Here is a 71,522-nt window from a genome sequence, read left to right on the forward strand (position 1 = left end):
CCCACCATATTAGGCGCAGGCAGGGTGGTGCCCGTGAGACAGTGAGGCACAGTTGCACCTTTATTTTTGTAAGCAGAAGAACAAGCTTAAGCAATTTTGCAGAAAATTCAAGACATTTAAGTGCGCCATATAACCGTGAAAATATGGTACATGAAAGGAGTGTTAATTAGTGATGCTTCCCATAACCGTCGAATACCCGAATGTATTGTGCAACCATGGTTATATAAATTGTTTTTCACTCACCTGTTTTTATATCTCACTTGTTTTTCTGGTCAAGACACCTTGACCGTTTCACTCTCACTTGTTTTTCGCATACTAACTTGTTCAAAGACGAACATTGTTGTGGGATATCTTGACTGTTATGTTTCTCAGAGCCTGAAGGACACACTTAGGTGTCAATAGTAAATTGGCTACAATTGTTGCGGCGCCAGGTGGGACGGGTAGGCCACCTGCCCTTTTTTCTCGCACGCAACTGAAAAGTATAATAGAGAGATGCAGAGTACAAACAGGTAGAGTCTGCTGCGGGTTTCGTACGGACACCCAGCTGGTTGACAAAGCGGACCTCTACCTGGGTGACGGCTCTCCACCTTCTCGGCATAGGTAAGGGGCTCATATGATTGATTTCACGCAATGTCAACTGTGTTTTGACAACTTGCATTTGGTCGAAATAAATATGCCAGTTATTGAGGCTAAATAGCATTTGGGAACGTTGGTCTTTTGTTGAGTGTCGTCTTTGTCTCCTGAGCGCCGACCAGCACCGATCCTTTCAATAAAACAGTACTTATGTAGTTTCTGCAGCAGCGCAATCGCCCACCCTAAGTACCAGGGGAGGTGGTCAGTGGGCCCACAGGCTTTTCATCCTGGCTTCAGTTGTCAAACATAATCGAAGGTGGCATGTATGTTTAGTAGAATATTCTCACCCAGAAGAAAAAAAAGACCACCAACAACAACCCATGGCTACAGTGAAGACAATAAGTATTTGAACACCCTGCTATATTGCAAGTTCTCCCACTTAGAAATCATGGAGGGATCTGAAATTTTCATCGTAGGTGCATGTTCACTGTGAGAGAGATAATCTAAAAAGAAAAATCCAGAAATCACAACATGATTTTTTAACAATTTATTTGTCATGATACAACTGCAAATAAGTATTTGAACACCTGAGAAAACCAATGTTAATATTTGGTACAGTAGCCTTTGTTTGCAATTACAGAGGTCAAACGTTTCCTGTAGTTGTTCACCAGGTTTGCCCACACTGCAGCAGGGATTTTGGCCCAGTCCTCCACACAGATCAGACAGGTCTCTGGGCTGTCGCTGAGAAACGCGGAGTTTCAGCTCCCTCCAAAGATTTTCTATTGGGTTTAGGTCTGGAGACTGGCGAGGCAATGCCAGAAACTTTATATGCTTCTTACGGAGCCACTCCTTGGTTTTCCTGGCTATGTTTTCCAGTCATTGTCATGTTGACAGACCTAGCCATGACCCACCTTCAATGCTCTGACTGAGGGAAAGAGGTTGTTCCACAAAATCTCACAATCATGGCCGCGGTCATCCTCTCCTCCTCTTGGAACTCATCATTCGTCTTCCTCATAACACGGGCCTTGACATGTGCTGGTTTAAGCAGGGGAACCTTCCGTGCCATGCATGATTTCCGACCATGACGTCTTAGAGTATTACCAACAGTCACCTTGGAAACAGCGGTCCCAGCTCTTTTCAGGTCATTGACCAAGTCCTGTCGTGTAGTCCTGGGCTGATTCCTCACCTTTCTAAGGATCATTGAGACCCCACAAGGTGATATCTTGCATGGGGCTCGACTCCGATTGAGACTGACCATCATGTTTAGCTTCTTCCATTTTCTAATGATTGTTCTAACAGTGGATCTTTTTTCACCAAGCTGCTGGCAATTTCTCCGTAGCCCTTTTCCAGCTGTGTTGAGTTACAATTCTGTCTCTGGTGTCTTTGGACAGCTCTTTGGTCTTGGCCATGTTATAAGTTTGAGTCTTACTGATTGTATGGGGTGGACAGTTGTCTTTATGCAGCTGACAACCTCACACAGGTCCATGGAGTGGAGGTGGAGTTTTAAAGGCAGACTAACAGCTCTTTGAGGGTCAGGGCTCAAGCTAATAGACAGGTGTTCAAATACTTATTTGTATTACACAAATAAATCATTAAAAAAAAAAAACATACATTGTGATTTCTAGGTTCTTTTTAGATCATCTCTCTCCCAGTGGACATGCTCCTACGATGACAATTTCAGACCCCTCCATAATTTCTAAGGGGGAGAACTTGCAATATAGCAGGGTGTTCAAACACTTGTTTTCTTCACTGTACAGTCTCCAATTACTGCACATTTTTGGGACGTGAGAGATAACTGATCATTAAAAGTACATCTGTTATTTCTAAAAACCTAAAATATTTGTATTTTTATAAGAAAACACTTAAGTGGAAGAAAATGGATGGAAGGGTGTTTCTATATTTATTTCTCAAATGTTTTGGGCTCAAATAGGTTTTAATGTTTGGGTACATTCTGGAATACAGTAGAGTATTTTTTTTCTACAAAGGTTTGAACATTGAGCGTGTTTAAACAAGAGAAATGTGAGAAAATGTTAATGCCTGTCTGGGAAAAGCTTATAAAGTGTGTGCCTAGGGGTTTATCAGCCTTGAAAAGAAAAAACATACTGTAGATGAAAAAAAAATACTAAAAAAAAAAAAAAAAAAAAAACTAAATGACAAAAACAACCTGTAAAGAAAAAACAGGCATGGTAAATGAAAAACAAAAATACAGTTTATGAAAAAACATTCTGTAAATGAAAAAAATAGACAATGAATGAAAGAATCTAAAAGATGCAAAAAAAAAACCAAAACAACTAGATTTCACTTAACACGGGTGTCTTTTGGAACTCAACCCCCGTGTTAAACGACGGAACACGATATTGCAATATTTTTCCAAATCATCTATATACAATTATGCAATAATCCATATACAGTTGTGCCCTGAGAAGTGAGTTTCATTCATTCCTTCCTCATTCCACTTGCAACTCAAAGCAAAAGATTAATCAATCCTCAACCACTTGAAAAATGTTGGAACTGTTTTTTATGACAAAAATAGCCATCTGTGTATAATGCAGTAATAATGGAATTAAATGGAATGAAAATAAATGTGTTTGACACTTTCTCATTTAATGTGCAGAGCCTTGTCCACAATTTGACCACATGGGGGCAGTATGAGTTGGAAACGTAGTTATACAGTAGTGGGGGAATGGGAGGATATGGTCATCCATCAATTCCCTCCCTCCTCATTAATGTACATACAGTGTCCCATATTGACAGAAAAAAAATGAAATAATTGAAATGTTTGCAGATTTATTAATAAAGTGAAATAGCACACAGCCACTTTAAATAGTGGAAGGTGTCTTATGCCTCCCACTTAACATGAGTTCAATGTATTTTTTTTTTTTTAAATACAGCCACAGCCCCAGTTGTTAAAAAAGTAATTCATCAACGGACCACATACAAATGGTCTATATACAGTTCATTGTGTGTCTGTAGATCAGTGATTTTCAATTAGTTTGCTGTGGATGCTTAGCAGGTGTGCAGTGGAAAATTTAAGTTAATTGCTCCAAAAATTGACAGAAAATAAGGCATCTTTGTTCATCTATTTATACCAGTGAGGCGTAGTGATCAGACAAAAGTAAGTGCCCTTCTATCAAATCCCAGGAAGCACGTACAGTAATTCATGCATCCACCTTTTATGACATTTTTGTTTGTTGGTGTGCTGTGAGAGTTTTCAATAGTGAAATGTGTGCCCTGACTTCATAAGATTGGAAATGAAACCATGAGGGTTGGACATCGTTTGAATCTGAGCGATTTCATTTCCTTATTTTGGTCTCGATTCCAAACGATTCTTGGTTACAATTATTTTTCATGGTTGGATGGGTTAAATAAACGATGTTCAAATTACATTCCATTTTTTTAGTAGCCTGCAGCATATAGACTAAAATGAACATTGAACTCAAAGTATCAATCATAAATCTATGAACAAAAAGTCAGTGTGTGTGGAACTAGCCCAATTAACTTCGTATTTATTAATTATTATTATTTCAGATAAAAGTTAAATACAGCATAAAATAGTTATAAAATACTTATCTGAGACCGTTTCATTGTGACAAATTGTTTATACTTACAAGTTTTCACTTGATTTCTTTTTATAAGATTGTAGCCTTTTATTTTGAATGGTACATAGACACCGGAACTCAGCATTTTGGCATAAAAAGTAACTACACACAACACCAGTGGTTTTTTTTTTCAAAATTAATAGTTTGAACTTTTGTGAGACAACATTTATGTGAATATTGTTCCAATTAATTGCAATGTAAAGTTACTCGAGTGACGTTTAAGCTAGTCAGCGCTTAGGTTAGTTTGAAGACTAAAATAATCGCTAAAAACCATTTTCGCAAAACTGCATGCAATCATTTGCATTGTTAGCTGTCTCATTCTTAACATAGACTTATTTTGTTGTTTCACTCACTCAGTTGACTGAGAGTTGACTTTGCTGAAGCTAGACTGAGGCTCAGAGTGCGTCGTTTTCTTGGCGCCACACATTGTGAAAATCTCCTTCGCACAACTGAATCTTATTTCAAGTCTTGCACTGAGTTGACAGATCATTAATTTTAACAAAGTTATGAAACACTTTAGTTTGTGCAGCCTCCGTAGGGCACAAGCACAATATCGTGTGTGTCGTTCTTTGTTGGTTAATGCCATTTCTTCATTGTTCTTTGCTACATCGTCTTCATGGCTGGAGGAGGAATCATCGAAACTGGGAATGAAAATTTTGAAATTTGAATGGTTCTGGTCAACCACAATGTTAGGCCCGGTTCCGATCAGTTCTCGATTCTCGATGTCCAACCCTAAAAATCACTAGTTCTCTGTCCTCGTATGTTCCCACAATAAAGTAATTCCAGTTTTTGTTCAAGGATTATCATCATCCAAGGCCATCACAAATACCTGAAGTTTGGATTTGAGTTGTCGTGAAGAAGTCCGTTTTTCGTTTGCTTACGACTGTCTGATGTCTGCTGGCCGGAGCTGTCGCTCACCTTCAGCCAAAAATATCTGCATGGCCCGATAAAGCAGATGGACACCCAGGTCACGCTTTTTCTTCAACTGCCAATTTGACACCACACCATAGAAATCTCCACGCTTCAGGTTCGTGAGCATCTTCAACCCTGGGGCATGAGTAGAAGGAGGGAGTTAAGTTGACAATATGGATTTCATAAACTGCTTGATGAGGTATGATTTGCATGTAACAGCACAGCAACAACCTTGACTTTCCTCCAACAAATTTAGACATTCTCGGAATCAGCAAGGGCATTTTGAAAGCATAGTAAAGACCGAGTTCATTCTTTCACGTACCGATTGCCTCCACCATGCAGGCCTCTCTTGTGTAAGCCTCCACTGGAATGACATTCTGGAAGCAATGCAGAGAGATGACCCCCTGCTCTGCATTCCATACCTGAAGTATGTGCTGCACTTTGGGGCAAAGTTTCTGTCAAAAAGTGGAAGGAAATGTCCATATATATTTATTCGGGCTGCAACAACAAATCATTGAAATTAATAAAATTGATCATTGAAAGTGTTGGCGATGAATTTCATCATTGATTTGTTGTGTCACGCAATGCCAGTCCCACTCTAATGTTACGGAGCTCACAGTGAGTTTAGCAGGTGATGTACTCTTCCAGAAAAGAAAAAAAAAGACAGACACTGGAGCGCATAGTTTCATTGATTTGAGTTTAAAAAGAGCCTCCCCTTGTTGAGAAGCAAAGATGGGGTGAGGTTCCCCACTTTGTGAACAGTTGCATGAACAAATAATCATCAGTTCACATGGGTTTGAGATCTTGCTTCTCAATTAGCTTTACACAATCAGGAACTTTGGGGTCAATCAGTGAGTTTAAATAAAAACGCTAACCAATCACAAGATGGAGCAAGGAATATTAAAATCACCTTTTCAGTTACTGTATATACTTGTTATTAATGGTCTTCTATCAGTTTAATTATGTGTTGTCTCTCAGCCCTTTGTCTCTCCCATGCTGCAGACATGTTTTTTTAACAGCTTTATTGGCTGTCAGATATTTACAGTTATACGTCAAAAGACACGTGAGAAGGCTAAAAATAAACTTGCTTTTGTATTCAAAAATACTGTGTCCAATGGTGATGTAGAATAAATGTATTTTGCGCCTCGGCGAATTATGACATTGAAACCGATCAGCATAAAATGCTCATTATAAGTTGATACTGATATCACGGATCAAATCGGTGTTAAGTCTACTTCTCAAAGTATAATTCCAAAGAATTTAAGGATTTCATCATCTACGATCCATAATAATAAAATATTCATAGAATCTTGAGAAATTTATGCATGAAAATGACATCGCGGGACACCAACATCGAATGCCCGAATGCACAACTGCATTAAAAACTGGCATTGTTGTATAAAGTATATTGCTACATGGATTTAGGAACACGTAAAATAAATGGTCAGTTAACAGTTCTTGACAACATCCACACATGCAAACGTTACCACGTGAAGCAAAAGCCATATATATACCAACGGCACCCAGAAATGCTTCTGAGCCAGAGCTCACCTGAAATAGACTGACGCGAAGTGGATAAGTGTACTGTGGTCTGATAAATCCATATTTCTAAGTTAATTCTTTTTGGAATTTTTTTTTGGATGTCCTGCCCTCTTGGCTAAAGATCAAAAGGGCCATCCTGCTTCTTATCAGCACAAAGGTAAAAAGCTGGCATCTATGATGGTATAGGTCACATGCCTTGGGCACATCTGTGAAGGCACCATTAATACCGAGTGGTACATCCACATTTTGGAGCAACACATGCTATCATCCAAGCAACGTCTTGTTCAGGGACACCCCTGCTTACTTTAGCAAGACAATGCCAAGCCTCATTCTGCACGTTACAACAGTGTGGCTTTGTATGTAGTAAAAGATTATGACCACAAGACTGGCCTGTCTGTAGTCTGGACCCATCTCCCATTGAATATATGTAACAAATTATGTAACACAAATAACAATGGAGACTACGGCCTTTTGAGCAACTGAAATGGTACAAACCAAAATTTTCAAACAAAGTATCAAACAAAAATGTAAAAGAATTCCACATAAAGGCTGTCAACAACTACGTTTCTCAGTTCCCAAATGCTTTTTGAGTATTGTTAAAGGGAAAGGTGATGTTTTTTGGTATTATATTTTTGGCTTTTTGAATCGCATTCTGTTTTTGTTTTACACAACGTCCCAGCTTCAACGGAATTGGGGTTTAATTATTTTTTTTAACCATAGTAGTCATGTTTTTTGTTACTTGCAGCTACGTCTTAGAATTAAACAATTAAGAAACAATAACTTGAATAAACGGATGGGTTTTTTTCCCTGATTCAATGATTAATCCAAAAAAAGTACGAAAATAATCGTTGAAGCCCTAATATTTATTACAGATGTTGGCGGTTTTCATCTTCTGAATACAATTTACTCCACAGTATGTACTCTACATTTCAGATGAGTGAAATTATTTAATGCCATAATTTCTCAAAAATAATGTGCACTTTTTTACAAAAATATTTTCAAAAAGTTAATAAAGCGCATTATATTTAGGTATAAATGAAAAATAAAAATACAATCACATTGTATAGTTGTATCCAGTTACTTAGAGTGGTAAAATAAAGGTCTACATTTTCATTTCGATAAGATATTCGATGTCTTATATTACACATTTACATACATCACGGTTCCACCAACCAGAGCTCTATGACCTACTCGGGGGAGCTTTGCATTTTACAATCGTTAGCGTAGCACATTTGTTGCTCCTGCACCAAAGATCAGAAACGACTGCCCGTGAGTTGGTTTTAGCTTAAACTAAGACAAAAAAAATGTCAACTATGACTAGTTGTACAGCCACTTTTGAAAGAAGAGTGTCATCGCAGATGCGAGGAAGCTGGAAGCAGCGCAGCAGTCCAAAACAACGAGAGCCCAATGGCTTCAGGTCGTTATCAAAACAACGTGAACTCAAACTACGTAGTAAGAGCGTAATGAGTACATTAAAAAAAAAAAAAACGGGAGAGCGCACACAATTGGAAAGCTTGCTTTTTTAAAAAAAAAAAAAATGCACCCATCACACTCGTTTCTACATAATTTGAGCTCATGGTGTTTTGATAGCCACTCGATGCCTTAGGAAAGCTGCTACAGATTGTCGCTAAATGGAGGGGGAGAGGTTGCGTTGCTGAACCAAAACTCTTGGGATTCAAAACACATTTCCTCGCAAACACCATGAATGGCACAGAGGATAACATGTTGTGGGAGCAAGATGGGATGTTCATGATGCAATGCAGGAGGTACCGGAAATGGACCAAGTCATCAATGATGAGTTTGACAGTGATGCACCAAAGGTAGCTATGGTGGATATTTTTCAGATAGGAGATGAGTCAGATGCTTCTTTTGAAGTCTTGGCCTAGGATGTGTAATGTAGAGGATAAACTGCACCATGCACAAATATTTAATGCAAAAAAATGTTAAAAAGTTAAACAGTGTTAATCGTTATTATTTTTAAGACTGTAATTTGTGTTATCAGCAGTATTAATAAAGTGTTATGCCATCATTGAGCATTTATTTCAGTCGGTTGAGGGATTCTGTTCTGACAATTACAGGGACCAGGACAAGCGTGTCCGGTGGCCTGTCGAGTTACACAGTACTGCGACATCAGCACATGCACAATCATTATTATTAATGATTGTTGTACAGACAGTTTTGGAAAAACAGTACAAGTACAATTCTAACAAAATATAAATACAGATAATTCCTAATATTTTGAGCATATGGATAGCAGCAAATTGGTGGTGCGCATTGTATATTGGTAGAAGGGTTTTCCTGATTTTTTTATTTTATTTTTTTTTTTTAGGTCAGCTTTGGGGGTGCGCATTATACTTAAGGACGCATTACACTCGAGAAATTATGGTACATAGTCACATAAAAAACCTGTTAGGACTTTACCTTTGAGGTTTTATCCCCTCTGTAGAAGTCCAAGGCCTCATAAAGATGACTGTAGGGGCGTGAGCGTTTCCCTTTGCCCACATAAAAGATGGCACTGACAAATGTCTGGAAACACTCCTGTGGAGTCATGCTACTACTCCGGAATGGAAGATTGTTTGTCACTCTGACAGAAAAAAAGCAGAGCAAAGTAAATGTTGTGTGATGTCATTAAATCCATCAGTCACCGAAACCTCAAAAGTGAGGTTTTGTGCAAGACAAATGTCTAGAACAGGGGTGCTCAATGTGTCGATCACGATCGACTGGGGCAGTTTTGGTGGATCACGTGACAGTGTGCCAAAAAAAAAAAAAAAAAAAAAGGCATCATCCTATCATCCATCTCGCCACTTGATTCAGGTGTGGCAGATACGTTGATCGCACGCACATAAAAGCGTGTTCTAGCAAGCTGGGCTCCTATTTACAGTCTCTATTTTGCTTTCTCCACGGCAGTCGCGGTGATGTGAAAGACTCAGTCTATTTCAGAAAACAGTTGATTTCTGCTCCTGAGAACGGCCAAGCCAGTTAATAGGTTGAGGGGGTATGACTTTTTTTTTCTCTTGTTTAATGAAATAACTGGAAAACAGAATTGTAAGTTCACTTGGGTTATATTTGATGTAAAAATGTGTTTGATGATCTTAAAGTGGGGAAACGATGCAAAAATAGAATTTGAGAAAGGAGGGCAATACATTTTCAAAGCGCCGTATACAGTGAAGGAAATAAGTACTTGAACACCCTGCTATATGGCACTTAGAAATTATGGAGTGGTCTTAAATTTTCATCGTAGGTGCATGTCCACTGTGAGAGAGATAATCTAAAAAGAAAAATCCAGAAATCACAACATATGATTTTTTAAAATTATTTATTTGTGTGATACAGCGGCAAATACGTATTTGAACACCTGAGAAAACCAATGTTAATATTTGGTACAGTAGCCTTTGTTTGCAATTACAGAGGCTAAACGTTTCCTGTTGTTGTTCACCAGGATCGCACACACTGCAGGAGGGATTTTGGCCCACTCCTCCACACAGATCAGACGGGTTTCTGGGCTGTCGCTGAGAAACACGGAGTTGCAGCCCCCTCCAAAGATTTTCTTTGGTTTAAGTCTCAAGACTGAACCTTGATATGCTTCTCACGGAGCCACTCCTTGGTTTTCCTGGCTGTGTGCTTCGGGTCATTGTCATGTTGAAAGACCCAGCCACGACCCATCTTCAATGCTCTGACGGAGGGAAAGAGGTTGGCCTCGGTCATCCTCTCCTTAAGAGAGTGCAGTCGTCGTTTCCTATGTGCAGAAAAACACCCCCAAAGCATGATGCCACCACCCCCATGCTTCACAGTAGGGATAGTGTATTTGGGATGGAACTCATCATTCGTCTTCCTCCAAACACGGGCCTTGACATATGCTGGTTTAAGCAGGGGAACCTTCCATTACATGCATGATTTCAAACCATGACGTCTTCGTGTATTACCAACAGTCACCTTGGAAACAGTGGTCCCAGCTCTTTTCAGGTCATTGACCAAGTCCTGTCGTGTAGTTCTGGGTGATTCCTCACCTTTCTAAGGATCATTGAGACCCCACAAGGTGATATTTTGGATGGGGCTCCACTCCGATTGAGACTGACCATCATGTTTAGCTTCTTCCAATTTCTAGTGATTGTTCTAGCAGTGGATATTTTTTCCACCAAGCTCCTTGTTTGCTTGAAGGAGAAGTAACAGGTCTTTGAGGGTCATAAATCTAGCTGATAGACAGGTGTTCAAATACTTATTTGCAGCTGTATCACACAAATCGTTTATTAAAAAAAAAAAAAAAAATTCGCACATTGTGATTTCTGGATTTTTCTTTTTAGATTACCTCTCTCACAGTGGACATGCACTTTTACGATGAAAATTTCAGACCCCTCCATGATTTCTAAATGGGAGAACTTGCAATATAGCAGGGTATTCAAATACTTATTTTCTTTACTGTATTTCACTAACACATTCTACTTGTTAAATAAAATTAAACTGGCAGTCATTTCCAATAAAAGTCAGTTTGGGAAAAATTGGTCCCTAACTAATTGGGTTACTTTCAATTTGGTGATAATGATACCAAAGAACTTGTAATAATAAGTAAATGTGGTCATATCGCCATCGCTGACATAATCAAGCTCACAGTTTTGGATCTCAATGTGAGCAAGCCTAATTCTGACTGAAAATCAAATGTGTCATTACTACAGAATATATTGTTGTTATTGTTAAATAAGAATAAATCCTGAATATCACCTTGGGTCAAGCAGCAGGTAGTTAAAGCTGGACTTGATAATGCCCTCTCTCCACTTTCGGTTCTGATCCGGTTGGTCAAATTGTTGGCACAAGGCCTGCTCGTCATCCTGAGAGTCAGGCAGCTTAAAGGTCTGCAGGGCTATATTCAGTTCTGTGCTATAACCTGAAGGTGCTAGACAGAAAAAGTAAAACCAAAACAGGATTGTTAAGACGAATCAACTAAATTAAAATGACAATTTTAAAGTCTGACAATACTGATACCAGTTGGCGATTGCTCCACTTGATCTTTTTGCTGTGATGGTTTAGAGTTTGACTGCTGCAGGAGGCGGCGCAGCCTTTGAATGTAGACTGGCCTGGTTCGACGGCTAATAGGGCCCGGACTCTCGCCCATTTCTTTCAACCTCCGTCTGAGCTCCTTATCAGTTATCCCATCGGTCTCTAGCGACCATCTCCCCTTAACCTCATTGAACTTCTTGTTACTGGGGGTCTCCAGTGGCTTCCGGTTTTCCTTATAGTCTCGTATATCTGTATGCATGGACCGCCAGTCATAGATGAGGGTCTCGTCACTGCTAGTGGTACTCATGCTGGAGATGCGTGAGGTATTAGCCGTAGGTGGAATGTGGGACTCAATAAGTTTGTGACCCTGCTCCGTATCAGTGTAAAGGTACTCCACTGGTTCATCTGAATCTTCAATGTGCGGACGGCCCCCAGGGGTGTAAGACAGGTTGGTCAGATGCTGAGACCTAGGGTTTGTTGACAGTCGACTCATGCTGTATCTGGGAGTGTATCCGGTCCCTGGAGTGCATGGAAGGTCTGAATCTTCCCTTGACCTCCTTGGGGAAAAATAGCTGGAGCTGGATGAAGATGAAACTGATGCAGTCTGAGAGCTAGCGTCCTCTGCAATCCTGACATTTTCCTGTTGCTGGTAAGGTACTTCAGGTGGATCATTTGCCTTCTTTGTTGCATCTTCTGTACTTGTCGCATCATCTGTCAAAAAATCCCTATCTTTTGAAAGTCCAAACTCTTCTGCTTGGATCGCCTGGATAACTTCTGCAAGATTTTGTTGATAGAAATCCATTGAGGAATTGTGATTTTCCTCTAAAATAACTGTGTCACAAAGAGTCTGTGACTCAACAAAGGTGTCACGGATGCTTTTGGGGAGACTAAGGGTATCAGCCTGGCTAAAGATTACACATGAACCTCTTTTCAGGGTGCTGGACTGAGTACCTGGATAGTCTCTGGGAAATGAGTCTGGTCCTGTGCTACTCTCTAAATTTGACGATGTATAGCATTGAAAACGTGGTGAACTGAATGAGGTGTTTTTCAGAACTCTAGGAGTTGTGTGCCGAGTTCTTATTGGTTCTGGGAAAGTCTCCTCAAATAGGCAAGAGGTGCTTAAGAGGCCGTCGGGGGTTCTGCTAGTGTTAAATGAGCAGCGACTCAGCCTCGACTTTGTACGGCCCGTTACAAATGGACTTGGTGGAAATTGTTCTTGGGTTTCTTCTGGATTCCCGAAATGAATGTCTTCTCGTGGGTGTTCTGCTTCTCTTAAAGGAATTACAGGAGAATCAATGCAAGCCTTAGTCACATTATTGCTGAGACAATTATCCTCAGTTAAGCTCCGTTTATCAAGTTTAAACGCATCTCGAGGTTCATCTTGAGTTTGTGGGGCATCTCCATCAGCATTTTTGATAGATTCTTTAGATAGAGCTGGCTGTTTAGGATGCATGAAAATATCCAGTGCACTGCTATAGTGGTCACTTTCGCAACTACCATAACTACTGCTGCCCCCACTGCTACTGCTTGCTCCACTAGGATGTGCTGGCTGTTCTATATTCTCTGGAGGTTTTTTTACATCCGCATCCCCCTTACAATCACTGTGATCCAGAGTACAGTGGCTAATGACTGTTTTCTCCAGGCTTTCATCTGTCCTTTGACCAATTTCCCGGCAGAAAACAAAAACATGGTCTGGTGAGGTGACATCTATGCCCTGCATGGGGAGAACAGTTGCCAATCGTTCTGAATCCAGGAAGCTAGAGTACTCAGAAAGGTTGAAAGAGATGCTTCCATCACACTGTGGACTATCAATAGCCGACATCTTTTTGGGATATTCTGGGGTGAAAACGGGAAAATATTCATCGACATTACAGAAACTGACGCTTTTACATCTCGGAGGTCTGGACTGACATGTGGTAAGCATGTCTGGCTTGGTGGCAGTGATTTTTCCATTTGTTGTGGGTAGATTAAGTACACCGTCCTTGGACAGCACATCGTCATCAGCGAACAAATCATTCCCCTTTGGAAATGGTATTGTAGGTCCCGCTGTAGACATGCGAGTACTTGATAAAAGGGAGGCATCTTCAGATGTCCAGTGTGAGAAAGATGTACAGTTCGGATTATGCTGTGGTTCGGTGTCCCCATCAAAGAGTCTGTTATACATTATTTCATTGCAAATTTTACTTTCATTTATGTTTGAGTTGATAAAAAATGATGACCGCTTTGTGCTGCTTAATGGGGCTTCACCAAGGTTACTTATCATTGACGACTGGGAAGTGAAGCTGTCTTCAGATTCAGAATAGCCAGATGTGTCTCTGTGGTCAGAGTATAACGCTATAGAGAGAAAATATAAAGAAGAACCAGATGACAGTCACAGTAGAATATTGAGAAACTTTAGCTATAAATTTCCTAATCACGTTTTCATACGAGCCACTGATTGTATGACCCCTTGCAAAAATTATCAAATTACTGGTCCTGGAGGATGATCATTTGAAAAGGCTTGTTTCTTTCCACAAAATTATAATTCAAAATAACATCCTCTTGGCTTTAAGAAACACAAAACAAAGCAAGAAAGAAAATAATTCTAATCAGTCACAATTTCTTTTTAGAGCTAGTTGAGGAAAAAATATACTTTTCACATCAATCAATTTGGTGCAAAAACTCTCCAGGGCTGTTATTTAATTGTTGACAAATAAACACATTCAATCTGATGTAGGTGTTTGTTTTGGAACTGAAAATTACATGCTGATTCCATATTTGTTTCCTCATAATTGAGCAATTCCATATTTTTTCTTTTACTTTTTTCCTCTTTTGCTAAATTCAACTCCAAATATTGTATTTCTTCATTCTTTTTTGTTTCTTAGAGGCAATAGAGTGGAATTATGAATACAACGTGTTTTGTGGAACAGCCATAATTTGTATTTTATTTCTCTAAGATTAAACATTTGAATGATCATCCACAAGAGCAGTGATTTAAGCACTGCACAATTAAGGCCAAAATCAATATTAAAATATTGATCAATATTGTAATCACGATATATAATTATGATTATTCCTCAAAAGGGAAAAATCTTTATTTTTATTACACAACTTTTCAACATTGAACAAACAGAGCATAAGTCTCCATGATTCGGTTTCACATTTAGTCAGTCGTAAAGCAAAGCAGATACTGGTGATTTGCCATAAGCGTTTTTTTGTACTGTACAGTACGTACTGCATTTTTAAGAGAACAGCAATGTTTAAAGATGTTTCCGTTCATCTGTTCTATTAGTCATTAAGGATCACAGATTGTGGTAAAGTTGGAGTCTAAACCATTAATAAAATCAATTATAATTTTATCTCTTAACACAAACTATCACCTTTGGGGGGTTGTCAATTATTTAGAGAAATTTGTGAATCATGCCCTTGGCTGAGTCCCTATCTCCTGCCAATAGCAGGAGTTGACTGTATACTCTACTGTGTTCTAGTTGAGTGGTGCAAAAATGAACATTTAAAAAAATGTGTAAGGTTATTTGTTCAAAAACATTTTCTTACAGTATTTGTAATGAGACAGGTCCTCTTCTTCCATGGCCACAGAACTGCACAGATACTCCTGTAAAAGCTGAGCACACCTTCTGTTGTCCTCTTGCTCTGCAAGATGCACTGCTGTATTTCCTTCCTGGATGAATGAACAAGTGTTTTAAGATATGGTGTACATTGTACGGCCAAATATAGATAGACCTTCTTACATTATCTTTTATGTTGGGGTTGCCACCATTCATCAAAAGCAGCTTTAGATTCTGATAACAACCCCAAATTGCAGCGACGTGAAGGGGAGTTAGGCCATCTAATGATCTGTGAGGAACACAGCAAAATTACTTATCCTCTTTGCTGGCAATGCAAACCCTGAAGGGTTGTAAAATATTGCCATGGAATTTCCTGATGTGACTACCTACTGTAGAGAGTATCTTATGACTGATACATGTTCAATCAGTTAATCATTTCAAGTAATGATTGGCATGTTCCCCTATACAACTAAATTAACTCTTAGCTGTCCAAAATGTTGATTATATCATAAGCTCACAAAAGGCGGGTCCAAGATTTAGGAGTATGTCTCACTCACTTCACATTTGGGTCTGCACCATGTTGCAGTAGCAGTTTCAAGCATCGCATGTTCTTTTCAGTCTCTTTGCCCACTGCTAAATGTATTGCGGCCACCCCTTTACTCCCCACAAGGTCTGGGATGGCACCCTGGGACAGAAGTAGCTTCACAGATCTGTAGATGAAGAGACATCAATTATAACTCACCATATTTCATCATTTCTTAAATTCAGAGAGGATGCAAATCAACACCTTAAGAATCAAGCCATTGGTTTGTGACATAAAGATGTGCAATAGGTCCCGTACCAAAGATCAAGAAGGTATGATTCTGAAATTCTTGTCCTGCTTACATTTTCTAAAAACTGACTCTTATGATAGATTTTGTCAATTAAGTGTTATGGTTTTGGCAGTGCGCCACACTTAGAGCCCAGCCACAGTGGCGTCGTCCGCATGTCTGCTTCCCAGATCTGAGATTCAGGGTTCGAATATCAGTTCTGGCCTTTGTTTGCATGTTCTTCCGGGTTAGGTGTGGGAACTGGGTCCTCTTCCCGTGTGTCTAAAACCATGCATCTCAGGTAAATTAAAAAATCTATGTCGTTAGGTGTGAATTTGAGTCTTAACGACCGTTTCTCTATGTGCCCTGCGAATGACTGGCAAACAGACCAGCCTGTTTCCATAAATCTGCTGCAATAGGCTCCAGATCACTTGTGACCCGAAAAACATGTTTTGTAAAAAAATGCAAGCTTAGATGAAGAATGGCAATGCCTGAAAAAAGGTCTACAACAAAAGTCTTCCTCTGCGACAACAGCAGCATTAAACACCAACTTAATTATTCAACACATGACAATGCAGCATCAAAAAAATGCTACACCACGAATCATCCTTAAATTTAACACCAAAAACACAGCAACCCCCCTGGCCTCTAATTATTTATTCCACCCAATCTCTCCCATCTCTGCCTGACTATGTTCTCACACCACTTTCTGTACAGAGCAAGGTGCTGCCTTCCCATTCCAGTGAGACAGTCCTGGTGCTCAGTACCTGGGGTTTTCCATGATATGGGGAACATTTCTTAGCTTCTACCACATAATAGTAACACACTGTTACCGATTGTCGGTCTTCACTTCTGCTGCATATCATCATCAGCTCAGTTTCCATTGTTGAGTAAAATTCAGCTGATGTTTTGCTTTTGTTTTTTTGTTTTTTTTGGAATGAAATCAAAGAAGCGAGCTGTTGGGTCATGGGCACATGTTAATATTAAACTCAAGGTGCGAGTGACAAGCTAACTGGATGGTGATTCTACATTGTAACTCCTTTTAGGACACAGAGAGAGGAAGGAGCAAATGTGTAATTTTAATTGTAGTAGTATTCAAAGTATTCACAAAAGTTAATTGTTTTCCAATTTGTGCATTGCATATGACGTACAAGTCCAAAAATCGAGTCCCGGGTCTACTTTTTTTTTTTTCCTAATACTCACTTTCAGGGAAAATGGTACGACCAAAATATGTTGCTTTTATACATGCAACCCGTTCGTCTTTTGCGGTGGCTCAATTTTTAAATCACATTCATCACATTTGATGGGTTTGTCACAGACTTTCCCAAAAGCCACTGTGCTCAACTTTTCATAAATACGGAAATTAAATGGCGTTAAAATGTATAAAACAGTGTGATTGCTTCTTCCTAGCCGGGAATTCAGTCACTCTAAACTCTGATCTGAGAATCACCCCGGTGACAAGCTTACCGAAAAACACTCCACATCATGTCAGGTGCTGTTTTGTTTTGTTTGTTTTTCCTGATAGAATAATATCAGTCAAATCGTTGGAGAACAGCACAAAGTACCAGCATGATCGCCAACACATTACGTATTTCTCCCCGAGAAATATCTATGGGCCTCATTATACGTCAGGAAAAAGTGCAATTTGACGAAACCGACGAAAACTCGAAATCGACGAAATGACGTACAAAATATTTGTGTCCGCATTGGACTCGACCCACGAGGCAGGCATGTTTAGGCAAAACAAAAACAGTAATGTGTGCATCACCTCGGTTCTCCATTGTTCACTGCTGCGCACAGTTGACTCTCCAGTCTACTTTTCTTCCGATCCATGGCCACATTCGTTAAAAACATACATCAATTATTACTTATTTAGCATCTTCACGGTGGCATTATTTGCCCCCGTACAGCAACATGATCACGATAACATGATTGCAACTAATAGGCTAAACCAAAAACGGAAAAGTTGGCTTCTGTGGTGATTTGTATATAATGCATCATGGCGATCGACATAATTATTCAGAAGGTAAATATGATTGCCATGTGCCTTGATTACAGAATTAAATACACTGTTGTCTTACGCCCCAGAAACTGACGTTGTGGCAGCTGTTCGATAAAACTCCACACAGATTTGAATGAAAGACTAGATAACCATTAAGGGTATTGCGAAAGTCGACTAAACGACGTGCAAACGCAGCGGCCATGTTGGCAGAGGCGTCGTCCCCGGACAAGACAATGCATGGACATTAAAACGAAGTCGTAATTTGCTAATTTCTTGGTCGATTCTTAAATGGTTCGCTTTTGTGTTTAGAATCAAGTGTTTTAAATAAATAGAAAACATTTAAAATCAAAGTTCATATTTCATATGTTATACCACCGAAAGCTTATTCTTATTTTATTCTATTATTCTTATTCTGCTAGTTCCTTGTCGTAAGTGTCGTTATGCAACCGGATGAGGCAGAATGTGTCTGGACCCTTAAAAGTTTCGATTTTCTTGCCATCCACACAATTAATGCGTGGACGCGTCTGCCCCAACCAGTCCAGCGAAAACGAAGGCATGGAGTTTGAACGGGGCGTGTAAAATCTATTCATATATTTATGTATGAGGCTTCCCGCCAAAAGAAACAAGCCCTTACATTTGAAGGCCGATGCGGATGTCCCGCCTACCACCATCTTCACTTGACCTTTTTTTTTTTTTTCATTATTTAACTTTTAGGTCATACATACAATTATTTACATCTATTCGTTTTATCTTAATCGTCTGAATTCACCAAGTATGTCAGAAACATACTAGGAATTTGCTGTAGAGCGTTGGCCTCACAGTTGTGAGGCTTGGGGTTCAAATCCCAGCCCGCCTGTGTTTGCATATTCAGTTTCATCCCAAAAACATGCATTAATTGGAAACTCTAAATCCCCCAACTAAAATATAATTGTGAGTGTGGGTATTTGTCTCTATGTGATTGGCTGGCAACCAGTTCAGGGTGTACCCCGCCTACTGCCCATAGATAGGTGGGATAGGCTCCAGCATTCCCACGACACTCGTGAGGATAAGCAGTTTGAAAAATGCATGAATGGTTGGAAGTGGTACATATTTCTGTTTCCTGCTCTGTTAAATCATTGATGATATGTATTGCAAAACTCATAAATATGATGAGTAGATGTCTTTCCGCGGCAAGGTGGAGCTGCTGGTAAAGTGTTGACCTCACAGTTCTGGGGAGCCGGGTTCAATACCGGACTCGCTTGTGTGGGTCAGTTGTTTGTTTTGTGTACACCAGTTCTGGGTGTACCCTGCCTGCAGCCTGTTGACAGCTGGTATAGGCTCCAGCACTCCCTGCGACCCTTGTGAGGATAAGCGGCAAAGAAAATGGATGAATGGACATGTCTTTCCATCCATCCATCCTCACAAGGGTCGCGGGGAGTGCTGGAGCCTATCCCAGCTGTCATCGGGCAGGAGGGACGGTACACCCTGAACTGGTCGCCAGCCAATCGCAGGGCGCATACAGACAAACAACACCACTCACAATCACACCTAGGGGGAATTTAGAGTGTCCAATTAATGTTGCATGTTTTTGGGATGTGGGAGGAAACCAGAGTGCCCGGAAGAAACCCACGCAGGCACGGGGACAACATGCAAACTCCACACAGGCGGTTCTGGGATTGAAGTCGGGACCTCAGAACTGTGAGGCCAACGTTTTCCAGCTGACCTACTGTGCCGCCATGTCTTTACATAGATTAATATATTAATCCTTCACAATAACTTCATTTGATATATTCTAAGCAAATCCGTTATTTCAGAAATGTGTTCCTAAGCGGTATCCTTTTGTATTGCTCAAAACGCAACTGGTGGCTCTCAGTTTCACAATGGGCGGTGACCCCTTGCTCTGAATTGTCCTTGGGTGTGAATGAGAGTGCGAATGTTTATCTGTCTGCATGTCCTGCGATTGGCCAGTGCCCAGTTCAGGGTGCCTAGAGTTTAATGAGATAGGCGCCAACACACCTGCAATCCGAGTCAAGGTGCATGGTATAGAAGTTGGATGGATGGATATAACACGTGATAACAGGGTCTCAAACTGGCAGCCAGGGGGCCATTTGCGGCACTCGAGATGATATTTTGCGGCACCCACCTTAATATGAACGTTTAATATTCATGCGGCTCTCGGGTTTTTTTACGAATGGCACTTTTACAGTGTTGTGGCTTGATACAAGCAGAGAACCATTTTCCAGCGAGTGAAATTTTCAGCACCATTGCCACAGAGAGTTTTACTAGTAAATTTGTACGGCAAGTGTTTATACCAGCATCTTCGTTCGTCTAATTTTGTATTAAAAATTAGAAATACATTTAAGGAGATTGGATTTTTTTTAAATTTGAAATTTAAATTCCACACGTGTGCATGTACATCTGTTGCCCAGGCTTATTCTGCCTCCAGCGTCCCCAAGGTAAATTGAGATGAGACCCCTGCGTTATAGAACACGATATAGCAGGTTACTCAAAATGTGCAGAAACATAATTACAATTCTTTCAGATGAAAAAAAAGTCTACTAAAAGCAATGGCTTCAGGCCACATTGACATCAATGTTAAATGGCACAACACACGATCAATAAACTGTCAATAAATACAACATTACTTGAAATGGCATCTGTAGCGGCTTTTACCACGATAGAGAGCCGTTTTTCGATAACATTATTAGAATAACAGGTAATGTCAGTCACAATTACAATGAGAAGACAGAGAAAACGATCAGGCCAATAAGGAGGAGCAGCAGGTTGGGGTAGGAAGATCCAGCATAGTTGGGAGGAGTAAGGCTGCAGTTCTCGTAAGGTGGCAGACAAGCAGCGTATGCCATCACATGGGCAATGTAGTTCTGTTCGTGGACCCCATGGAAAAGGTGTGACATTGGACCTTTGGCATAGATGGCTACATCCTCGATGCTGTGGGTCTCTGAATCAAGAGGGACTGTCGCCTGTTGTCTGTATCCATCATCCACTGAAGGAGAGAGGAAAAGTGGATTAGGTTTACTGGCCTCTGGAAGTTTCCGAAGCACATAAAGACAATTTTTTTTGCTCTAACCCTTTATGATGAATCCAATTCGTACAGTTTCTTCTGACTTTTGTAAAGTTTTTGTTTCACGGTATGCCATTAGATTTTTGGGGATGTAAAATGTCTGGATTGACTCAATAAAGATTGGGAAATGCTGCAGCCAATATCCAGGGCTCCACATGTTACACCAAAAGATTGAGCTACGATATTACTTTGTCCTCAATGAAAGGCTTTAATTCTGATAGTCCACTTACTTGAAATTGTCTCGTTTACATCTGGGCGAGTTCCGTTGGAAAACTGGTATCCTGGACCGTTTGCATATCCAGCAATAGTAAAGTGCTTGTCGTCATCAGCAATCTCGTTAGAAATCCCTGTAGATCAAGTGATACACTACTGTCAGAAAGTGTTTTTTCCTCTATATCCCCGTACAATGTACAGTGAAAGCATCACCGAAAACGGGATTTCCCCTGGGTGAATGTCCTCCAAAGGAGAAGACATGTGAGTGGTCTGCAGTGACTATTGACAGGGTGTCCAGCTCGTTTGTGAGTTCGGCTGCTCGCCCGATGGCTCGATCGAACTCAATAGCCTCCGTGAGAGCTCTTTTGGCCCTCCCGGCGTGGTGTCCATGGTCTATTCTTCCCCTTAAATTAGAAAGACAAAAAACCTTTGGCATCACAAATGTGTACGGGGGAACGTTCCAGAAATGGAGGCCCTCTCAACCTCGTGAAATTTAAAAATCATCTGTGCATACAAGACTCAAAGATGCTCTTTTTATGTAAATCAGTTGTCCTGAGACAAAATTTAACTGTAGCAGACCGACGAATATATCAGATATAGAGTAAGTAAGTTTCTTTTGGCTTATCCCTTTCGGGGTTGCCACAGCGTGTCATCTCAGATGAATGGACATATATGTTTGCCAGTGCTCTAACCACTGAGCTACGGGGCCTCATGAATATATCAGATATAACAAATAAAATAAGTTTTAATACATTACTCTTTTTCATTGGATTTTGTTTTAATCCTTGTAATTGTGAAAATATTTTTTTCCCAACATCATCCATCCATCCAACCTTGTAATTAGAGAAAACTAAAATTAGCATCCAAATAAAATGTTACTTTATTTTTTTTAATTGTAAAAGATTCATTTTGCAAATATTTTTACTATGTTCATCAGGTGTCCAAGTACCTTGAGTAGGAGTTCGGGAAACACAGCAAAATACTGGACTGTATATGATATGATTTGAGTAATAAGATATCTTGTAGACCTGAACAACAGTTGTTGAGCTAGACCACTCAAATTGGTTCATTACGTTGTTTTTCTTGAAAATTTAACAAATAACTATAAACTATCAGTTTTTAAAAAATCTTTCTGGAATAACCTGTGTACTGGACCTGATGTATTACAATGATTTGCAAAACATCTATTTGTTGTGGTTGTATCAGATGTCAAACAACTATACTTATCTTCCACGAAAAGGAAATATCCTTTTGGGTTTTTGCTAAGAATCTTAATGGCTTTCTCCATCATCTCAGTTAAAGATGGATCTGTTAACGGATTGCGCTCCATCTCATAGCGACAGTCCTTGGGCTCAAAAAGACCTAAAGGCGGTGAGAATAGGAGCAGTTTCAGGACAAATATGGCAGCTTTTAGTATGAGCATGACAAGTTTGAATGGATTCATAAATTCATCAACAAAAGTGCACAATGGTACCTGTACTTACCCATCAGGAAGTCTGTATTCACAGGATTGACATTATCAAATTCCTTTTTGTTCCAAACATATTTCGCTTTCTGTTGGCCATGAAGCGTATATTAATAAACGTTGCACATTGGAATCAATGTTAAAATGTTTAATGTAAGTACATTGCACAGAAAATCATACACGCTCTTATAAGACTCACTCTTTACCTTTTTCGTCTTTAGCCACTCAACAATAAGGTTTTGTCCGTCAATTCGATCTCCTTTAATTTTGGGATATTCTGGGTCTTGCATGTTTTTGGGAAACATGTAAACTCGGCCGCCCCCAAGTATGACCTTGATAAGGATGTAACCAGTTTGCATTATTTTTTATACTTTGTCTTTTGACGTAAATAATGATACAGGTCGTGCAGTGATAAATAACTGAGACGAGTGAAGTGAAATTATCTGTTCTCTGTCGAAAAACTTACATCTATCTCAACGTTGTGAACAAGCTGGTATGCGATATCGCGACAGCCATTTGTGACGGCCTCAGGGCTGAGATCCGAATCCGCGTACCAACCTCGGTTGGCAGTATGAGCATAGTTTGCACCTGGAGATGCATGCTGCACTCGGGTTGTAGTCACAATCCCAACTGATTTTCCTGAAACAAAAAACGAGTTGAAGTAACATGAATACACATCATCGGAGCTGAGCATACGCACAATATAAATTATATGTAGTTGTGTGATCTGTTACAAAAAAAAAAAAAAAACACCAATCTGGTTTTGGGCACCCCTAAAAAAAATGAGATACTGCTTCATTGCCACATTGTGTCCTGTCTGGGATGGGCTCGTGTGCTCCTGTCAATTATGGGATCTAGAAATCACCTCTCGGGCTTATGGCAAACCCTGGCTATCATTATGTACGTTGCTCAGGCTAACCCTCGCACGCCCAGCCCTTTTCACATTTTGACCTCTCTTAGTCTCTCTGAACTGGGCATACGTTGTCTGATTTTTGAAGCATTCTTTTTTTAAAATGCCTATAGAACTCTATACAACCAGCGAACCCAAGTACTTTTTTCACATTTAAAATAGGAAACAGCCATAACAATATTATTCCATATGAAGACCAGGAACCACAAAAGGCAATTACAATTGAATATATTTAATTTTAAATTTGCGTATGTGCATGTGTACCCAGTTTTGGGTGGTGAGACGGCTCAAATAATAACACGTGCCCCTGTTCAGCAATTTTTTTTTCTCGGCTTCTCTGAATACTGGGTTATTATCTAGGATTTATTTTCCACTTACTCTCTTGTAAAAACTGAAATACAACTGGACATAAATGAATGCCGTCTTCTTTGACTTCTTTTTCTTTTATGGTTTGGTGTTGCAATTCATAGTGGATGAGAGAAGAAGACTATACTGTGCTACTCTTGGATACGGTGTTTGAAATAGACGCTGATTTGTAACTGAACCTATGCTGCCAACACCAAAGTGAAGCATCAGTCAGTGCTTGAAAGTCCTTCTGAACTGGCCGAACCAATGTCAGAAGCACTGACCTACGTTTACAACCCAAATTTACCACATGAGGTTAAAGACCAAGTTTAAAAAAATTTGGCGCAATGTAAACAGTGCATTTGAATTCGACCGAGAGTGGGAATAGAAAAAATATTACCTGCTTTCTTGGCCCGATACAGCACAGATTTGACTTCATTTCCGTAGGTGGCACTGCAATTGTATCTTGGGGTTGCGGCAGTGACTCCCAGGGTGCCATAGTTAGCCTTCACACCACATAGGTATGCAGTGGCTGTGCCAGCACTGTCTGGCATTTGTTTGTCAACATTGTATGTCTGCAAGGCAAAAAAATGTAAAAAAATCTGGTGATATCGTCATGTTGATTTTCAAAAGCATGTTCAACAAGAAGGCAGCACCATTGATGACCGTATTTCACATCTACATCACAGTTCGCCTCTATGGGTTCTCTCCGGGTATTCCATTTTACCCCCAGACCCCCAATATATGTATAGTAGGTTAACTGAAAGCTCTAAATCTCCCATAGCTGCAAATGGTGAGATTGGCTGGTGACCAGTTAATAGTATAGTGAGGATGTGTGGTACGGCAGTAGAATAAATGAATGAGTTCAGCAACTACTTGAATATGAAAATGTAGTGAGCGTAACAATTTCAATAGTTTCAATTTGTTTTTGTAGAGGGTATTTTCACATCTCTAAAATATGTCTATGGTATTACACCTTGAAAAGTTTTAAGATGATATTAACTAAGGTATTGTCATGATACTTTGTGGATATGTGTTATGAATATATATTTTTAATTTGTATTTTTACCTCTTTCTCCTTTATTCATTATTTGACCATTGATTCAGTGACTTTTGTTCTCTCAGTTTAGAGTGCACTGACCTTGGACAATGCCAGGTGAGGGAAGGTATCCATGACCAGACTAGTCTCTTCACCAAACTTCCCTGCCATTTGGCCTTTGAGAATGCGAGCAGCAGTTACTGTTGTTACTCCCATACCTGGAAGGGGGTGGGAAACCTGAATATTAGATAACATCGACAACCACGCTAAAAGGCTGCTATTGCACTTTATGAACCCTACAAAGCTCCGGTAGTTTTATTCCGTCTAAGAGACATACTTCAGTGTTGTTGATGTTGGTGGACTAAAGAAAGAAGAAGAAAAAGAAAACTTGAATAGCCCCTTAATGACACCACAAGTCAATAGAATCCAGACAATCCATTTATAGATCTTACAGGACTTTATACAGATTTTATCACTCTGATTAGATTAGCCAATAATCACATTTGTTTTGCTGATTGGTGTTTCTGTCAAAATTTGCCAATCCGATCAGTGACGCCATATTTCGGCTGCAAGAAACACATTTACTCCGCATCGCCATTGTGTTTTTATAGACAAGTATTTTTTTTTCAGGTCTTTTGATGTAGAACTGTTAAGATATAATGCCCAATGAAGTTATTTAAAAAAAAATCGGCACAATGTGAGAGACAAGATGGCTGGACGACAATGCATATTACATGGATAAGATATAGGACAATTTTGCTCTGTCACGATTGGACTATGTCAGACTACTGCAATAAAATCTTGTATTCCATTACCAGCCCATTTTTATCTTGTCAGCTCAAATGTGACCAAATACTCTCATTTCCGTAGAGATGACAAGACGAGTGGATCACGCCGACTGTATTATAAGAAAAAATGGGGGAATAAAATGTGCGTTGGTGGTTATCAGTGCTCAGTACTGGGAAGAACGTGTAAGGCTTCCTTGAGGTATGTTCACATATTTTTGATACGATACAGCTTGCAAGTAGGCAACGACACGTTACCTAAACTAGCAAATTAGTGCTAGCTCTTGTGGTTGTGCGTAAACAGGCTCCTGTCCTGTTGAATAGAAGTTTTGACTAGAGCAGTGAATTCTAACTTTGTCTGAACCAAAGCACATACATACTACTACTGAAAAAGGTCATGGCACACCAGCAAAAAAAAATGTCAACAAAAATAGATACTGCACATTAATTGCAGTATGTACTTGCTTCCATCTGCTAGAAGACAATTACTTCATTCTGTCTGCCTCTATGCTTCACTGACATTAATGGATGACCAAAGATACATTAATTATTGTAAATATTTTTTTTGGGGTGGCATGGTGGCTCAGCTGCAAAAGCATAGGTCTCAGAGTTCTGAGGTCCTCGGTTCAATCTTGGACCTGCCTGCGTGGAGTTTGCATGTTTTCCCCATACCTGCGTGGGTTTTCTCCGGGCTCTCCAATTTCCTCCCACATCCCAAAAACATGCAACAATAATTAGACACTCTAAATTGCCCCTAGGTATATTTTGAGTGCGGCTGTATGTCTCGATGTGCCTTGCAATTGGCTGGCAACCAGTTCAGGCTGTACCCCACCTCTTGCGGGTTGACAGCTGGGATAGGTTCCAGCAATCCCACGACCCACGTGAGGATAAGTGGCTAAGATAGTGGATGGATGGATAGATAATTCCATAAGTACATACAGTAAATGAAAAGGTCTTTAAATAGACTAATTGGACCATCTTGTGATCGGATTGGTGATCGGTTGTCATTTTTTTTTAAACTTGCTGAACGGTGATCGGACCCAAAAAAATCTGATTGTGTAAAGAATCGATATTACACGATTAGTATTGAGCATGTTGTTGACCCCAGTGTTTCTCTTCTCTATAGAGCTATCAAAACTCACTCATTGGAAATGCTGCAAATCTAAGCGAGACAATACCTTCCAAATCATTTGGGCTTCCCCCCACAAGCAATTTGAAGCCCTCAAGTCACCTCCGTCTGCCTTCCTTTTTGGACTTTTTAGTTTCCACAAATTTGATCACTTCATTTGAGAACTGTACCGTACAATGGTGATTGAACTTTTACATTACATGATCTGATGGCAGATAATTAATTCAAAGAGGCTGTTTAATTAGGAAGATAATATCTTCCGTCAACTCACCGTCTCCCAAGAAGAGGATGATGTTCTTGGCTTGGTGGAGATTAGGCTGAATGTTGAGGGCAGTGTGAAGCGCTTGCTTCCCTTTGTTGTTCCAATAACTGGCATGGAGCTCTTCCTCTTTGGCGAAGAAAGAAAGAGTGAGTGAATAACATCCACATATGGACTTCCAAGATTTCAAGAATTCAAAACAAGTAAGATCATGTGTTCAGGCTGTGACGTTAGCACCTGTCTGTCATCCTAACGTGAAATTATAATCAACTATAATTTAAATGTGTTATCATGAATAAGTGATGAATACTTACCGTTAACAGACACAGTCCTCTGGATTAAAATGAAAAGCAGTAGTTCACATAAAACAAACATATGTTTCCCAGCCATGTTATTGACTGTGTTTGAGTTTTAAAATATTGCACGGGGGGAACACCTTGGCCTTTATAGCCTCAGGTGAGGACCAAAGGTCTCTGTTACAACAGCCAAATGACACACACAAGACATACACACAATAAACTGGGATAGGGGCGCTAAACCAGTCAGGGTTTTGGACCTGAATTGGGTTTTATTCACAAAGTACTGTATGGATGCAGCTCTTCTCAACCTTACACGAAAAATGTAAGTAACGTGCAGCAAATATTTAAAGCTCAGTATATGTGATAATATATGTGCCACGTGCAAATACAATCTCATGTGTAGCTATCAATTAACTTTGGGTGTGTTAGTGTGGTTGTAATGGTCTATTATCTTTTTTTTTTATCGTATTTATAGTGTTGATCATTATGTGCTTATGGTGACCATAACTGTAGCATTTCAAATCTTTATGGCGGGTGCATTGGAGCAGGTAGGAAGACTTTTATTAAAGATCTTGTAAGGTTAATTCAGAGATTTGTTTCTAAATACGTGATTTATGATTACTGAAAACATGCAAAGATTCAGAAAAATCTAGTGCTGAATTGTGGAAATATAGCATTAACAAATTTTCCCAATTTTAGTTTTCCTGATTTTTTTGGGCATGGCTAACATGGCATGAGAATTCTGAATCAAACAGCCCAAAAACTGTATATAAGATGGAATATATATATAAATAGATAATATGGATTTCTTTCACACTAATGAATAAAAACTAGAATTCAAAATTTTTATAACTACAAAGCTATGATTTAAGTATTATATATATATATATATATATATATATATATATACTATCAGTCAATGACAATTGCCATTTATATTATCCAACAGAAAAGGTGGAAACCAATTACTTGATTATCATAACTAACCAATGATCAATAATATGCAAGCTTAAAGAACAAAATGAATAGTTAAGGCACCATTAATATTGTTTATTATTATATCAAACAATCTGAAAAAAGTGTATAAAAATACATTTTGCATAGAAAATACATTCAGGGAAAATTAAAGTAGATGAGTAACAGCAACTTGAAAAAAACAAAACAAATTGAAGCATGGTGCCAATGATGTTCTGATTTGACACCATTACATTAAAGTAAAATAATCCTAAAATCCTCGAAAGGCAAACAGTACCATTTTTTAAATTCTTAAGGGGGATTGGTGTTCCAGCTTTGCATGGCAAGATGGCCCCCGGTTCAGAGTCCAGTGCTCCATTCAGTGTCAATGTGTCCATCAACAAACTGAACAGCGATCCTTCAGCCTCTTTGTGGCCTTCAAGTAGTTCTTATTGTGTCAGCCTCAGAAACCTGACTAGCACATTCTTCTTGCCAGCATAATATGACAATATTGCTTGAAATAAAATAGTTGCTTGAATTTTAAAATACAATGGATGGATATACACATTTACTTTATCGCCAAATGTGTCTGCCGCAAGCATCCCGGGTACTTGCATTATCATAGATGCGTGGTCTGATGCGTGTGTTTTGTGTGTTGATGTCATCTGGACACCCAGAGTAGGCTGATCAATCCAAACATTTGGATTGAGGGTGTGCTCACACATGCAGCAGACGTGTGGGAATGAGGTTGTGGGGGGCACTCTTTGTAGGGTTCCAAACAGGCAGCATAGGCCATAACATGAGCCACATAGTTCTGTTCTTTCACTCCGTGGAAGAGGTGCGCCATGGGGCCTTTGGCATAAATGGCGACATCCTCGCCACCATGTGTTTCAGCATCAAGTGGGACGGCTGCCTGCTGCATGTACTCTTCATCATCTGCAAATAAAAGGAGAGGCAAATGTAACTGAGAGCTACCCTTGTAAAACCACAAAGAAAACACAGAAACACCGTAAATCTTTGTCCAGAGTCAAAATTTGCATTTGCCAATAGAATAATTAACCGTTTTGGATTTTCAACCATAATTGCGAGCCTCATTTGCCAGCGCAAGTATGATTGATCCATTCCAGTGCCACTCGTTCACAACCCTAGCCCATGTCTTTATGCCAGTCAGAGAAATTTAACATGGGACCTCTTGGACCCAATGTATTTTTAGACACTCATGCACAGCTGTCCCTGCATCTGTGGACTGCAGAAACAGTGTGTTTTCTCTCTCTCTCTCTCTCTCTCTCTCTCTCTCTCTCTGTGTCTCTCTCTCTCTCTCTCTCTCTTTTAAAAGCATTTTCCACAAGTGAATCATCTATCAATAAGTATATACATATCAAGCAAAAGCATACCTTTATCAGAATAATCGGCCAGTTTACAAATTCTCGAGACGAATGCAGTATAACACATTTTACAAAGGAATCCCTCAGTTTGAATCACAAGTTAAGCAAGGTACCAGATGTAGTGTGGCTGTCAAAACAGATAGTTTTACTATGTTTATTTTTTCTGGCAGGCAGATTGAGGGCTTATAAAACGTATTAGTCCCTAGAAAGAGTAATATACATACAGTATAATTTATGCAATGACTGAGTCAAATGGTGCAGAACAGGAGAAGCGGGAACTCGGTCAGTGCACGTCCAGTGTTCCACAAAGAAACATAAATAGTTCATAGTTACATATACTGCACTTTTAAACAGAGGAGATGAAACAGAGCACAGCACAGGGAATCCTATAAAAAGGTCCCAGTGATTAAAAGCAAGCTGTAATTAAATCAATACACCCAAGCGCAGACAAGTTCTGCATCTGAAAGTTATTATCATGTCCTTACAGTAATCCACCATCGTGATGTTCCCTCTGGTTCCATTTATATGCACATAACCAGGGCCATTTGCGTACAGGATACTGGTGAAAGGCATTTGGTCATCTGCTTTTTTTGGTGCGAGCCCTGTGTTGCACAAAAAAAAAAAAAAAAAAAATCGTGGTCGATGAAAATCCTAATTTACTCGTCAAACCGATCATGAATTCAAATGATTCATACCAAAGATTGGATTTCCGCGGGGTGTGTTGCCTCCAAATGTGAAGACGTGAGAGTGGTCAGCTGTGACAACGGTCAATGTATCGGATTCTCTGGTCAGCTGTGACGCTCGCTCAATTGCTCGGTCAAACATCACAGCCTCCGTCAGTGCAAGTTTGGCTATGCCATCGTGGTGTCCGTGATCTATTCTCCCTCGTAATGGGAAACAAGAAAGAATGGATTATTTTAGTTCATTTTGATTTGTTATGCTGCCTAACCCTACGTTTCGCCATTAACATACGTTTATTCTATGTCAATAGTTCCAAATCATGTTTTAGCTACAAACATGAACCTTTACTACAGTTGAAGTATTGAATGTTCTCAATTTCTTGGTAAGATGAAGAGTTAAGAACTCAAGAATTTGAGCCAAGTGCAAATTGGCTAATTGATTGATTAGATATTTCTCGGGTCCACAGCCTTATGTTTATTTATAATTGTATGGTAATCAGTTCCAAAAGATCCAGTATGTCATGAGACACCCTTCTTATATAGTTAGTATTAACTACTCATCTTCCACGAAAAGAAAATAGCCTTTTGGATTCTTGCTCAGGATTTGAATGGCTTTCTCTGTCATCTCTACAATAGACGGGTCACGGGTGGTATTTCGGAAAACCTCAAATCTCATATCCTTTGGCTCAAAAAGACCTGAAACACACAAAAAAAGGTGAGATTCTCAATGCTGTTTTGAGTAGTATTTCAAATATTTCAACATACATGTACATTTTAGACAAGGAAAAGAATGACTGAACAAACATATGCCAGATATTAAAACCGAAGAAAAAGCACTGACATCCATCCATCCATTTCCTTTGCGGCTTATCCTCACAAGGGTTGCGGGGAGTGCAGAAGCTTATCCCAGCTAACAACGGGCAGGAGGCGGGGTACACCCTGAACTGGTTGCCAGCCAATCGTTGGGGACATCGAGACAAACAGCCGCACTCAAAACCACACCTAGGGGCAATTTAGAGTGTCCAATTAGTGTTGCATGTTTTTTGGCATGTGGGAGGAAACCGGAATGCCCGGAGGAAACCCACACAGGCACGGGGAGAACATGCAAACTCCACACAGGCGGGTCTGGGATTGAATCCGGGATGTCAGAACTGTGAGCCCAATGCTTTACCAGCTGACCCACCGTGCCCCCAAGCACTGACATTTGATTTAAAAAGTAAATGGATTTTATAAATGTATAAAAGAATGTTTATTCATTGTATTTATTTACTGGTTCACTGATGGTGTAGTGCTACAGTTGCCTAACTTTGGGGCGGGAAGCTTGGGTTCACTTACCACTCAGTGACAGCGTGAATGTGAGTGCAAATGGTTGTCCATGTCTATATATGAGATGACCAGTTCAGGGTGTAGTCTGCATCTGACTTTTAAAGTCAGCTGTGATAAGCACCAGTGACCCGTGAGCCCGAACAGGATAAGTGGTGTTGAAAATGGATGGATATTTAATTATTTATTAATTTTGCAACTCCCAAAAGGTTTAGCTGGTGGAAACACACACAGCAGAGTGAATGCAAGGGAAAATGTTGTAAATATAGCAATTGTTAACAGGTGACTTCAGCAGGAGTTGGCTGCAAACGCCAAGTCGTTCACAGGCAGGGACGAGGAGAGTTTCGATCGTGTTGCACTATGATGACAACAGAAGAACACATTGAAAATGCAGTAAGCCGACATTTGGCCCATGGTATTCTCCCATAGTGTTATAAAATCTGAAATGGCTGAAAATGAACATTGAACTACTAGCGTCCAGTACTGAGAGCCAACCGCCAGCGGTGCCTCTATAAATAGTTATAAATGGGCTGTTTGTACAAATGCAAAGTATAGGGTTAAGTTACCAGAAATGTTGATGTAACAACCTCGTAAACACATGCTTCCAAATGTTTCTAATGAGTAACAGCCAGTTAATGAAGAATGACTGAATACTCAGCTTTGTTGTCAACATTAATATGAAAATTCTTTCAAAGTTTCTCAGAATGTTGTTGATTTGGCCAACGGAAGGCACAGTGCATTTCGACAGAGCAAGAAACGTGCCCTTGGCTTCTTATCACCATAGTAAGAGTTAATGACATGCAGCTATCAATTGACGGTGTCACACTTTGATGACTTCATATAGCTGTTAAGATGGAAGTTGCCGTTTTGTTTCAGAACCTTTCCAAAGGTTTCACATTGTAAGATTAGATGGAATTCTGTCTCTCAACAACGAGGTAGCCTGGACATAGATTAGATGTGCAAATATTGGACACATGTAGAATATGTGTCGAATGACTTTATAGTAGTACAAAGTATAAGCTTGTGTATTGCCTCAATATATGTGCAAGTTAAAAGTTACCCACCCATGAGCCGGTCAGTAGTTTTAATGTTTATTTCATCAAACTCATTCCTGTGCCAAACATAGTGTGAATTCTTGTTCTGAAAGACACATTAGAGCATACATTAGACAATCTACGTTTATTTCTTTGAATGTGATGAAAGTGTGGTATTTTTAAAGGGATTTTAAGTCAGCCTACAGGTTTAGCATTCAACCAGATGTTTATAAGGTTCTTCCGGTCTTTACGGTCCCCCTTGCGAGAGTTGGAGGTTGGATACTCAGGATCTGAAGTGCCTTTTGGTGTCATGTACATCCTCCCTCCTCCGAGGATCACCTTAAAAGGACATACTGTATTATAGAAGTCTTTTTACATTGATGCAGCACTGCACCATTGTTTATGTCATTAAAATAAAAACAGTTTTTCAAGAGATTGATGCTGGTTTTTGTTATGGTATTTCACTTATTTTAATGTATAACCTATATGAACCGATGAGGCAGTACGTACAATGTCAGTTTCACGTTTATGGCACTATTAGGCAAAGTCCGTGTCAAAGGAGATTAAGATATTGAATGTCAATTTGAGCCAAGCAGGATTAGGTGTCTTATACAAGAAAAAAAAACCTCAAACTGTATGATTGTTTTTCACAATTAACAGGTTGTTTGATATTTTTCAGTATGACTTATTCCTCCTCTACTGTACGCATAGAAAACCAAGCGCCAAGAAAGGACATTAAATAAGAATTCCTGGATGACGTTAGTCAAAGGAGTGTTTAGAAGGGGTGCTCTTTTGATGGCTTAAATGGAAAAAAATTGAACACCAAGCTGTTGTATGCTAGATTTGGATCAATTGATAGACATAAATGTCAACTGAGCAAGTATTTGTAACATGCCTGAACACTGTGAACAAATATGCAAATAATATTCGCAGTATTTAGTCAAATTTTGCATAGACATGTGCACCAACAACTTCACGGCTTAATAAACACCAATAATATAAATAATGAAATGCATTAAGACCGCTTTTTCATGATTACAATACTGCATGTTTCTGACTGTCTATCCCATGTCCTTTGAGCCTTTAACCAGATCAAAGTCCTTGCACACCCATTACACTGTGGGAAAATAGAACCATAAAATAATACTCACCTTCACTGCTTAACAATAAACATCATACAAAGTCTTTTCTGTAGTATGAATGTGACAAAAAAAATCACTATAATACCAAGAAAGAGTGAACATATCTGTGAAATTACATCCATCCATCAATGGACCTTTCCGACCTGTCATTCACTCGTACAATAATAGCCAATCAGATAGCCACATTGTCTTAACCCCTGTTGACACGGCCCTGCCGCCATGTTGTCCCACAAAAAATACTGGTTGTCAGTAGCGTGCGCTTGGAAAAGTTAATGTTACAAAGAAAATGGTCCTGAGATGCGCTTGGGGAACGTTCAATTCTGATTAAAGATATCTTGCTAGGTTACAAGGGGCCCAGTTGATTCATTTTCCGAAGCCTAAAACACAGTTGACGAAATGTCTACGATGAATTAAGGCTTGCGGAAGAGCCCACATACAACTAAATGTGAACAATATCAACAAACACAAGGCTGCATGTTCGAAGGTTAAAGAGGGAGAGTATCTTCTCTGAGTTTGATTTAATTATTATCAGTGCTTTATAAATTGCAGGAGAATAACTTTCACTTTGTTAGTGTATCACTGACCTGCTGAATGAGGTGTGTAATGTTTTATGCCGAGGAGTCGGGTTAGGGATACGTAAATGCGTGATGTCACGCAAGAGAAATGTCTATTTGCCTATTTGTATCACATCAGACTTTTAAGACAGAGCACTGGGTTCGATTACGAGACAAGTCAAATTTTTTCATCTGGTGACTACGGTACTGACAGAGTTAATCACCATTATTTAAATGCAAATCGAACCTGAGTCACTAAGAGACTACAATGATATGACTCATGATCTTTCCAAGTAAAATGTACTCACCCTGCTTTACACGTGCAGTACAATTCCACTATTTTATCCTGTTGGATTTCAATATGAAGTTTGTGAGACGTCAAACGTTTTTGCATCGATCCACAACATTTTGCTGTAACTCTGACATTGCGTCCTGCTCTGTCCAAAATCTTAATTCCGTGTACATATCCTTGCGTGAAATAGTTGAGATCTCTCTGTAGAACTCTCTTGCACAAGTCTGACGCATTTGGCAGAAAACATACGGCAATATTATCTGGAATAAGCGATAGAGAATCGACTTCAAACCTGTTCTCTTCAGTCGCCATTTTGGAAGCTTGTGGGACATGGCAACTGTAGCTAAGGGAGTGGATCTTAAGATCGCAAGTCGGAAAGGTCCATTGTCTGCAGTTTATTTTCAATTGACATTGGGGAAGAGGTGAGGTACACAATGAGGTGGTCACCACCCAATCATTTCGACTCTGAGGCAGGTCCGGAACCGTAAGACCACCTTATGCAATTCCACATTCGAAACAATGGCTCATAATTTTTAGACGAGAATAATTAAACTGTAAAATCCTCATGCATATTTTTAAAAAAATAACTGAGATTATCTCACGTCAATGTCAACGTTGGTAACTAGTTGGGTGGCGATGTCCACACACCCTTGATGACGTGCACTAGCGGGAAGATCCGCATCACTGTACCAGCTACGGCTGACTGAGTGGGCATAGGCAGCAGCTGGTGATGCATGCTGGACACGAGTGGTTGTCACAATACCAACAGATTTACCTGCACAGTGAAGACAAAATATGGTTTGTTATTTGTGTTTACCTGCAAATACACTGCTGACGTGGTAAAAGTAACTGCCACCTAAATGTTTTGTTTTGGGGATTTTTTAGTCAGTGGATCAACTTTCTTGTTTAAAAAGACAATGGTATCTTTCAAACTTTATATGGGGAATTGGTGTTGTATGTTAGATCCAATTTACAAAGGGAAAACCAAATTCAGCCTTGCTTCAGACAACTTGGACAAAGTAAATAAAGTGTGCTTTTGCAGGTATCTGCATGCGGTGTGTGGGTTGTTTCAGGTCTTCATTGAAAATAACAGATCATCGAAACATCAGGAATAGAGGAATAGAGGAATAGACAGTCAATGAAAATGGATGTGGAGTCGGCACTAAATCGGAATGCAGCGTCCCTGCTGCAATAACAATACAGTATAGCTTTGTTCTTTTTTGCCTATGCAATGTATTCCTAATTTGCCAAGGTTTAACCAAAATACACCTCAGGCTATATTTTAAAAAAGCTATAAAAAAACAATCATACTCTAGGACTAGGTCAACATCATGAAAACTACTGCTTAATAGCGCTTCCAGACATTTGATAAGCAAAATAAAAATTTATCTCCTAGTTAGCCTTACTCTGAAAAGTGAACTTTAACTATTGTTAGTAGAGTAACTTGCTTATCAGATGATTGTCTTATTCCTTTTCTTAATGCAGATTAGAATCATATCACGTGAACCTTCTGACCCATTCCATTACACGACACATGCATTTCTATTATATAACCTTTACCTTTGGCTTTTGCGCGTCGCAATACGGAGTAGACTTCATTGCCAAAAGTGGTGTTACATTCATAGGCCACTGCGTTGCCGCTCAATCCAACAGTTTTGGCGTTGGCTTTCACTCCACAATGGTACGCTGTAGCTGTGCTAGCACTGTCTGCCACCTGCTTATCCACACTGTAGGTCTGGTGAGAAGAAATAGATTTGCTGTAAACAAGATACATTCTAACTAAAGTTGGGGGAAAAAAATCCATGATACCTGTCAATCTAGCAAACCTTAACAATGGTAAGAGAGATTTTCATTTTTGCTGAACCTCTCTTTTTTTAATTGCGCTGGTATGTCAGTTAGCTCTCCGTTTCAAAATATGTTTTTCTTGCTGCACTACCAAAAAGCAACCCTATCATGAGTTGCATTAAAAAAATAAGATGCAGGGAATATTTCTGATAAAGAGAGATGAGCCTTAGCACACCAGAAAATATTTATAACTTTGAACTTTCCTTCTCTCTATGATTATCATAATTAAAGACTTATGATGCTGGATTCAACTTTGATCCTACCTTCAACCCATTTTCTCTTGTTTTGCCACAATGTCAGCATTTTGACTTAAATTGTGGCCTTTACCCAGTTTGAGGTTTTAGTGAGGAGGCAACATGTAACAGAGGTTAATCATATAAAAATGTACACAAAGACACAATACCAACTGAGCTTCCTTTTATAATGTACTGATTACATCGGCCCAGACCACCCACATTGTGGTTAAAGTAAAATGAATTGGTCACTTGCACAAATTAATGAGATCCAAAGAGCTGTCTTGACAAAAATAATGTTCCGTTTTGATGTACAATGCCAGCGAGGGATGAATTAAATTCCTTTCAGGACATGATAGTAGAAAAATATTTGTTTCTCTGATATATTTTTTAAATATGTGGTGTCAATTTATAATTATGTTCTCAGCTGGGGGAAAAAAAAATCCTTACTTGTGATAGTCTGCCCCGACTTGCTTTGGACCCTAAAATCCGGACGAATCCACTCTTTCACATCTAAGGACAATTTTATAAAATCATTTTTAATGACTTAAGATTGTTTGCTATTTCATTTGTTTGCTTGTGAAAGAGCGAAATCGGCACAAAACCAGGCCAAGTGTCTTTACGTTTGTACCAGGCTTCGGTCGACTTCAATAATAGGTTGATGAAAAATCAATCAATTCTAAACAGATTTGATTGTGAAAGCCCTAAATGTGTTGTCACTTCTGACCTTAGAGAGTGCCACATATGGAAAGGTGTCCATGGCCAGTACTGTCTCCTCGCCTGCATTGCCTTCCATTTGGCCTTCCAGAATCCGAGCTGCTGACACAGTGGACACTCCCATTCCTGGAAGGCAATAATTGCCGATTTACTGAGTTGCAGTTTGATTTTGTTTTGCTTCCTTGACTGATTATCCTCTTATCACTGTTGTGTTTAAATTATAATGAATAAATAAATTCACACTGTGCCTAAAAGATAACGAATTATAAGAATAGGCCCACGTAAATAATTTTTGAATATTTATCTAAGGATATTTGAATGAGGCAAACGGGCTCCAAAATCAAAGGTCACAAAAGGAAATATGTTTTGTGAGAATGTAGCCATACACTACTTGAATAAGCCAAATCAGTCATAGCTTCCACTTCTTAGTTTAAAAAGAACATAATGGCATATTATGCATAGCTGTATAATCCTAATTATTTTTAACATGCTTTTTAGATGCATATTACTGTAATTTATTTTTATTAATGACACATTTGAAGACTTTATTAAAATTGGAAGAATGATGATGATGATTACTTATATTTTCAGGTTATTCTTTTGTTTATTTTTGCAAATAATAATTTTATTGACCTCTGAAAGTTTCCAAAGATGTCCTCAGTTTATGAGCATCCAGAAGCAAAACGAGACATTTTCCCCCTTGTTTGAAAAGAAAAAAAATGTTTGTTTGAAGAACTCAGACTATTCCTGTCAAACTGAGGTAAAAAGAGGATTTGACCGTCTTCCAAGTAAACATAGGGAATGCCATGAACATCAACCAAAAATGCAAATGGACCTGCACATTTTAGTTAGTGGTTTTCACAGAGAGCAGTATTTGCCAAGTATTAAGACCACTGTTTAAAGAATAACTTGTGTCAAATTGTGCTACTGCTGAGTGTGACTGTTGTCTCTTTCCATGTGCCCTGCGATTTGCTGGCAACCATTCCAGCGTGTACTTTGCCTAATGCCCGATGACAGCTGGGATAGGCTCCAGCATTCCCGTGACCCTTGTGAGGATAAGTGGCTCAGAAAATAGATGGATAGATTTATGGACGGATGGATAGATGGATGGATGAATAGAATGTCTATGTGCGTTTCACGTTTCAGTTTTACCCTTAAACACTACATTTAGATCAGGTAGAAGTGGAAACAACATGAAAACCAAACAGTTAGAGCTGTCTTAGTAAAAAAAAAAAAAAAAAAAGAGAAAAAAAACACCAACTGTAAAGAATAAAGAAGATGGAAAAATCAGTCATTGCACAAATATTGCCCATCGTCAGTACAACCATTTAGAATTTCCAAACAAACCACTGGTTTACAAAGTAACAGATGTCGCATGGGTACACCAAGGAAAATTACAGAACATGATGACAGAAACATCATGAGAGCTGTAAAGAAAGTGGGCGCAATAACCGCCACAGAGCAGGAATAGAGGTATCACAATCTGGTGTTCGCACAAGACTGCAGGAACTATAAAATACAAAGAGAAGTACAGCAGATGATGCAGGAGATCATCCTATCAAAAGGAATAGAAGAGACAGAAGGGAAATAAACAACATCGAACGAGGTGACACTAAAAGTCTGGAAAAGCATGACAAAAGAAGACTCCAAAAATTTGATTTCTATGACTTCATGCAATTATTGCAAGCAAACATTTCTAATCAAACACTAAGGCTTATTTACTTCTGTCTATTAAGTCTGTTTCAAGACTTGCTCATATAAAAACTGGTGTTTTGATACAAATAATGACAATCATAATGTATCTGATCCATACGTGAATAGTATACTTTGTCTTTTTGGTTAACTACCCATCATGATGTCCAGAACTCAGACTTAACATAATGCATACAAAAACATCATTGTGTTACTGTTGAAACAAAGCAAACTCATCAATGAGCATTCAGAAAATCTTTGATTTAAAACAGGTGCTGTTGTAGTAGAAACACCTAAAATAAATGAATATATAAAATGTAAATGCCTAGCTGCGGTTAATATGCCGTTCCAACCTAGAACTTTTCTCCCATTGGTAAGAGTCATCACTTGAGCTCCGTTGTTGAAAGAGGTCACATCTTGGAAATTTAATCTGACAAGCATTGCTGCACTGTATTCGGCATTGCCACCTGAATTGTCGCTCCATATCCTGAACTCCTGCGGCAAAAAGTCCTCATCCCTGATTGACACAATTGGTAATCTTTGAATGCAACGTCATTATTCGTTTACATTGTATGGCCGGCCGATGAATATAAAGGATTGCTTACGCTACACCAGCTATTGGGATCTTTTTAATCATAACCCTTCCTTTTTTCCAACAAAATACTCGTCAGTTTGGTGGATATAAAATAATTATAGTGATAACCAATTAACTGCATTTATACCAAAATTAAGATGTAAAATAGACTATAGAGATTAGAAATTCTTTAAGAACTTCCTCAACCCCCAAAGGAAATGTCAATTTGGATAGCGGCTATTTCTGGCACAGCGTGACTACTCCGCAGTGCACAAGGTAAGGTCTATCCAGAAACGATTAGATGAGGTTGATGCTGCAGAACTTGAGAGCCCAGACTCTCAACCTCATCAAATATATTTGTAATGAACAACAGCAGCGAATGAGGTTGCCTGATGTTCACCTGTCCAACATCAGTGACCTCTGAAAAGACAAATGCTCTTTGGATTGTTTTTTTGGATAAATATTCTCACAGACTCACCCTATGTTGTCTTTTGTTTTCCCAGATTTGTGGAAGAGGTTTTATCTCCCAAGTGGAGATAAAGTCCATGTTTGTTTTTTTTTTTTTTGGTTTGGCTATAGGTACAATGGCATTGTGTTGCTATACTTTTGTCTGTATCCTTCAGGAGGACTTCATATTCAGGTGGGCCAGCAATTATTTCATATTACCCTTTTTCAATCACTCCACCAAGAGTCATATCTTTTGGCCTTAATCCTGTTAATCAGGGTACTGGGACACTGAACCTCAATTAACTTCCCACAATATGTTCCAAATGGTTAGTCATTTGGCTGTCATTTTCATTTTCTTGCTGAGCTCAGGCACATGGATCTCTTATTCCATCCAAATCTATCCTATGTGAATGAGTACTTATCGACTACCCACACTTACAAATTGTCTTCGTTTCAAAATTCCGCCCTTCTATCGTGCAGTCCGGTATACTGTTTTTTAAATTCACCCCAACAAGACTGCATTAGCTTTCTGACGGAATATATTTTTAAAAATTAACTCTACCATCTCCAAGGAACAAGATGAGGTTTTTGGCCTGGTACTCCCGAGGGCGGAGTTTCAATGCAGCATCCAGTGTCGCCTTGGCCTGGGCATCCCAGTAAGCTGGTTCTCTTTCATGGTCGTACAGGACTGTGAAGATGACCAAGAATTGGATAAATGCATGTGTAGGGCATGAAGATTGATATTAACAATATTGGAAGATATTAGGAATGTTTGTGTTTTTCCCATCTAGTCTAGTGCACAGAACGATCTAGTTACACTTAAACTACCCACCTGCTGTGCATTTCAACTTGAATGCATGCAAATTAAAAGATTTTTCATCCATTCAGATACACATATACTAAACAGAAATAGTAACAGGAAACATCTCTCCACTTTCAATAAACAGTGAAACACAGTTGGAAAAATATGCTCCATACCACTTGTATCCATCAGCAGGATTGCTGACCTCCTTCTTTGCTTACACACCCTGGTTTGTCCAATCTACCATGTTGAGTTTACCTGCATCTGCACACACAGGGCTAGAAATAGCCCAACCACAGGGACCATTAGTATCCTTGTTGACTCCTCACCTTGGCTCTCCACAGCAGCCCAATCTCCTGCCAGCAACATAGTTCCCAGAAGAATGAGTGGGAGATTCTGAGGCCAATGATGTGGCGTCTGCATCCCTGGTGTGATATGACCTGGAGAGTGAAGAGGCTGGAGACAACTGGTTTTCAGAAGAAAACGACAAAGCCAAAAAGGCAGAAGCGCATGGAGTGTGAGACCTCCCTTTTTAAAGCCCCGCAGGGTGTGTAGTAAGGGCCTTTGCCAGCTCATAGGCTTGGAGAGAATGTGAGAGAAGGAGGAACTAGAGAGAGAGAGAGAAAGAGAGAGAGAGAGAGAGAGAGAGAGAGTCAGAGACCACACAGGAGTACTGTAGCATCACAGCCCCTCTCCACCCTCCTTTTATTGTTTTAAAGGGGTTACTTTAATGCAGTCCTTCCCTTTCTCCCCTCTCACAAATCCGAGTGATAGAAACTTGAATGGGCCCTTGATGTGGTAAATGTCTACCAGCAGCATGCAGCTGGCTTAAACATAGGAGAAAAATGAGTAGGAGGCAAAACTGCAAACAGCATTTTTTTTGGCATCCACCTCAAGACCAATCATGACCATTTCTCTTTCCATTTCTTCCCCCTGTCCTTTGAAAAGACAGTCCATGCTATTCTTGAGAATGATTGAGTTTTGATGTGCTCCGCTTCAGGAGTGGAAAATGGTCGCATTTCCATTTGCACCCCCCTTCTCTAACTTTGCATTTAAAACAGACCAGTATTTCCCCTCTCACCAAATCAACTTGGCTGTTTTTCCCATGTTTAGCATTTTTCTCCCATGAGTTAGCACAGACTGCCTGGAGGATGGAAATGCTTCTCCTCTGCGCAAGCACAAACGCTAACGTGTGAAATGAAGTGATTTGAGATGACTCTTGTTCAACATGGCCCAAGGAATCACATTTCAGGCGAAGGACTCTTACCTTGTGAACCTCATTACAACATCTCTTCTTTCTCCCAGCCTCACAGCCGTTGCCAACAAGCCTTTATGGTTAGTCAAGTGCTTAGTCAAAAGTGCGGTTCAACTGTACTGTAAAGCTGTGATTTGGGTAAAAGAAGCCAACACCACATGAGCTGGGAATACCACTGGCGGCATGCATGAGCATGACACAGTAACTTGCAAAGCATGTTCTTCTGTCCATTCGTTTTGGGTTGACCCCTGAGAGAATGTCCAAAATATGCTGGGAAAGTGGAATTATCTCCCTGTAAAAGTTTAAATAGCTGTTGGCTGTTTACACTGTGGCCCATCCATCCAGGCAAAGGTGTATAAAGACAGAGATTAGAGCAGCTGTCAGGACTTGTACAGTGGCAGTAAACTCTCTCGTTTTATGATCTGGTGGTTTTCCAGCAGCCAAATCTTACCATAGTAATTTGAGTTTTCTGTTTTTATCTAAAACATATCCACCCACCCTTACTTCCATCCATCCATCAAATTGCAGGACACAGACAGACAACCATTCACACTCCCATTCACGCCTACTGTATGACACACCTATAGACAACATATTTTCAACTGTGAACTGGTTATTTTTCATATGCCCCCTTTTTCATTGTCACGATTCATGCACTCTATGCTTTGATAGTTTTATCTATGATGCATTTTTGTCATACAGTTTATGAGTTTGTCATTGTGTAACACAAATTTGTTTTGTCTACATTTTTAATTTTTTGCATTACATATGGAAATTAGCATAGTGCTAAATCTGGTGCAAGCCTTTTCTCATCCATCCATCCATTCATTTTCCACACTGCTTATCCTCACTATTGTCGCGAGCAGGCTGTAGCATATCCCAGTTGATTCTGGGCGACCCCCCCTGAACTGGTCACTAGGCAACCGTAGGGAAAACATAGGCAAACAACCATTTACAGTCACAGCAATGGGTAATTTAGAGTCTTCAATTAACATACAATGCACGTTACTCGCAAGCACGGGAAGAATATGCAAAGGGAACATAGGAGGTCGCAAACTCCACACTGCATCTTTTTATGTCTGTCGATATAGATTAATTTATCTGCACATTGTTCATAAACTAAATAAACTAACCTAAACATAAAATGTTTTTAGAATTTGGGACGAAGATGGAGTACCCTAAGGAGGACAAGCAAGCACAGGCAGACCATGCAAACTCCAGATGAAAATGTGAAACCCCTTAAAGGTAGACCTTCAAATCCAGTGACTCACAAACAAGTGCTATGGCACACTGCTGTGCCAGAAGAGATCATCGGGGGAAATTATCCTATTTCATATATTGTATTTGTCCAAAATTTATTTACATATTAAAAATGTAGATTTGCTCTCCTATCTATGCCAGCAACATATATTGACAGGCAGAACACCCATCCATGTTCTTAACTGCTTATTCACACAAGGTGTTGGATTAATTGGATATAAAGTTAGCCCATATTTTTTCTCTTGGTTCTTTTTAACTCTTCTTTGCTTAATGTGATGCAATCAAGAGGCCCATTGGGTGCCATGGAAACTTTGCTATGATATGTTTAAATAATGTGATGCAATCAAGTTACATTAGGTGCCATGGAAACACCAGACAGGGATGCAGCGGACAACAGAAAGACTGACGATCTCCAGAGGATGATGAAGACGTTGAAAAGACTCACATTGGCTATTTTTGTCACAGTTGCTTTGTCATGTTTGCTTTGTTATGATGTGGACCACGCTAAAGAATAAAAAGGAGGATTCGTGGAGATGTGGACAGAACGAGTTGGAGATTGTGAAAGAGACAGATCCCACATTCTCCTCACGAGCTAGAAGTTCCTCTTGTCTTCCTTCCTTGAGAAATTGTACTTTAAATGTCCCGGGTTACGTGAGCCTGGCTATCACCGGATGCTATCACAGGACACGCCACTGACCATGTCCCTGAGGAAGTGTCCCAAAGGCTGCGTAAACCTGACACACGCAGGAATGCTGGAGCCTATCCCATCTATCTTTGGGCAGGAGGTGGGGTACACTCTAAACTGGCTGCCACCCAAGCACAGGGCACATAGAAACAACTATTTGGCAGACCAATCTGACCCAATTTAGGTTTTCTGCCACAATGAAGGTGTGGCCTTACTGATGGGCCGGACAAAGTGTCATATTATTGGCTGAAAGTGGGTCTAAATTTAAACAAAAAGAGACCATTCCTAAATCTTTGCACAAGGTAGGCCTCAGGTCTAACAAGAGTTACCATCTACTTTAGTGGATTTGATTGGATCACAATTAGACAGATACTGAGGTCCTCAGAATAATTTAAAGTCACCAGCGATTGTCCCCAACTCATTGTCACCTGCTAGCATTGTCTGTTGCCACACCGGTGGCACTGCACCACGTTTAAAGGCAATGAGTGGAGCCACTTTGACTAGCAGTGAATTAAGTCATCTGCAGACATTCCCACAATGGCGCAGTCCGCCCATATCCAGAACTGCCTTTCACCGCTGGGCTATGAAATTACCAACGCTGGTCTAACCTGTGGGCCCATGGCTTTCTATGAGTATGTCATCTTTTGTTTAATTGAACAGGCCCAAGATTTTATACTGCGTAAATACCATTCAATTCCATTTTCCACAGGAGTGTTGGAGCCTATCCCAAATAACTAATACATTAGTAAATAATAATAGTGCACTGTGTGTGTGTTTGGGTGTGCATGTGTGTGGGTGTGCTTGTGTGTGTGTATGTGTGCATGTGTGTGTACCGTGAGATTTCCAAATACGAAATAGGTGTTTTGGCTCAATAAAAGCTGGGAAACTGTAAACCCCCCCCCCCCAACCCCAGTCTGGTGGCCATCCAGGCCACCAAGCGCGAGGCGTCCGGGTGGATAGGTCAGGAGGACGACCCGGACGCCAAGCACCAGGATCCCTACGGGCCGATTCGGGTGGACGCCCTCAGTGAGGAACCCAACAGCGAAGCAGAAACCATAACAAGGCATGCAACAGCTCAGAACGAAGGCCTCCCCAGACGCGGCCGCGGGCCAGTCGCCGACAAAACAGGAGCATGGGGCGACTGTGGACCGGTCGCCGATGAAGCAGGAGCGTGGGGCGACCGCGGACCGTCTTCGCCACCGTCGGCTGGACAGGAACGTGAGGCGGCCGCGGAACCTTCGCCGCCGTCTGCTGGACAGGAACGTGAGGATGCCAATGAGCCGTCGCCATCCTCTGTTACCGTCGAGACAGGGGCGTGGAACGACCACGTCCCAGTCGCCGTCGAAGCAGGAGCGTGGGGCAACCGCGGACCGTCGTCACCGTCTGCTGGATAGGAACGAGAGGCAGCCACGGAACTGTTGCCGCCGTCCGCTGGACAGGAATGTGAGGATGCCAATGAGCCGTCGCCATCCTCTGTTGCCGTCGAGACAGGGGCGTGGAACGACCGCGTGCCAGTCGCCGTTGAAGCGGGAACGGGGCGCGACTGTGGACCGGTCACCGACATGGCAGGAATGGGGGGCGGCCGTGGACCGGTCGCCGTCGAAGCAGGAGCGTGAGGCGGCTTCGGACCGGTCGCCGTTGAAGCAGGAGTGTGAGGCGGTCTCAGACTGCTCGCCGACGAAGCAGAAGTGTTTAACGGCCGCGGCCCGCTCGCCACTGGTACTCCTGGACACGGACGAGAGGCGGGTGGGGAACCCTCACCGCCGGTACTCCTGGACACGGACGAGAGGCGGCTGGGGAACCCTCGCCCCCGTCTGCTGGACAGGAACGTGAGGTGGCTGCGGAGCCCTCGCCACCTCCTGGACAGGAACGTGAGGTGGCTGCGGAGCCCTCGCCACCTCCTGGACAGGAACGTGAGGCGGACGCGGCGCCATCACCACCTCTTGGACTAGAACATGAGGCGGCGACAGCACTGCCAACTCCTGGACAGCAACATGGGGCTTGGAAAGTGGCTCCTGAACCCCCACAGGTGGCACAGTGCTCCGTTGTTGCTCCCTTGTTGTTCGCCTTAGCACTACTGCATCATTGGGAACAGCCTTGAGGAACGTCCTCCCCCTTTTAACTGGAGGAAAATAGCTCTCCTCATCTTTATCTGAATTCCTTCCATCCTCGGAACTCAGCCCTCTGCACTACGTTTCTGAATCCTGTTCTTTGGGAAAACACACGTTGCGGACGCTCTGGCAGGACCATCTTCGATAGCAAATTCCATCCTTCTCCTTCGATGGTCACCCAGAAGCCTGTCGCCACCGTGATGTGAGTGTGACACGGTAGTGAATCTGCTGCCATCCGCGACGTGGGCTCGGCTGGGGGAGGAGTCGATGGATCCGTGACATGAGAATCGATCAGCAGCGCGTCTGTCAAAACCGCGATGTGAGCATTGCAAGGCGGCAGATCTGTTTCTACTGCCACGTGAGCTTGCAGTTAATTCGTTGATACAGCAACATGGGAATGGCGTGGCGGCGGATCCATTGCCACAGTGACGTGGGAATGGTGAGGCGGCAGATCCGTTCCCACTGCAATGTGCGCTTGGCTTGGTAGCGGATCAGTTGCCACTGCCGCGTGAGCATAAGTCAGTAACTAGTCCGTTGAAACTCCAACGTGGGCGTGTTTCGGCAGCAGATCCGTTGCGACAGCGACATGACCCTTGCTTGGTAGCGGATCCATGAACCTGAGTCAGCAGCGAGTCAGTAGCGACCGCGACGTAAGCGTAGTTCAGCTGGTTCTCTAATCCTTGCCGGACCTCTGCCGCTCTATCTCCGAACACCTCGTGATTCAGCGGCCACTCCTCCCTCTGGGCTGGAAGCTTCATCACCAGCTGCAGGTCTGCCGGTTTAACCATTGCCGGTGAGGAGTGGGTGGACGAGGATGCTGTCTTTGTTGCCGTGCAGTGGGAGGAACAAGGGAGTGGAATCCCAGAAACGGATTGGGGAACTCGGACCTACCGGGCGAAGACACTCGGGAGCTGGAGGTGAAACAAAGAAATCGGGTGTAGAGATTCGTAGTCGAAATAATCGGAGTCGTAGTCAGGCAGCCGGTCAAACAAATCAAGGTCCTCCTCATAGTCCGAAAAATCAGAGTCCAAAAGAATATGAGGTGCTGGACGGGTCGTGGTCGGGATGTATTCATAGCTCGCCGGCGGAGTGTGTGACACGGAAGCGGAGGACGTCATGGAGCCTACCTGGATCGGACAGGCTTGGTCCTCCGGCAGTCGGTCTACCTTGCGTCGGTCCCGGTGACGCCGGGTCTTTCCTGCTGGGTCCTGTTTTGGCCAGATCGTTCTGTCACGACCCATCGAAATGAAGGTGGGACCCAAATGCAGGAGTCGGGAGACGCAGATGTAATTCTGGAAAAACGTTTATTATACCAAGGTTGGGGATCGGGCAGGCAGTCAGGTGCAGCAGCGATAGTCAGGACGTCGGGCGTAGAGAGCAGGTCAGCGGGCTGGCAGGAGTCGGTACACGGGAGAACGATCAAAGCAGGCAGGAGTATCAAGGGGGTCAGGCTTACGGGGTCGGTCAGACAACAGGCGGAGGTCGGTACACACGGGAATACGATCAGAGATACGGGAGTGCTGGAACGGGCCATGAGTTGCGACGATCTGGCGCCGAACCAGTCGCCTATATACACTGGGCCCAATCAGCCAGCATGAGGCGCAGGCGTCCACCTCCCAATCAGCGCGAACGCGCGGGTACCCGCACAGACAGGGCTGGACCGGCAGGACCACGACAGGAACATGCTTTTCACGAGGCAATGACGGTTTTATTAAATTATCATTTTCGACCTTCAAAAGGCAATTTCACAATAAACAGTTTCTACTACCCCACATATAATGATCAGAAGCCTCTGATGTACAGAGAATAAATTTCATATGAGATGTTGCGGGTTAAATTACAAACATATGTGTAAAGAATCTAGGTCAGTCCCTATAGTCGGTGTCTGAGTCTGGATGCAGACTGGACTGCCTATCAGGATCTTCTGTTCTAGATCACAAAGCTAAGCAACTTTTCAAGTGTTATTTTTATTTAAACTACAATAAATCAGTATCTCGCATGTTGTGCTGTAAAAGGTTTGTTGTACATCACATGCAGTATACAGCAAACGTTGACGAAGTGCCTTCATTTATGGCCTTGTTTTTAGGCCATGATAATATTCAGTGAAAGCCCTTCCGCACAGCTGGTACCACTTAGCATTTGCATTTAGTGTACGTAGTGACTTTTTTGTGTTTATAATTTTTGAGGTGTGTCAGAAAGTCCCTACATTGGGACATACATCCCTACATTTCAAGCCCAAAACTCCAAGTTTTCCCATTCTAAGTGATACCCCTACAGTCTAAAACACTTCCTACCCCTTCATGTACAATTCATAATTTTATAAGATTCCCCGCAGCGCCTGCACCAAAGTCATCTTGATGTTGTCTATATCTTCAAAACAGGTCTCCTTGATTACCTTGAAAAATACAACCCAGTGTTAGGTCAGGTGAGTATACTCTGTGTATAGATACTTTTATAGACCAAAAAAAAAAAAAAAAAAACTCAGGTACTCACGGTCGTAGTCTCGTTACACTGCAGCAAGTATATATATACATACACACACACACACACACACACACATACTTGGATCCTGAGCCAGACTCTTGTCTTGTCACTTATAAATGTTATAAATACAAAATCTACCTCCCTCCTCAGTGGTCTTAACATGTTGGCTTTTAAGTCTAAATTACATGTCATAGAAGGCGATGCTTCATATAAGGTTGCTGAAGAAAGAATATACGTGTTGGTGTGGGTGGTGCCAGACCACACAGCCACCAGGACAGAGCCAAATCTTTCTAAGGGACTTAAAAAGTTGGCAAGGGTGGAAAAAAGTGTTTTTTTTTTTTATGCGTGAAAAATGTGGCAGAAAGACTGGGCCAAGAAAGAAGACGGTGATAGCTGTGACAGCAGTCCAATATACAGGAGATGAATAACATCTTCAGATGCAAGTCTTGGTCATATGGACTTCCACTTTTCGGTTGTCCTCACCTGATGAAAGAAAGAAAGAAAGAAAGAAAGAAAGAAAGAAAGAAAGAAAGAAAGAAAGGAAGAAAGAAGAAAGAAAGAAAGAAAGAAAGAAAGAAAGAAAGAAAGAAAGAAAGAAAGAAAGAAAGAAAGAAAGGTAAAAACTTGTTTGACAAACTCTATCATATCATGAAATGCTTTGGCCTATTGACTACCATCGCATCAAAAGTGTTTCCAGGCAATTTTCACAGCAAGGAATCTTTAAATCTGAGTTTAGAGTAAACAAAGTAGAACAACGGAACAAAAAAGGATATAAACATCACAAAGCAAGATAATAATCATACTGGATTCAAAAGTATTAACTCATGACTTGAGAAATGAATTCATGTGTATCAAGGATTGTCGGGGAATTGAACTTCAGTGGGGAAAAAAACCCGAGAGAATTTTAATCAACAGACATCCGTGCTTTACCTGACTCCCTCATTTTCTTTGCCAGCCTCCCTCACGAATAAGCTCCCTGCTTAGCCTCGATCCCTTTCACATCAAAGACCCTCATTACAGTCTACAGACCTTTCACATTTGCAGAGAGATTCCAGAAGAAAAGAATCCTGCAGGGAGGCAAGCATGTAGCAATTCATTGGGGAAATGTAGAGGAGCTGCACATTTTTTATATACTTGATGTAAAAGTCTACATAACGCTGTTCAAATGCCAACATTTTGTGATCTAAAAAAATGAGATAGAGATTTATCATCTCTGGATTTTATTCACCATTGATGTAACCTATGTAGAACATACATGACTCCTTATAATTCCAATTGGAATGAAAAGAAAATACTCTTTTTGGGAGGGGAAAAATACATTGTACACAGCCTATTATTAGTACTTGGGGTGTGGCTGTGTCCAGAATGAACCAATCATATTCGAACTCACCATAAATGGGAGTTAACACATACCTGCCTGTGATTCACCCATTTTCTAGGAGGGGCGGCATGGTGGCGCGAATGGTTGCCACATCTGCCTCACATTTCTGAGGACCAAAGTTAAATTCTCAGGCTCACTTGTGTGGAATTAGCATGTTCTCCCTGTGCCTGCGTCGGTTTTCTCCGGACAGTCTTTCAACAGCCCAAGCGTGGTAGATTGACTCAGGACTCTAAATTGAATGAATGTGACCGGTCAATACTGACAACAGGAACCTCCCCAATTTTAAGAAGGTGTGCAACCTCATTTCAGTTAATTTTTCATTATATAGCATATTCAACAAACCGACGATGAATGTTTTGTGTGAGGAAACTGGAGTACCCAGAAAAAAACCCACACAGACACTGGGAGAGCATGCAAACTCCACATAGGTGAGGATTTGAACCCAAGTGCTCACAACTGTGGGGCAGTGACTATTACTATTTTACAACTCAAGGCCAGTGCAATCTGCTTCTTCCTTGACAAATGTTGTTTATTAGTAACAAAATAATAATCGTAGAGTACACTGTATGTGCACTTCAAAATGTTGTTTTTCAATAAGAACTGAAGGGGTTGCAGTTTTTCCACAGCAGCGGGTTGCTCCTGTATATGCGTAACAGTCAGTCGCTTCGAGTGGAGTGGGGAATGGTTGACTTTTTTTTTTTTGCAATTGTCATCTTTCCTCACTTTTACTGCCGGCACGTCAAAATTAAAGCACCCATTACATAATAAAAGCTCCTGAATATTTAAAATTGTATTTTGACTTTGTAAAGACACCAAGGGTCCATTACAGTAGAGTCTGTGGATAGCCTGACTGCAGCCCATGAGCTATACCTTGCACAGGCCCACTTGAGTCCTACAGTAGTAAAAGAAAACTGTAAAATAAAGCATATAATGGATACAACGATAAAAAGGTCTTTTTTTTATATATACCCGAGTTTTAGTCCAAATAAATGAAAGCCAAATCAAATGCAGTTAATAAATCATGATGTCCAATAATTTGGGCTCTAACACCTATTATACAGGGCTTGTGTTTATGCTTCTGAATGCATACCAAAGCCAGTTTCCTTTTCCTCCGCGGCCACCCAGTCTTGTGGATTATGCATGTGGGAGAAACATTGTGTCAAGTGGTCAGGAGACTGCACACACGGCGCTTGAGGTCAGACGTAGGTTTATTTACATGCTGGAACCTTGCTGAAGCCTGGTCGGCCTCGGTCCAAAAACATTCTTCGGGCTTGCCGCAGTGTCCACCAGGTGCTGACCAATCACACTGTGAGATGTGGTGCATCTGATATTTGATTTTAGCATGTACTAGGTCACAATATATCTTAATAATAAAGTAAACAATGAGCAAATGTGCTGTACCTGGTGAGCTCCACAGACCAACCATGGTTTGCAATACATCTGGGATTTATCACCCTGGGCCTCAAGGGTGAAGCCATCATTTCAGAAATTGGGGGCCAGGGGGCAAATTCTTAAGAAGTGAGCCAAATTCTATTTGAAAATGAGCGTCCTCCTCAACTAGATTGCTTCATAGTGGCCAAAGAACTAAATACCAATAACCGTGTCCAACACAAATGACAGTGAAGCAAGATAGCCAAGAAATTCTGATGATACAAAAGAATCTGCAGAAAAACAAAAGACATCCTTGCCAAAGTTGCCAACAAACTGATTGGACACACAATGGAGAGGTTCTTGGAGCAAACGCTCTGATTCCAGACGCTAAGATAAATATAGCCCGATTTCCTTAGTCCTCACTGAAAGCAGATAAATGTGTAAATAATAATGATAATTATTATTACAAATGAAGACAACTGGTTCAACAGCTGATGAATATTTTTGCCTATTTTCTGGTGTTTTGAAGAAAACGCTTCCCTAGTCATTCGCAAAACTTAAAAGAGTGGCAGGTCCCACTTTGAAACCTGAAAATCCTTCCACTCGCACCATAACATCATCATCATATCATATGGCTAAAGTCAACGACTCTCAAATATATTGTAATATCATAATGTCATAACTTAGCAGAATAAGTGTACTGTATGTGAACATGGGGATATAAAAATATAATTTAATAATCTATCTGATTCAGTCATTATGAACTGTAATGTGAACATGCTTTTGTCCATCCAGATATATAATCCATCCATTTTCTTAGCTTCTTATCCTGACAAGGGTCGCAGGGAGTGCTGGAGCCTATCTCGGCTGTCAACAGGCAGGAGGCAGGGTACACTCTGAAGTGGTTGCCAGCCAATCGCATCGAGACAAACAACTACAGTCACAATTACACCTAGGGATAATTTAGAGTGTCCAATTAATGTTGCAAGTTTTTGGGATGAGGGAGCAAACCGGAGTGCATGGAGAAAACCCACGCAGGCATGGGGAAAACATGCAAACACCACACAGGCGGGGTCTGGGATTGAACCTGGGACCTCAGAACTGTGAGGCCAACGCTTTACCAGCTGAGCCACCACACAATGATTAGCATATTGAAATACAATATGAACAACAAAATATGAACATCAAATTGGATCATTTTTCTCATTTAAGGGAGAATGGGAGATGTAAGACTTTTATTATTTACGCTCGCCTCTTGGAACGCTAAAATGATGAAGACTTAAAACGTACACATTTCCCATTAATTTAGAATGTTTCCTTACAGTAAAAATGATGAGAACATACTGTTTTCAGGACAAGGGGAAGTGAATATATGAATGTTGTTTATTTTTTTCATAATGATTTTGTCAAAGGCAGCATGGTGGATCAGCTGGAAAGCGTTGGCCTCACAGTTCTGAGGACCCGGGTTCAATCCTGACCTTCTCTGTGTAGAGTTTGCATGTTCTCCCTGTGCCCACGTGGGTTTTCTCTGGGCCCTGTGGTTTCCTCCCACATCCCAAAAACATGTGAACAAGAAAATGGATGGATGGATGGATGGATGGATGATGGATGGATGGATGGATGGATTTTGTCAAAACAAGACAGACCAGGGAAATCAATGGGGTATTGACCCAATCCCCTTTTCACTTTAAAACTAATAAATTGTTTTTCAAAATACTTGAAAATAACTTTGAACAATACTGATCAACCAAATACAACATAATTTAACTCTAAATGTTTTACTTACCATTATGAGCCAGTTAATTTGGGAACCATTTTGGAGGTCAGAACACAGGACCATTAGAGCCAGTCAGTAAACTGCATGATGTCAGACCATCGGACCACCAGAACCAACTTGAGCAGCTTGAGCGTCAACAAGACTAAACCGACCTCAAAAATATAAGTTGAACTGAACAGACAATTGCATTCAAATTAAAACTGAGTAAAAGTGATCAAATTTCTCAATCACTTCAATATTATTAATGTTCATTTAAAAGCCCAATTCTGTTTTACATACTTTTAACTGATGAAAGATGTCTAGTCATAGAAATGAGGCAGAGATAGACATGAAAGGAAAGAATCAGAAATAAGCCTCAATGGAATGTCTTATCATCAGCAGAGACATCAACACATCTCCGAAAAAGGCTGTCTACACCTGCTCATTCATATTTCTGGACATTATTTTGAGGGGCTCTTCTCTACAGAAAGTGGATGCTATTTCAAACTATGGAGGAATTGGGAAAACAGTAACAGTAGTGTTGGGAAAAAGTTCTTCATCCCGTGTCCCAGTTTAGTCAGTATGAGTAAGATGCTTGTTTTAAACCTTAACTGTGACTGAAATGTGAAGGAAAATATACAGAGGTATTGTGGATTCAACTCCATTTTGACTTTGTGGCGAGACCTCATGTACTAATGTAGTTAGTCAGTAGGTAACACTGTGGACTTATTTTAGCTGGATGACGTGATCAAAATCTGTGTGTGCGTGTGCGTCTGGGTGCGTGTATGTGTGTCTGGGGGGGTGTTCTGACAACATTTTCCATCTGTCGATGTAACTCTGACTGGATGCGTTCAATTAACCTCTTTAGAAACCACAACAGACTTAAGTGGAAAAGCAATCAGGTATGGGGTAAATTTTATTTTTGAAAACTCTAAAGATGATCGTTTGATGCGCTAAATTACTACACCCTGAAATAGAGACTATAAAGTATTTAAACCACCTAGATTATTCTAGTCTGAGGTGGCGGAGGCAAAATTGTTAGAGGGTTGGCTACAGTCTATGTGAGATTATCCACCCCTACATCCATCAATTTCCGCTTATCTTGGGGCGCTGGAGCCCATCCCAACTGACTTCTGGCGAAAGGCGGGCTACACCATGAACTGGTAGCCAGGCAGTCGCAGGGCTATGAAACCCTGCAGCCCATTTAAAGCCCAAGAGATATAAGATGGTAAGGTGTCAATCCAAAACACACACTACAATTTTTTGCGTGTGTTTGGCTGTCAGATCAAAGAGAATGGAGAATCTGCATCCCCTTTAAATTTTGGAGCAGTTTTACCGTGTCACAGTGGAGTTTTAGAGCTTCTTCTGTGGTTTCATAGTAATTTAATTGAAGTTTACTGAGGGTCAGGGATCAGTTGAACAGAACAGAATTTCTAGAGAGAGGAGAGAGACAAAGACAAAGTGCTAACTGTAAACAGAATGAGAAAAGTAAATCATTCTATATCGACAACAAAGAAACATTCAATATGGATGTTGTATGAGACTTAAGTGCTACACCCTGTGAAGGAATTATTGGATAATTTCGGAAAGGAGAAGGAAGCATGCAAGATGAACCCAGCTAAACAACTAAAATATGGTGGGACTGACCAAGTGAACTAAAGATGTCTATAGAATGAGAATATAAGTGATGGGATGTATACACAATTTGTGATTGCCTTAGTTATTTGGTTTTGTTCCATGTGTTCCGTGTCTCTGTGTTCCTCATTGTTTCGTCGGTCTCTGTTTTTAACTCTCTGGCTTTATTCACTTCTTGTTGGTCCAGTGTTGATGTCAATGTCTATCCGTGTCAGTTATATCACCATTCATGTTTTTTTTCCAGTTCAAGGTTTATTTAAATGTTTTTTTTGGGGAGGGAGGGGGGGTAATTTGTTTCCCTGCGCTTGGGTGTTCTGTATTTTTTTGCCTTGCCTTCCTCACATCTCAAACCCAAAACCATTTCACACAGCTCTTCTCTAAAAATAATTAAATGCATAAAAATAAAAGAGTGTATCAAGATGGCCAATCGTCTTGAGGTGGAAAAGAATCGATTTTAATAGCACGCACCACCTGATCCATCACCAGGGAAATGTAAGTAGACTTTAACTTCCTCCTACAGAAGTCCCAATTACATTGTTACGCACCTTTGGTTCTACGGAATATTTTAATGAGACAGATTGTATTAATATCAACTAACAAACTCTTCACAAGTCTAACTTTTACAATGGATGGATTTACCTATATGCCTAGAAAGAGTATCACAGATGCATGATTTGCCTTGATGATGCTTGTGGAAAAGTACAGAGAAGGTCAGAAGGAGCTACATTGTATCTTTTTAGACCTACAAAAAGCCCATGACAGAGTACCAAGAGAGGAACTGTGGTACTGCATGCGCAAGTCTGGTGTGGCAGAGAAGTATGTTAAAATAGTACAGGACATGTATGATGGCAGCAGAACAATGGTGAAGTGTGCCTTAGGTGTGACAGAGGAATTTAAGGTGGAGGTGGGACTGCATTAGGGATCAGCTCTGAGCCCCTTCCTGTTTGCAGTGGTAATGGATGGGCTGACAGATGAGGTTAGACTGGAACCTCTTGGACCATGATGTTCGCAGATGATATTGTCATATGCAGTGAACGCAGGGAGCACGCAGAGGAACAATTGGAAAGATGGAGACATGCACTGGAAAGGAGAGGAATGAAGATTAGCCGAAGTAAAACAGAATATATGTGCGTGAATGAGAAAAGTAGAGGGGGAAGAGTGAGGCTACAGGGAGAAGAGATAGCAAGGGTGGACGACTTCAAATACTTGGGGTCAACAATACAGAGCAATGGAGAGTGTGGTCAGGAAGTGAAGAAACGGGTCCAAGCAGGTTGGAACAGCTGGCGAAAGGTGTCTGGTGTGTTATGTGACAGAAGAGTGTCTGCTAGGATGAAGGGCAAAGTTTACAAAACAGTGGTGAGGCCGGCCATGATGTACGGATTCGAGACGGTGGCTCTGAAGAAACAACAGGAAGCAGAACTAGAGGTAGCAGAAATGAAGATGGTGAGGTTCTTGCTAGGAGTGAGCAGGTTGGACATAATTAGAAATGAGCTCATTAGAGGGACAGCCAAAGTTGGATGTTTTGGAGACAAGATTCGAGAGCAGACTTTGATGGTTTGGACATGTTCAGAGGCAAGAGAGTGAGTATATTGGTAGAAGGGTGCTGAGGATGGAGCTGCCAGGCAAAAGAGCAAGAGGAAGACCAAAGAAAAGATTGATTGATGGATGTTGAGGGAATGCGTGAGGACAGTGGGTGTTAGAGAGGAAGATGCACGAGATAGGCTTAGATGGACAAAGATGACACATTATGGCGACCCCTAACGGGACAACCCAAAAGAAAAAGAAGATTTGGCAGATTCAAAGAAGCAGAGGCATGAGTAACAATAGAATACTGCTCCACTTTGGAAGTGTATTCTTCAGACTAGCCTGTACACAATACTGTATGTCATCAATTCAGATGGCTTAATTATAGTCTGTGAAAGACCATTATTCAATTGTTACTCACATTAGGTCTTATAGTGCCATTCAATTATCATATACCTTTTGAAACTGAATTGTTAACTCCATGCAACTCTACAAACACATTAAAATAAATAACGCGTATCTTAACAGTGTCAAAAACTCAGAAAGATAATTTTTGTCAATTTTGTCGCTCGTGTTGGCAGAAATTTGGTACTTTTTCAATAAGATAAAATGAGATTTGATTAGAAAGTGCTTAACGTGCGACACCTTGTGGAAAGGTAATGTTAGACAGTTGACTGTCCAGCTGGTGCGTTATCGTGGCTGTCGTGTTTCGACATTATTTTAGTTTTTACGATTGCCACTTCGTCTTCCCAAGTATTACCATGAAATGATCAACAGTCGTGTAAAAATTATTCCCTCGACAAGAATGGCTACGGTGCGTTTCCAGAAGTAAAACCAAGCAGATCCAGAGGACGGAACAAATAATTCTTTTCCCGGAAGTCTTTGTTCTACCCGGTATTATTTTGGGTGAAAACTCTGACCATTCCGACAGTTATGGCGGTTCCTGGTACGTATGAATTCAGTAACTGTACGTTTCTATGTATACATTTGGTTATTTAATATACTCCGCGTTTTTGTTAGTAATTGGAGATGTTGCTAACTTTTGTTCGCCGAAGAACCGACTCCAGCACTGTACTGATGTGATTGAATTCCTTCTTTTGTGTTCTTGGAATTTTACTCAATACAGTATTTGAGGTACTGGTGTGAGTTAATGCAGTACTTCAAAACATATATCCGAAATTTCGTGATGCTCCCAATACACTGTTTTTGTTACAACATACCCATATCTACCTATCCTGTTTAATTGCACAGGCCCGAATAAGGACAGTATCAGAGCTGGATGCAAGAAATGCGGATATCGTAAGTAAACATTTGAGTAAGTCACAGGATTTGTTCACACCAGCCTGGATGATTTACATTTGGCCAGTGATTCGCTTGAGTGAAACTCAAGCAAAGACCAAACAACTTTTTAGCACTACTGTATTTGTAATTATTGTTCAAGTCTCTCTATCTCTCTCTCTCTCCTTTTTTTTTTTTTTTTTTTTAAGCTGGCCACTTGACCTTCGAGTGCCGAAATTTTGTGAGAGTTGACCCCCAGAAAGACATAGTTCTGGATGTAAGTAGCACCAGCACTGAGGAAAGTGAAGAGGAAGTCCTGGGTCGAAGCGGGCAAAGTCGCAGAGGTAAGACATCATATTCAAACCACATCCTAATACCAACAACGCAGCGTCTGATAAACATGAAAATGATTAGTTGGTGTTGTGTCTGCTTACATTTTACATGAGATTAGAGATTTTCTTTCAGACAGAGAACAAGTAAAACATGTAAGAACTCACTGATGAGTACCAACACTTGATAATGCTACGAGATCTTGAAGTTGTGATTTCTTAGAATGAAAGTCTGTTTAGAAAAACAAAATCTTCTCTTGAACATGGTATAACCATCAGTCAAATGCTGTGTAACACTTGACAGTGTATAAACTTGCAACTACCATTTTCACATCGAACTGCTTGCCTTTCTAACAGTCATGCCACATATTTCACTCAAATGTAGCCTGTAACACAAAGTATTTCAGTTTTATGGGGTTTAAAGTAGGACGTTGTTCAAAATTCATATGTACAATAAATCCTCCAATGTGAAGTAATATTATTATTACATATATTTTGGACATTAATTGAACAAAAAATTGAAAATAAAGAACATTTTTGGAGATGCTTGCATTATAGCTCGCTGCTCAACCGCTTCTGTCCACAGTCGGCTAATAACGTTTTTTCATCCATCCTTGTTAACTTATCTCCACATGGCTAAAGTGGCTGCTATTCTCCCTGTCGTGCTGGAAAAGTAATATCAGTTTATTTCCCCCTCAAGATCAGATGTAAAGATCAGCATTGATGTTGGTATTGATGCATCCCCACATTAGATTGTTGACTGTATTTCTGTGTTAGACTCTCCTAATGATGACCATAGAAAAGCGAGGCATAAGCAGAAGAGGAACAAAGAAAGAAAATCAAGAAAAAGGTATGTTATTTTCATTGAGCGGAGGACAGCGTTTGTCAGTTTTCATTATGATGAGTTCCACAATTTTCTTTAGGTTCATCCACAGCACAAGTCTGTGTTCCACAGAGTCTTTTCTTTATGCATTTATGTTACTTCTTAGATATTCCTCACCATCAAGTGATGAAGAGCCTACCAGGAAAAAAAAGAAACGCAGCAGGTCCCTCTCCAGGTCTGATGACGAGACCCGCCGAAAGAAAAAGAAACTTAAAAGTCACAAGAAGAAAAGCAAGAAGAACAAACGGGAGCATGGAAAGCATAAAAAGAGACAAACAAAGAAAAAACAGGAAAGCTCCTCTTCCTCCTCCAGCTCAAGTGAATCAGACAGTGACTGAACTTTATCCAGGGGTCCATTTTTTCCATTCCATTGAGTTTTCTTGACAAAATACAAAAATTACTTTGTTAAAATGAACTGTTCCTCGGTGGAGGGGTGTAGTTTTGGGAGAGCTACTTGAAAAGAGCGGCGGCCTTTCCACACTTGTGGAAACATTTTGGGTTGTTTAGGAAAGGTGTAAAGTACAAAGGAATTTGCCAAAAAGTGATAAATCAGGTCTTCTCTTTTAACTGTAGGTTTTTAGAACAAATACCAAATAAGGTTATCTAATGGTTAGAGGTCATGACTGGTTATATGATACCTCAATACTCAAAGAAGCAACCTTTTCACTTTTAATTCTTTTTCAGAACAGCCAATTCCTGAGTAACTTTGATGTTAATTTTACATGTCTGATTGATGATCTTTTGTCAGTTTATGACAGCTATTATTGATCTTTGAAAGATAACCAAGAAAAATAAATATACACGCACCCTTGCTTTTGTGGAATTTAAAATCATAGCAAATGTCGTCCTATCTTAATTGTGCACAAAATAACAAAATGTTAATCTAAAATCTTGATCCTGAGTGACTCAGTCAATGATCATTGTACTTAAAACAAATGTGTAATCTGTTATTGTTTTATTAACAATCACAGGTAATATGCATGCAGTATTTGACCTAATACAAGGATGCACAAAGGAAAACTTTGGCGGTGAAACAGAATACTTTCCTGTAGATGGCAGCAGCATGCAATTATACGTACAGTCTTATCACATAATGGCAATTTCTGAAGGCTCATTTGAATAGTCTTGCTTTTTTAAAGTATGTACCAGCTTATAAACAAATGGGGTTTTGTGTCTCAGTAGAACTTTAATTATCCCACTCACTTCTTTCAGTGTGGACTTCTGTAACATACAGTGGGGCAAAAAGGTTTTTTCCAGCCACCAATTAGGCAAGTTAAACTTAAAAACTTAAACTTAAGTCTTTAAGTTTAGACCAACTTAAAAAGGTCAGAGAGGCCTCTAATATTCCTCATTTAGATACAATAGCTAACCTCTGAGAGGCAAAATGGGAATTATCTGATTTTTTTTTAATGAATTAATTGGTGAATTATTCTGTAAAATAAGTACTGTATTTGGTAAATTCCTCAGTAAAATAAGTACTCACTTACAAACAAGATTCCGTTCTCCCACAGACCTGTAACCTCTTATGAAAGAGGCTCTTTTGTCTTCCACTCGTGACCTGTATTAATGGAACCTGTTTGAACTCATCAGTATAAAAGACACATGTCCAAATGCTCAAACAGTCGCACTCCAAACTTCACTATGGTCAAGATCAAAGATCTTTCAAAGGACAAAATGACCTGTAGAGAGCTAGGATCAAATTAACAAAGTACGCCGGAAGGGAACTCAAATCCTCCTGTCCCAGGCGTGCCCCCCTGCTTAAGCTAGTACACGTCCAGGCCTGTCTGTATATGGTTATATGAAATTAACATAGAACCTTTTGGTAAGATCTCAACTTTTTGTTAAAACTCAACTTGTGTTTTGAGGAGAGAATGGTGAGTTTCATCCAAAGAACACCATACCTACTGTGAAACATGCGAGTGAAACCATAATGGTGTCGGGCTGGTTTTCTGCGACTGATTCATGTAAAGAAAAGAATGAAAGGGCCAAGTATTGTGAGTTTTTAAGTGAAAACCAACTTTCATCAGCAAAAGCACTGAAGATGAAACGTTGCTGGGTCTTTCAGCATGACAGTGATCACACCCACCATTATTCAAGCATTTCCGGGACCTGGATTTACATTTGGAGAAAATTACAGGCCTCTCATCTTTTTAAGTGGGATAACTGACTTAAAACATTTTTGCTCCACTATATGCTTCTGTTTTACTCAATATAAGACAACAGACGTACCGAGAACACGCGAACGCCACACAGGAAAGATGGAGCCCAACCTCGGAACTTTGAATGTGCTGACCACTTGTCAACCGTGTGGCTGTGTCTGAAAATCATTACAACTATATCTTTGGTCATCTACCTGGTGACGTTTTGTGAGAGCCAGAACAATTACATGTTATCCCATTGAAAAGTGGAAGTTAATGTCTATCCTTCCACCTGTTGCCATTCATTCAGTAGAATAAATTCACAGCTTTCTTTGAGCATACCAGCTATGTGTTTAACTGAATGGCCCCAAATGTCACACTATTTTGATTTTTGAATAAACTGCGACAAGATCATTTATTTTTTTCGTGTTTGGTGGTGTGCAATGGCATTTTTCAAATATAAAATAGAAGTCTTGGCTCAATAATGGTTAAGCAACACAGCTATAGTACACTAGACAGCTGGCAATCACACCATGCTTTCCGTTCAAAGAAAGTTCCAGCAATAACGAGTTATAGCAGCATGACATTGAAGTTAACTCGCATCATGTTTACTGTAAGAAACTTCTGACTTGCCCGATGAAACGCAACAGAAGAATCCTTTTTAACTACTTGCCAAGAAAATGACTTGGGGGGGAAAAAATATAACAAACATTGTACATTTACAGTTTTGAGGTCCGGGTTCAATCCCAGACCCGCCTGTGTGGAGTTTATATGTTCTCCCCGTGCCTGTGTGGGTTTTCTCCGGGCACTCCGGTTTCCTCCCACATTCCAAAAACATGCAACATTATTTGGACACTCTAAATTCCCCCTAGGTGTGATTGTGAGTGCGGCTGTTTGTCTCGATGTGCCCTGCGATTGGCTGGCAACCAGTTCAGGGTGTACCCTGCCTCATGCCCGTTGACAGCTGGCATAGGCTCCAGCGCTCCTTGCGACCCTCATGAGGATAAGCGGTGAAGAAGATGGATATATATATATACATACATGCACTCTTGAATACCAACAAATTAAGCATGGTACACACTCTTAAACATAATTAGAGCCTGATTCCCGCCTTCCCACCAGAATCAGAAAAGACCCAATTATGGAATGACAAAGCACGTCAATTACAGTGGACTAGTGACCTTGCTACTATCAATTTGTGGAGGATTTTCTATACTTACTCCTTTCAAATATTGGTGAAATACATTAACCCTTAAAAGTAGTAAACTTCATAATGGCCCAGAATGTAGGAGATCATTACATGAAGCCAAAGTAGAACTGTCCACAAGCAGCCATACTGAGTAAAACATATGCTCTTTGTGACAACAACAATTAGTTCCCCTCAGCTCATTGGCTTTTATTGAGCCTTTTGAGCTGCACAGGAAAACAGCAAGCAAATGTGACTCCATGGAGCCATTTGCATGAAAATTAGATTTTCAAAGTCCCTTAGAAGAGAAATTTAACAGCAGCAGTGCCACGAATGAACCTCCATGCAAACATCTTTGGTGCATTCATGTTAGACGGAGACTAAATAGTTTTTTTTTTTTTTTTCTGGGTGGGGTGGCGCATCGACTGACCAGAATGACTGAGTCGTCCAGGCATTAACAAGGTGCCAATTCCAATAAGATTGTATGTATTCAAATACTCAGTAGTGCATTGGCGAAAAATATACCCATGGGAGTCTAGATCCATTGATATATTCAATACACAGTAGTGGAACCACAACACACTTGGTGCACATTTTGCCATGGAAGACCCTAACTTATACTGCTTTAATGCATTCTAAAATGAGGTTACTAAGTCACAGCAACAGGGCAACAGAATTGCTGTAATTTTTTTTCTGGTGACATCACACACTTGCAAAACTTTCAATTGCAAAACACATTTTTTTTATTCATTCATGAAGCACTGGCCTGTATAAAAATTGGAACCTCTCCCTGTGCAAAGTTGAGAACTTCTGACTAGATATAGTAGATTTCACCTCTTCACAAAGGTTGGGTTTCTGTACCAGTACTCTTGAGAAAGGTTGGACACTTTTTCACTCTGCATTTGCCCATGGTGAGAGGCGAAGAGCGGGTGTGGGCATACTTATTACACCCCAACTCGGTGCCTGTACATTGGGATGGATGAGAGGGTAGCCTACCTCTGCCTTTGGGTGGGGGACTAGACCTGTTTGTTGTTTGTACCTATCCACCAAACAGCAGTTCAGAGTACCCACCCTTCCATTTCACACAGCTGATGGGTACCAGCTAGACAAGAAGAAAGCAGCTTTGGTGCTCACTATGCCAAAAACTCAGGGATGGGAGGCATTCGATAAGACCATGAAGAACGACTTCCTGACAGCTTTGAGGAAATTCTTGCCCTTCAGCACTGTGGATAGTGGAGATTGTACCCTGCTGACCTCATCTCTGGACGTAGTGAGTCAGTAGACCAAAAACTTTGAGGACCTAAATTCCATTGCATGCCTTCCTGTTAGTAAGCATCTGGGGACTCTGTGCTGGTTTCTCTTCAAGGTCACTAATGTGGTTAAAAACCTCCATGGTGGTATGTTCCCAAGTGTGGATGAGATCCACCCTGACTTCGTAAAGACTCTGGATGTTGTGGGGTTGTCCTGGTTGACACATCTCTGCAACATTGTGTGACATCGGGGACAGTGCTTCTGGATTGATAGACTGGGGTTGTGATCCCCCTTTTAAAAAGAGGGACTGGAGCACGTGTTCAAAATGCAGGGGGATCACACTCTTCAGCCTCCCTGATAAGGTCTCATCAGAGATTCTAGAGAGGGGGATCTGCCAGGTAGTCAAATCTTAAATCCAAGAGGAGCACTGTGGTTTTCGTACTGGCCATGAAACAGTGGACCAGCTCCACTCTCTCAGCAGGGTTCTTAAGGTTGCATGGGAGTTTGTCCAAACAGTTGACATGTTTTTGTGGACTCAGAGAAGGCGTTCAACAGTGTCCTTCAGGGAATCCTGTGGGGGATCCGGTTCAATGTCATCAGTATCATGTCACTGCTTTTTGGTGATGACATTGGTTCTGATTGCTTCATGAAGCAGTGATCTCACACTCTCGCTGGAACAGTTTACAGATGAGTCTAAAGCAGCAGTGATGAAAATCAGTCCCTCCAAATCTGAGACCGTAGTACTCAATTGAAAAAGGGTGGGTTCCCATCTTCATGTCAGGGAGATACATCATGACATCACAAGCAAGGGAAGAATGGAGCGAGAGATAAAGAAACAGTTCAGTGCAACAGTTGCAGTAAACAGTTCAGTGCAACAGTTGCAGTGATAGGAAGTCTGTATCGGTCTGTCATGGTAAAGAAAGAGCCATTAGGCAATATTCTCTATTTACCAGTCAATCTACATTCCTACCCTCTCCTTTGGTCATGAGCGGTGGGTCGTGACTGAAAGAACAAGGAATGAGTTTCCTCCACATGGTGTCCAGACTCTCCCTTGAAGATAGTATATGAAGCTCGGTCATCAGGGATTTACTCAGTGTCGAGCAGCTGCTCTTCCGCATTGAGCTGAGACAGATGAGGTGACTATGGCATCTGGTTAGTTTGCCATCTGGACTCCTCCCTGGTGAAGTGTTCTGTGCATGCCCCACCAAGTGGAGGCCCAGAGGACACGTTGGCGGGACGATGTCTCTCAGATGGCCATGGAATGTCTCGGGAACCCCACGGAAGAGCTGGACTAAGAAGCTTGGGAAAGGGAAGTCTTTGTTTCCCTGCTTAAACTGCTGTCCCCGTGACCTAATCTCAGATAAGAAGAGGAATACGGATGGATGGATGGATGGATGCCATCAGAAACAGAAGTCAGGCAGCATAGAATTTAAGGAATGTACTATTCAATACAGTAAAATATTTTGAATTTTATTAAGACAAGGTTTTTTTTAAATCTCTTTGTTTATAAAATCTGGACTGTTTTTGGTCAATATTCTTTTCAATTTTCTATCCCATACAACTGCAACATTTGCAACAACAACAAAAGAATTTAATTCATTCTTTCCAATATAATAATGTAAAAAGTTTTTGAGGGATGTTGTCCATGTTCACTGCAGTGTCTTTTAGCAACTTTTTTATTCACCATGTGGTATGATGTAATATAATGTATTATGTAACTAACTATCTAACTACACAGTATATTACACTGGACTGTTTGCTTTTTGTATTTGTATTTCCTTTTTTTCATTTGCTTACTTTGTTCTCTGCTGCTAGGTCAGCAATGCAAATGACAATCTGTTCTCAATTGCCTTAACTGGAGAAATAAAAATGCAATAAAAATTAAAATTTTGAAATTTGTCAAGTTTATTCAAACTCCATAATCTCAACCTGAATCACTACTCCATTAAACTACCTTACACCAATATAGGAATTACTGTTGAATGTTTTATTTGCAAACCTTTGCTCATGTGCCTCCTACACTACACAGAAAATCATACTCTACTCTAAATATTCCCTGAAATTAAATGAAAATCACTTGTGATACATTCTGATGGGAGCAGCCCAATTAGAGATGGCGCCAGTTGTGTGTCTGCGACTACTATTGAAATATTGTTTCACAGTTGTACTTACTTGAGGACAAGTGCAGATTGGAGGCTTTACATTTGCTACCAATTTAGGTTCTACATCTTAGATTTCATTCCTCTCTTCCTATTGTGGCCCTTAAAACAGCAAAAGTAGAGAATAACCCCTAGGATAAATAGACTGTAATCCATATGTCTCAAGTCATACAAAAAAGAGGCTGTAAGAAATACCACACAGCTTCACAGGAAGCGTGTTCAACATACTCCCAAAACCCACAAGTAAAGATAATAAGGAGCCAAATGGGGTGAGGACATTCTCTTGAAAACTTTTTGGGTTGTTGAAGTTTTGTCAGAGTCGACCAAGTTCATGGCTCAAATAGGGGACTTTATGCAGTGTGGCATTGGATCATATTTTGTATGACCACCATAGATGACCTGTCTTGACTTCAATGCTTGCAAAGAACCAGAAGGAATAAGCGTCCATTAGAGTAACAGATACTTTTTTTTGTCCAATGGCAACTTGCAGTAGTAGTACACATGCAACAATAATGTCAGTGGAAATGATGGAAACTCTAGCTACCTGAGAAATAAAAAAATATTTAATGAGACTCATTTGAAGAATTATATCAAAATTGTGTGCCTTTAAGATGAGAGATAGATGCTCCAACATGATTGACCACCAGATCAAACAGGGTGCTTCCCAAACTATAGCCTGGCTTACATATTCTGATGCAAAATGTTGTAAGACCCATCTAAAGCAGAATCAAAACCCATCTTCTTTATATGACATCGACCCAAGTCTCTCACAAGTCCAGGTTGCAGGAGTGATTCTGCCTGACAATAACTTGAAAAAAAAAACAAAGGTTGAGAGCTTGTACCTTCAGCAAGACCCCTAAACATCGCAACTTGTAAAATATTTCTAGTATCTACTATCTGACTGGGTTTAAAGACAATTTGGGTCATATTATCCATCCATCCATTTTCTATCCTCTTATCCAAGGTCAGGTTGTGTGAGTGGTAGCTTTAGTAGGAATGCCCAGACCTCTCTTTCTCTCTCCAGCCACTTCATCCAGCTCTTCCAGGGAGATCACATGGTGTTCCCAGGCCAGCCGAGTGATGTAGTCTCTCCAGTGTGTCCTGGGTCGTCCATGTGTTCTCTTCCTGGGAGGTGTCCAGAAGTCATCCAAATCAGATGCCCCAGCCACCTCATCAAGCTCCTCTCAATTTGGAAGTGCAGTGGCTCTATTCCAAGATCCTCCTGGATGACCGAAGTTCTCACCTTATCTCTAAGGGAGAGCCTGGACACCCTGCGGAGGAAACACATTTTGGCCACTTGTATCCAGGCTCTAGTTCTTTCAGTCACAACCCACATCTTGTGACCATAGGTTGGGGTAGGAACATAGATTAACCAGTAAATTGAGAGCTTCACCTTTTGGCTTAGTTTCTTCTTTACCATCGGGACCAATACAAAGTCCGCATCACGACGGACACTGCAACGATCCGCCTGTTGATTTCCTGTTGCATTCTTCCCTAGCTTGTGAACAATACCCCAAGATACTTGAATACCTCGAGTTGAGGTAGGATCTCATCCCCAACCTGGAGAGGGCATATCACCCTTTTTCAACAGAGGACTTAGATTTGGAGGAGCTGATTCTCATCCCTGCCGCTTCACTCTCGACTGCCAAGCATTCCTGTGAGAATAAACGATCATGGCTTGATGAAGCCAACAGAACCACATCTTCTTCAAAAACCAGGGATGCAATATTGAGGCCACCAAACCGGAGCCCTTCTGCACCTACGAATTCTGTCCATAAAATTTATGAATAGAACCAGTGACAAAGGGCAGCCTTGGAAAAGTCAAACCCTCACTGGAAACGAGTCAGACTTACTGTCAGCAGTACCACCCCAAACTCTGACACCAGTCTTACAGGGGTCGTACAGCTGTATCAGGTGGTTCAGTACCCCATACTCATGAAGCTCCTCTACAGGACTCCCCGAGGGACATGATCCAATGCCTTTTCCAAGTCCACAAAACATATGTAGACTGGTTGGGTGAAGTGCCATGCACCCTCGAGGATCATATTATTTTTGTGAATTTTTGAACGCTCTTTCTCCTGCATATTTGTATTTAAAGGGTTGTGTATTGTTGTGAAATGTGAAGTTATTTTACCTTGGTTTGTAAAAAAAAAAAAAAAAAAAAAAAAAAAAAAACAGACAAACATCAGAATAGACCAGAAGGGAACACAATAGTTAAAGCAAGTCATTTTTCATTCTCTTACATCATTTTCAACCTTGTTTCCCTTATGAGCACAGTCATATATACCCTCCTTTTTTTTTCTCTTGTTAGGAAAAAGGTCTTCATATTGCTCATTTTGCCCAAAGAGTCTCCCAGCTGGTGCATGGATACAAACCAGGAACCCTCTGATCACAATGTTTCTTTTTAGGAATATTTTTCAGTTGGTGAGTTAGGTGCCTTACTCAAGGCCATTTAATGAGCGCACTGCACAAATTTGACCTCAGGATCTGTATGGTTGCATAGCTTCACTGAAGCTGTTGTAGACAGTCACACTTTTACAGAATCACTTTTAATCTCATATGTGGGCTGTGTAATTTAGGCACTTGAATGATATAATGAGACTTTTTCAGTCTTTACGCATACTTTTATTCTCCCCTAAAAAGATTAGAACAGCTGAAGCTGGAGGACAGGGTTAGGTTACTTTACTACATGAAATTGCAACCATAATATAACCTGAGTTCAAAGCCTTATTATCAGAGCTGTAAGTTTCCCAGGACATCTATAATGACACAGTAACAACACATTACTCATGTATCAACACACTAATAACCACAGTACAGTTACAGCACATCATCTTTTCTAGCATTGTGGTAGCTGTTATACCATTTTAATGTCTACTTGTTCAAGTGTTGAATTCTGCATCCCCTCTCCTGCTAGTTTGGGACCACAAATGTACGTATGTTTTTTTTTCTGAAATGGATTTACAATCTGAGAGAACAGGGAAGAAAGACAAAGCCTATTAGGGAGCAGGGGAAATGTGTAGGCGTGCGTTCACGGCAATGTTGTTCTCTTCAAGATAAGTTATTCAGTAACTCCTGCAAGCTTGGGTTTTAATTGTCAACATCAATGCAGTTAATTCTCTGCCAAATACTGGAGAAATTTTGAGCTAATCACTTTTTGTCGAAGGAAAACAACAAAGAGCTGTTTTGTGTTGGAACCTTGTTCTGCAACACAGAGGATAAAGTTTTTATCTTCATTTCAGGGACTTTCACCACTGCTTTTAGAAAATACTTTGACATTTAATGTGGAGGAACACCTCACATTTTATGTCTTCAGGTTCTGAAGCTACTACAGAAAAACAACCTTCATCTTCTACAAGGAAAATATATTTTATTTTCCCTACAGGGGAAATACAGTAAAGATGCATTGTCAAAATAAGAGAAAAATGACATAATAAATACACATCTTAAAGTCCAAGAAGGATAGCAGATGGAGTCCATTTCAGAGGAAAATGAAAAATGGCCATATTTTACCAAAGCTGATAAAGTATTAGCCTAAACCATATTTTAGTGATGCAATGTCTTAGATTAGCCACAGTGAGGATAAAGGATTTTCCATTTAAATGTGCTTCAGTTTTTTACACCGAATACTAACAAACTCATCCATTGTCAAAGGGCCCTGCGTTACGATGAAAATCTTGTACAGTACAAATAAATGGGGAATGATTCAGATCTTAGAAAATGTATGCAAAACCTTTGCAAAGTAAACACCACAAAAAGTCAAAATGAAGATACATTTAACTGTCATATTAAGATCACATCGTGCTTTAGGAAGTAGGATCCCAAAAATGTATTGAACAACGATGCCACGCTTCCACACCAGTGACTTTTTTCTCACCCGGCTCTTTTTTTTTTAGGTCAAACTTAGAATGTTGTCATATTAAGATCACATTGTGCTTTAGGAAGTAGGATCCCAAAAATTTATTAAACAACGATGCCACGCTTCCACACCAGTGACTTTTTTCTCACCCAGCTCTTTTTTTTAGGTCAAACTTAGAATGTTATCATTTTTCATTCATTACTTCAAACACAGCAGTTGTAAAAATTGGTAAGGAGCATAAGCACAGAAACGGAGGTAACCAGAGATGTTTTCTCAGTCATTCACTCGGGGATTTGGCTATAACCACGCCTGCAGCGCATGGGAAAGGTGAGAGTGAGGAAGACTGGCAACAAATGAAAGAGAGCAAATATAGAATGAGGGTTGATAAAGTGAATGAGACTGATGGGAGGATGAAAGAATATTTTTCTGCCTGAACCTCATATTCCAGATTCCAAGTTATTGGAAAGTAAAAACAATTGACATTTCAACTACTGCAAATTTTAATGCTCAATCCTGTATTTGAATATCAAATCCTGTTTTTTTTTAATTTCCAAGTAGGCTTTTTCACATATAACATCATTTACACATAATATACACAAGACACTTCATAAATACAGTATGCATTCTCAATTATTGTTCACAGTGAGTTTCAAATTAGTGATGCACCGAAATTTTGGCCACCAAAAAATAGTCCAAAAGTTCATTTTTGGTTTGGGACCCAAGAACCCTTGTCACCAAAATAAAACGGCCAGATGTTTTTATGATGCAAAGATCGTGGCCAGTGCATGCTCATGTAGACTATATTGTGAATAAATACATAATAAATAAATGTAACCACATAGAATTGCTAACTTTGAGCTAATGCTAAAGCAGTAAAATATGTTGTTGAGCCACAGAGGGCAGGTTTCACTTTGCGTCCGGTGTCAATCACATCCTTCCACATCAGCAGTGAAATCTCCCAGAAGAACAATGGATTCCCCAGCAGGAGTGCTCTCCAACACCCCCTCCACAGACTCCAAAAACAGTGTGTACACTGAACCATACCAGGCACAAACAACAATCAGGACCTCTCCACCCACCAAAAGGCGAAGGATGACTACCCTCTCATCCACCATTGTGACGAGTACATTACGACAGTACAGGCACTGAGGCAGAGAAATCCAAACCCTCTCAAAGAACTGTTAGCAGTTGGAACTCGAACTCACACACCACCTCGGTCGCTTTCTCTGCCAGAGGGATGACATTGCATGTTTCTGTACCCAGGGATCAGATTGCCAAGGTCCCTGCCTTTGGGCACCTCCCAAAGGTGGTGAGTCCATGAGTAGGGGGACCCACGTTGGCGCTTTGAAGCTGTACCCAGCCGGGGCCCATGGGTGCAAGCCCAGCTACCAGGTGCTCGCCTCTGAGCCCCACCTCCAGGCCTGGCTCTACAAGGGAGCTCGAGTGACCCGTGTTTTGGCAAGGGAAAACGTTTTCTTATATTTTTCAAGATTGTTGGGGTCTTTGGATCTCTGCTTTGTTTGATCCCTCACCTAGGAGCTGATTAACATAGGTGACTCTGCCAGGGGCATAAAACCCCTGGCAACCTGGCTCCTAGGATCACCGGGACCCACAAACCCCTCCTCCATGATAAGGTAACGGCTCAAGGACATAAGTTTGACAAACCACAGAGAAAGATGTTGACAAGACAGCCATACTTGTATTAATTTTAAAAATTCGCCAAGTATATAACATGAGGCTTCAAAATTATGGACTGTCCAACTTTTTGAATTTAAAGGTTCCACTGCATTGTCAACATCCAAAATAATGTGTAAGTGTCAAAGT

The 71,522-nt window shown here is 40.7% G+C and overlaps 4 protein-coding genes across 6 annotated transcripts; 1 reads left to right on the plus strand and 3 right to left on the minus strand.

Moving 5' to 3' along the window:
• Window positions 1-2,460: 2,460 nt before the first annotated feature.
• Window positions 2,461-18,429, minus strand: ankle1 (ankyrin repeat and LEM domain containing 1). Its single transcript, XM_061825850.1, has 9 exons — window positions 17,741-18,429; window positions 15,721-15,873; window positions 15,347-15,452; window positions 15,153-15,276; window positions 11,604-13,952; window positions 11,343-11,514; window positions 9,048-9,210; window positions 5,407-5,539; window positions 2,461-5,219 (listed from the first exon to the last, which is right to left on the minus strand). The coding sequence occupies exons 1-9, from the start codon at window positions 17,824-17,826 to the stop codon at window positions 5,050-5,052; spliced, it is 3,456 nt and encodes a 1,151-aa protein (XP_061681834.1). The 5' UTR covers window positions 17,827-18,429; the 3' UTR covers window positions 2,461-5,049.
• A 1,941-nt stretch (window positions 18,430-20,370) lies between these two features.
• On the minus strand, window positions 20,371-27,574 carry LOC133503428 (alkaline phosphatase-like). Its single transcript, XM_061825071.1, has 11 exons — window positions 27,495-27,574; window positions 27,193-27,309; window positions 25,110-25,225; window positions 24,369-24,543; window positions 23,180-23,352; window positions 22,920-23,045; window positions 22,733-22,802; window positions 22,476-22,610; window positions 21,462-21,653; window positions 21,266-21,382; window positions 20,371-20,957 (listed from the first exon to the last, which is right to left on the minus strand). Exons 1-11 carry the CDS (start codon window positions 27,568-27,570, stop codon window positions 20,686-20,688), a joined length of 1,569 nt encoding a protein of 522 aa, XP_061681055.1. The 5' UTR covers window positions 27,571-27,574; the 3' UTR covers window positions 20,371-20,685.
• A 1,002-nt stretch (window positions 27,575-28,576) lies between these two features.
• LOC133503976 (intestinal-type alkaline phosphatase-like) lies at window positions 28,577-41,725 on the minus strand. Of its 3 annotated transcripts, none has more exons than XM_061826037.1 (11): window positions 41,483-41,725; window positions 40,914-41,039; window positions 37,649-37,764; window positions 36,404-36,578; window positions 35,446-35,546; window positions 33,060-33,194; window positions 32,886-32,961; window positions 31,060-31,194; window positions 30,514-30,705; window positions 30,304-30,420; window positions 28,577-29,369 (listed from the first exon to the last, which is right to left on the minus strand). In XM_061826037.1, the coding sequence occupies exons 1-11, from the start codon at window positions 41,574-41,576 to the stop codon at window positions 29,095-29,097; spliced, it is 1,542 nt and encodes a 513-aa protein (XP_061682021.1). In that variant the 5' UTR covers window positions 41,577-41,725; the 3' UTR covers window positions 28,577-29,094. The 3 variants fall into 3 exon arrangements, with proteins under 3 accessions (XP_061682021.1, XP_061682020.1, XP_061682022.1); XM_061826036.1 differs by having other exon boundaries at window positions 28,578-29,369; window positions 35,446-35,618; XM_061826038.1 differs by lacking the exons at window positions 37,649-37,764; window positions 40,914-41,039; window positions 41,483-41,725 and adding an exon at window positions 36,670-36,853 and having other exon boundaries at window positions 28,579-29,369; window positions 35,446-35,618.
• A 15,590-nt stretch (window positions 41,726-57,315) lies between these two features.
• srek1ip1 (SREK1-interacting protein 1) lies at window positions 57,316-61,685 on the plus strand. The gene is made up of 5 exons (XM_061826164.1): window positions 57,316-57,561; window positions 57,867-57,914; window positions 58,103-58,237; window positions 59,000-59,072; window positions 59,212-61,685. The coding sequence occupies exons 1-5, from the start codon at window positions 57,549-57,551 to the stop codon at window positions 59,441-59,443; spliced, it is 501 nt and encodes a 166-aa protein (XP_061682148.1). The 5' UTR covers window positions 57,316-57,548; the 3' UTR covers window positions 59,444-61,685.
• Window positions 61,686-71,522: the final 9,837 nt, after the last annotated feature.

Source organism: Syngnathoides biaculeatus, chromosome 7 (assembly GCF_019802595.1).
Source record: "Syngnathoides biaculeatus isolate LvHL_M chromosome 7, ASM1980259v1, whole genome shotgun sequence".
NCBI lineage: Eukaryota > Metazoa > Chordata > Actinopteri > Syngnathiformes > Syngnathidae > Syngnathoides > Syngnathoides biaculeatus.

What these genes read in the sequence shown, in the direction of transcription:
- srek1ip1 (XM_061826164.1), top strand. An exon ending in AAGCGGGCAAAGTCGCAGAG is followed by an intron (nt 58,238 to 58,999) that starts GTAAGACATCAT and finishes TTTCTGTGTTAG; the next exon opens with ACTCTCCTAATGATGACCAT. An exon ending in GAAAGAAAATCAAGAAAAAG is followed by an intron (nt 59,073 to 59,211) that starts GTATGTTATTTT and finishes GTTACTTCTTAG; the next exon opens with ATATTCCTCACCATCAAGTG.
- LOC133503976 (XM_061826036.1), bottom strand. Translation starts at nt 41,576, where the DNA reads ATGCAGACGCCACATCATTGGCCTCAGAATCTCCCACTCATTCTTCTG. An exon ending in GGCTGCTGTGGAGAGCCAAG is followed by an intron (nt 41,040 to 41,482) that starts GTGAGGAGTCAA and finishes TCATCTTCACAG; the next exon opens with TCCTGTACGACCATGAAAGA. An exon ending in CATATGTGGCACTCTCTAAG is followed by an intron (nt 36,579 to 37,648) that starts GTCAGAAGTGAC and finishes TCTTCTCACCAG; the next exon opens with ACCTACAGTGTGGATAAGCA.
- LOC133503428 (XM_061825071.1), bottom strand. Translation starts at nt 27,570, where the DNA reads ATGGCTGGGAAACATATGTTTGTTTTATGTGAACTACTGCTTTTCATT. An exon ending in CATCCTCTTCTTGGGAGACG is followed by an intron (nt 25,226 to 27,192) that starts GTGAGTTGACGG and finishes ACCCCCTTCCAG; the next exon opens with GTATGGGAGTAACAACAGTA. An exon ending in TGTAAACGAGACAATTTCAA is followed by an intron (nt 20,958 to 21,265) that starts GTAAGTGGACTA and finishes TCTCTCCTTCAG; the next exon opens with TGGATGATGGATACAGACAA.
- ankle1 (XM_061825850.1), bottom strand. Translation starts at nt 17,826, where the DNA reads ATGTTTTTAACGAATGTGGCCATGGATCGGAAGAAAAGTAGACTGGAG. An exon ending in GGTGCAGACCCAAATGTGAA is followed by an intron (nt 15,453 to 15,720) that starts GTGAGTGAGACA and finishes TGTTCCTCACAG; the next exon opens with ATCATTAGATGGCCTAACTC. An exon ending in TACCTGCTGCTTGACCCAAG is followed by an intron (nt 9,211 to 11,342) that starts GTGATATTCAGG and finishes TTTTTCTGTCAG; the next exon opens with AGTGACAAACAATCTTCCAT.